Source organism: Camelina sativa, chromosome 2, assembly GCF_000633955.1.
Source record: "Camelina sativa cultivar DH55 chromosome 2, Cs, whole genome shotgun sequence".
In the NCBI taxonomy this organism is placed as follows: Eukaryota; Viridiplantae; Streptophyta; class Magnoliopsida; order Brassicales; family Brassicaceae; genus Camelina; species Camelina sativa.
Genome location: NC_025686.1, coordinates 12,706,255 through 12,759,938, shown reverse-complemented (window position 1 = coordinate 12,759,938; position 53,684 = coordinate 12,706,255). Strand labels below are relative to the sequence as shown.

Sequence of the window (53,684 nt, the reverse complement as noted above, 5' to 3'; positions counted from 1 at the left end):
AAATGACTTTCACCCTTCAAATTTACCAAACGACAAAGTAAAAAAAAAAACACAAAAAGCAACAGAAGAAACAAAGCACACGAATCTAACACCCTATAACAACAAAACAAAAAGCGAAACACCCTTTAAAAGATCTATACAAACAAACTAAGAACACACAAGAACAAAANCTATTAATAACACTTTCATTGAGTGTCCTTATTCCCATCAAATATGGGATTAGGTCTTGGTTGGATTGCCTTCAGGCAATTTCCCATATGATTCTGTGTATTCAAATTTAGGGTTTATTTTTGGCAATGGGACATTCCTTATGGCTTTAGGAGCCACTCATCATTCAATACCTTGGCTTGTTTGGTTTTTATGGAAGGATAGGAATAAGAAAGTTTTTCAAGGGATACAGTGAGAGCCAATAGTATTATTAATCAGGCTATAGGTGAACAATTATTGTGGGAGCAGGCCCAATTAGTCTCAAGGGTTATCTCAGGTTCTCCGGAACCCTTGCATACCCCGTAGCCAATTATTCGCTGCCAAGTTGATGGTTCTTGGAAATCACCAGAACCTAATTCAGGTCTGGGCTGGTGGTGCGGTAATTGTGAGGATCAGACTTTAGTGTTGCGTGCAAGATGCCAAAGACAAAATTCTTCCCCTCTTCATTCGGATCTAGAAGCTCTGTTATGGGCTTTGGAGTGTATGCTTTCCAGAGGAGTTGACTGTCGGCGATTTGAGACGAGTCCTGCAGAGCTAGTTGCGATGGTTCAAGCCCTAGAGGAGTTGCTGGTTTTCTCTACGCTGCTTGATGAGTTACAGGCACTTAGTATCTCCTTGCCTCCTTTCACTCTCTCCAAGATTCCTCGGACGTCTAATGTGAAGGCTGTTTGTTTAGCTCGTTCTTTTAGATTGTTATTGACGGAAACTACTTTTGTAAACAACTTTCCTCCGGTTTGACTAGTGTTAACCGGCGTTGACCATTGTTGACCAGAAAAAACATTCAAAAAATAATATTTTTTTCTTTTTTCTTAAAAATAATATTTATTTTTGTTTTAATGTATTTTTGATAAATAAATAAAAAAACTAAATGATGTGTATAATTTACAAAAACAATATATAACAACGAAAATTACAAGAAAATTATATACCAAAACAAATTAAAAAATATATGACAAACAAAATTTGTGGTATATCTATTAACTAATTTTGTTAACATAGAAAATATGCCAAAAATAATATAATAAAACTATACCACCAAAATTTTATGTGTAGTAGATTTTTTCATAAAAATATAATAAATATATACCTTTTCCTTTTAAAAATTATTTTTTATTTTGTATTTTAAAAGGTGGGGGTTTTAAATATTATTTTTCTTTTTACTTATTTATAAGATTATGTCATTTGAAATATATCCAAGACAATGCCAACTATTTCTTTGATTTTACAAAATCAACTTTTGTTTTTCAATTATCTTTTAGATACATGTCTTTTATGTAAATAAATAGAATTTTCATTATTTTCTTCCTTTCTTTTTCTTATTAAAAACAAAGAAATAGTTGGCAATGTCTTGGATATATTTCAAATGACATAATCTCATAAATAAGTAAAAATAAAAAATATTTAAAACCCCCCATCTTTGAAAATACAAAATAAAAAATGATTTTTAAAAGGAAAGGTATATATTTGTTATAGTTTAATGAAAAAAATCTACTACACATAAAATTTTGGTGGTAGAGATTTATTATATTATTTTTGGTATATTTTTTTTATTAACAAAATTTGTTACTAGATATACCACAAATTTTGTTTATCATACAATTTTTAATCTTTTTTGGTATATAATTTTCTTGTATTTTTTTTTTGTTTTTAGAATTTTTTTTTGCAAATTATACAAATCATTCATCTTTTTATTTTTATCTCAAAAATACATAAAAGCAAAAATTATTTTTAGGAAAAAAAATATATATAAATTATTGAATATTTTATCTAGTCAACACTAGTCAATGTCGCTCAACACTGGTCAACGCCAAATTCTGGTTAACCAAACAGCAGAGTTAAATGTTTATGGTGTTGTACACATAACCTATGTTTGATTATGTATGTCCTTATGTAATGACAATAGTTCATGTAGTTAACAAGACATTTATATTGTTTGTATGTGTGGTCATGTGTTGGCGTATATTTCAAGTAGCTGGCAATCATTTTTCCTTTTAATTATTGTTAGGTTAAAAAAAAGTTATGGAAAGTATCATTAAAACAGAGATATTTTTTCAGAGACTTTACAAGATTATAGAAAAATTAATTAACAAGATTATAGTATTAAGATTATAGATAGTTATCTAATCCTTTAAAATCTTTCAATTATTTATTTTCTATGATTTTATTGCAGTCATCAAAATTCTTTTGAATTAGAATTCAAAAACACCCCCTAAGTGGGATATAAAGCTAAAGATTAATATTACCAAAGAATAGAATAAAATCTAGCTCTTATTCATTCATTTGATTTGTAAAAAAAATCAAAGCCTATATATAAGAGCAACTTTATCTTCATGGATACAACATCTAAACAAAGAGAAAAAAAAAATATACGTCGAGCAATATCTAGTGACACCTCAAAACAATGCAGGACAAGAAACATTTGCATATATTCATTGCCATAGCAATTGTTCTCTTGATTGTGATGGCAGGTAAGTTGACTTACAAACCCAATAAACTGTTTTGAGTTCTATTAGGATATATATATGATGTACATCAATCAGAATAATTACACCATCTTGCTGTTTTTTCGTGAATTTTTAGCGTCTAAACATGTTTGACGTAAAACTATCTAAATATAAACATGAATGAGCTATTAGAAAGTGAAACTTAGACAATTAGTCTAGATAATTCCATGATGGAGAACTAACTTTGAACTAAGGTTTACAAATTAAGTTTGAGTAAAAAAAACAGATATATGAGAGTGGTTTGTAACGTATTATGATGATACATGAATTAAAAGTATACTTCCTTGGAAAACTTCCATTTTGATCAATCATACTACATTTTATATCTTTTACAGGTAAAATAAACGCTATTGATGTTCATGATGCTGTTTGTTTTCGGTCAGAGTGTACAAGCGTATGTGATCAGATTTGCTTAAGCAAAGGGTTTAAAAATGGATGGTATTGTGGAACATTTAGACTCCATACTGGATGTTGTTGTCTTAAAGAGAAAGAATTCTACAAAAAAATATCTCCATCAGAAAACTAAATATCTATCTTGATTTTCTTCTTTGTATGAAATTTCTAATGTTATGGTATGAATAAAATTTTACATTATGTGAAGAAACATATCTTATATTTTACCTTTTGGTTTTATAAATGCGCTAGATGCATATAGACTGTGTTAACCGTATCTGGGCATATCAAATTAGAAATGAATAATTATCATTCGATTATCTGAAAAATAGAACTTTGTCAGCAAAGGAATTTACACATAAAAGATTTTAACCATCGACTTAAAAAATTTTGGGAAAAGAAAAGACTTTTTGGAAACTACATCGCGTCTCAACATCATATAAATGTATTTGAATGTTTACGGTTAACACTGGTCAACGTCGGTCAATAGTGGTCAATATCAGATTTTGGCCAACCAAACACCAGAGTTGAATGTTTATGGTGTTGTACACATAACCTATATTTGTTTATGAATCTTCTTATGTAATAACAATATTTTACGTAGTTAACAAGATATTTATATTGTTTGTATGTGTGGTCATGTGTTGGCGTATACTTCAAGTAGGTGACAATCATTTTTCCAATAAATTACCATAACCAAGAGAATTTTTAATTTCATAATCACATAACATATATTTTTCCCACAACTTCTATCGATAGATAATGGGTAAATTTCTTTACAGTAATGGGTACATTGGTGTGTTGGACGTGCAAATGCATAGTCCCACTTCCACTTTTTTAGTTACTTTTTTCTTTGTATTTTAGGGTCTTATTTTAAATATTATAGGCTTTAACTTTTTAAAATTTCAATATAGCACATGGCCCAATAACATTTGAGCCTGACCTGATTGTATGATCTATCTTGTAATAGTGTAATACTAATTCCTAACATAAGTATATGATATAATACTATACTTATGATATAAATATGTTGAAGTATTATATGATATAATTTAAAGAAAACTTGGAAAACCCACTATTTAGGGTAGAGGCATTGTCTAATACCATTTACATCCTCTTCTTATGAGGACAAAATTGTTAAAAAAAACATGAACAGATAAGCAACAAACTTAGAAAAGTATAGAGAGTTGGGAAAGTGGGTGTTTGTGTAAGATGTTTAGTATAAAGTGGGTGTGGATGCTAATAACCCTATGATTTTATACATTTTTCTTCTCAAAATAAAGTTATGAGATAAGCCGAGAGAGGATCTCCTTTTTGATTGCTAATATAAAGAAGGCAAAGAGGGAGGATAATATTTCTGGTATCAAGCTTGCCCGAGATTGTCCCCCTATTTCACATTTGATTTTTGCGGATGATAGTCTGTTTTTCTGTAAAGCAGACAAAGAACAATGTTCAACGGTGATGAATATCATAGGCAACTATGGTAAAGCGTCCAGTCAGGAGGTCAATCTTGATAAATCCTCTATTATGTTTGGCAAAAAAGTACCTTCGAAGATCAAGGATAAGGTAAAATCAGTGATTGGAATTTCCAAGGAAGGGGGTATGGGCTCATATTTGGAAATATCTGAGAGTCTTGGGGGTTCAAGAAATAAAGCCTTCGGTTATGTTCGAGACAGGCTGGATGATCAGGTTAATGGTTGGACGGCTAAATACTTATCTAAGGAAGGGAAGGAGATTCTACTTAAGTTGGTGGCCTTGGCCCTTCCAACACATGTTATGTCATGTTTTAAACTTCCTCAGGGTTTAACGTCAAAGTTAACAAGTGCAATTTTGAACTTCTGGTGGAGTTCTGATGGGAAAGACCGAGGTCTTCACTGAGTGGTCTGGGAAAATGTGTAGAGATAAAACTGATGGATTTTTGGGGTTTCGTGACCTGGATAAATTCACTGATGCGTTGTTGGCTAAGCAGTATTGGCGTTTAATTCAATTTCCGGATTCATTATTTGATCGGGTGTTTAGATGTCGATATTTTAGAAACAAGCATCCATTGATGGCAAAGAAACCATACTCTCCCTCGTTTGGGTGGAAAAGTATTTTCTCCACTCGATGGAAGTTAGGGTTAGGGTGTAATACTTCGGTTTGACGCGATTCTTGAATCTCTAACCAACATCCCTGACCTGCAAATGGTAGGGGCCGATAATTACATCCAAATTTTATGGTTAATCACTTGATTAACCCGCTGACTAAAGAGTGGCATTTACCTATTCTCCAAGTGTTTATGGATCAGGAGGATATCCAAATTATAAGGAGTTTGCTTGGTAGCAAATCATTTAAGGCAGACTGGTTGGTTTGGCATTATAAGAAATCTGGAGTGTACTCAGTTAAGTTGGGATATAAGTTAGCTCAAGCCATGACGGCTGAAATCGAGTACGATCCCAATTGTACTGCCCTGAAGTTTCAGTCTTGGAACTTTCGGGTCCCACCAAAAATTAAACATTTTTTCGCAAATAGCGTCTTGTTCTCTCCCAGTGACGGTGCGTTTAGCTTCTCGGGGATTTCAGTGTGACACATTGTGTAAAAGATGTGATTTTGTGACAGAAACTATTAATAACACTTTCATTGAGTGTCCTTATTCCCATCAAATATGGGATTAGGTCTTGGTTGGATTGCCTTCAGGCAATTTCCCATATGATTCTGTGTATTCAAATTTAGGGTTTATTTTTGGCAATGGGACATTCCTTATGGCTTTAGGAGCCACTCATCATTCAATACCTTGGCTTGTTTGGTTTTTATGGAAGGATAGGAATAAGAAAGTTTTTCAAGGGATACAGTGAGAGCCAATAGTATTATTAATCAGGCTATAGGTGAACAATTATTGTGGGAGCAGGCCCAATTAGTCTCAAGGGTTATCTCAGGTTCTCCGGAACCCTTGCATACCCCGTAGCCAATTATTCGCTGCCAAGTTGATGGTTCTTGGAAATCACCAGAACCTAATTCAGGTCTGGGCTGGTGGTGCGGTAATTGTGAGGATCAGACTTTAGTGTTGCGTGCAAGATGCCAAAGACAAAATTCTTCCCCTCTTCATTCGGATCTAGAAGCTCTGTTATGGGCTTTGGAGTGTATGCTTTCCAGAGGAGTTGACTGTCGGCGATTTGAGACGAGTCCTGCAGAGCTAGTTGCGATGGTTCAAGCCCTAGAGGAGTTGCTGGTTTTCTCTACGCTGCTTGATGAGTTACAGGCACTTAGTATCTCCTTGCCTCCTTTCACTCTCTCCAAGATTCCTCGGACGTCTAATGTGAAGGCTGTTTGTTTAGCTCGTTCTTTTAGATTGTTATTGACGGAAACTACTTTTGTAAACAACTTTCCTCCGGTTTGACTAGTGTTAACCGGCGTTGACCATTGTTGACCAGAAAAAACATTCAAAAAATAATATTTTTTTCTTTTTTCTTAAAAATAATATTTATTTTTGTTTTAATGTATTTTTGATAAATAAATAAAAAAACTAAATGATGTGTATAATTTACAAAAACAATATATAACAACGAAAATTACAAGAAAATTATATACCAAAACAAATTAAAAAATATATGACAAACAAAATTTGTGGTATATCTATTAACTAATTTTGTTAACATAGAAAATATGCCAAAAATAATATAATAAAACTATACCACCAAAATTTTATGTGTAGTAGATTTTTTCATAAAAATATAATAAATATATACCTTTTCCTTTTAAAAATTATTTTTTATTTTGTATTTTAAAAGGTGGGGGTTTTAAATATTATTTTTCTTTTTACTTATTTATAAGATTATGTCATTTGAAATATATCCAAGACAATGCCAACTATTTCTTTGATTTTACAAAATCAACTTTTGTTTTTCAATTATCTTTTAGATACATGTCTTTTATGTAAATAAATAGAATTTTCATTATTTTCTTCCTTTCTTTTTCTTATTAAAAACAAAGAAATAGTTGGCAATGTCTTGGATATATTTCAAATGACATAATCTCATAAATAAGTAAAAATAAAAAATATTTAAAACCCCCCATCTTTGAAAATACAAAATAAAAAATGATTTTTAAAAGGAAAGGTATATATTTGTTATAGTTTAATGAAAAAAATCTACTACACATAAAATTTTGGTGGTAGAGATTTATTATATTATTTTTGGTATATTTTTTTTATTAACAAAATTTGTTACTAGATATACCACAAATTTTGTTTATCATACAATTTTTAATCTTTTTTGGTATATAATTTTCTTGTATTTTTTTTTTGTTTTTAGAATTTTTTTTTGCAAATTATACAAATCATTCATCTTTTTATTTTTATCTCAAAAATACATAAAAGCAAAAATTATTTTTAGGAAAAAAAATATATATAAATTATTGAATATTTTATCTAGTCAACACTAGTCAATGTCGCTCAACACTGGTCAACGCCAAATTCTGGTTAACCAAACAGCAGAGTTAAATGTTTATGGTGTTGTACACATAACCTATGTTTGATTATGTATGTCCTTATGTAATGACAATAGTTCATGTAGTTAACAAGACATTTATATTGTTTGTATGTGTGGTCATGTGTTGGCGTATATTTCAAGTAGCTGGCAATCATTTTTCCTTTTAATTATTGTTAGGTTAAAAAAAAGTTATGGAAAGTATCATTAAAACAGAGATATTTTTTCAGAGACTTTACAAGATTATAGAAAAATTAATTAACAAGATTATAGTATTAAGATTATAGATAGTTATCTAATCCTTTAAAATCTTTCAATTATTTATTTTCTATGATTTTATTGCAGTCATCAAAATTCTTTTGAATTAGAATTCAAAAACACCCCCTAAGTGGGATATAAAGCTAAAGATTAATATTACCAAAGAATAGAATAAAATCTAGCTCTTATTCATTCATTTGATTTGTAAAAAAAATCAAAGCCTATATATAAGAGCAACTTTATCTTCATGGATACAACATCTAAACAAAGAGAAAAAAAAAATATACGTCGAGCAATATCTAGTGACACCTCAAAACAATGCAGGACAAGAAACATTTGCATATATTCATTGCCATAGCAATTGTTCTCTTGATTGTGATGGCAGGTAAGTTGACTTACAAACCCAATAAACTGTTTTGAGTTCTATTAGGATATATATATGATGTACATCAATCAGAATAATTACACCATCTTGCTGTTTTTTCGTGAATTTTTAGCGTCTAAACATGTTTGACGTAAAACTATCTAAATATAAACATGAATGAGCTATTAGAAAGTGAAACTTAGACAATTAGTCTAGATAATTCCATGATGGAGAACTAACTTTGAACTAAGGTTTACAAATTAAGTTTGAGTAAAAAAAACAGATATATGAGAGTGGTTTGTAACGTATTATGATGATACATGAATTAAAAGTATACTTCCTTGGAAAACTTCCATTTTGATCAATCATACTACATTTTATATCTTTTACAGGTAAAATAAACGCTATTGATGTTCATGATGCTGTTTGTTTTCGGTCAGAGTGTACAAGCGTATGTGATCAGATTTGCTTAAGCAAAGGGTTTAAAAATGGATGGTATTGTGGAACATTTAGACTCCATACTGGATGTTGTTGTCTTAAAGAGAAAGAATTCTACAAAAAAATATCTCCATCAGAAAACTAAATATCTATCTTGATTTTCTTCTTTGTATGAAATTTCTAATGTTATGGTATGAATAAAATTTTACATTATGTGAAGAAACATATCTTATATTTTACCTTTTGGTTTTATAAATGCGCTAGATGCATATAGACTGTGTTAACCGTATCTGGGCATATCAAATTAGAAATGAATAATTATCATTCGATTATCTGAAAAATAGAACTTTGTCAGCAAAGGAATTTACACATAAAAGATTTTAACCATCGACTTAAAAAATTTTGGGAAAAGAAAAGACTTTTTGGAAACTACATCGCGTCTCAACATCATATAAATGTATTTGAATGTTTACGGTTAACACTGGTCAACGTCGGTCAATAGTGGTCAATATCAGATTTTGGCCAACCAAACACCAGAGTTGAATGTTTATGGTGTTGTACACATAACCTATATTTGTTTATGAATCTTCTTATGTAATAACAATATTTTACGTAGTTAACAAGATATTTATATTGTTTGTATGTGTGGTCATGTGTTGGCGTATACTTCAAGTAGGTGACAATCATTTTTCCAATAAATTACCATAACCAAGAGAATTTTTAATTTCATAATCACATAACATATATTTTTCCCACAACTTCTATCGATAGATAATGGGTAAATTTCTTTACAGTAATGGGTACATTGGTGTGTTGGACGTGCAAATGCATAGTCCCACTTCCACTTTTTTAGTTACTTTTTTCTTTGTATTTTAGGGTCTTATTTTAAATATTATAGGCTTTAACTTTTTAAAATTTCAATATAGCACATGGCCCAATAACATTTGAGCCTGACCTGATTGTATGATCTATCTTGTAATAGTGTAATACTAATTCCTAACATAAGTATATGATATAATACTATACTTATGATATAAATATGTTGAAGTATTATATGATATAATTTAAAGAAAACTTGGAAAACCCACTATTTAGGGTAGAGGCATTGTCTAATACCATTTACATCCTCTTCTTATGAGGACAAAATTGTTAAAAAAAACATGAACAGATAAGCAACAAACTTAGAAAAGTATAGAGAGTTGGGAAAGTGGGTGTTTGTGTAAGATGTTTAGTATAAAGTGGGTGTGGATGCTAATAACCCTATGATTTTATACATTTTTCTTCTCAAAATAAAGTTATGAGATAAGCCGAGAGAGGATCTCCTTTTTGATTGCTAATATAAAGAAGGCAAAGAGGGAGGATAATATTTCTGGTATCAAGCTTGCCCGAGATTGTCCCCTTATTTCACATTTTATTTTTGCGGATGATAGTCTGTTTTTCTGTAAAGCAGACAAAGAACAATGTTCAACGGTGATGAATATCATAGGCAACTATGGTAAAGCGTCCAGTCAGGAGGTCAATCTTGATAAATCCTCTATTATGTTTGGCAAAAAAGTACCTTCGAAGATCAAGGATAAGGTAAAATCAGTGATTGGAATTTCCAAGGAAGGGGGTATGGGCTCATATTTGGAAATATCTGAGAGTCTTGGGGGTTCAAGAAATAAAGCCTTCGGTTATGTTCGAGACAGGCTGGATGATCGGGTTAATGGTTGGACGGCTAAATACTTATCTAAGGAAGGGAAGGAAATTCTACTTAAGTTGGTGGCCTTGGCCCTTCCAACACATGTTATGTCATGTTTTAAACTTCCTCAGGGTTTAACGTCAAAGTTAACAAGTGCAATTTTGAACTTCTGGTGGAGTTCTGATGGGAAAGACCGAGGTCTTCACTGAGTGGTCTGGGAAAATGTGTAGAGATAAAACTGATGGATTTTTGGGGTTTCGTGACCTGGATAAATTCACTGATGCGTTGTTGGCTAAGCAGTATTGGCGTTTAATTCAATTTCCGGATTCATTATTTGATCGGGTGTTTAGATGTCGATATTTTAGAAACAAGCATCCATTGATGGCAAAGAAACCATACTCTCCCTCGTTTGGGTGGAAAAGTATTTTCTCCACTCGATGGACGTTAGGGTTAGGGTGTAATACTTCGGTTTGACGCGATTCTTGAATCTCTAACCAACATCCCTGACCTGCAAATGGTAGGGGCCGATAATTACATCCAAATTTTATGGTTAATCACTTGATTAACCCGCTGACTAAAGAGTGGCATTTACCTATTCTCCAAGTGTTTATGGATCAGGAGGATATCCAAATTATAAGGAGTTTGCTTGGTAGCAAATCATTTAAGGCAGACTGGTTGGTTTGGCATTATAAGAAATCTGGAGTGTACTCAGTTAAGTTGGGATATAAGTTAGCTCAAGCCATGACGGCTGAAATCGAGTACGATCCCAATTGTACTGCCCTGAAGTTTCAGTCTTGGAACCTTCGGGTCCCACCAAAAATTAAACATTTTTTCGCAAATAGCGTCTTGTTCTTTCCCAGTGACGGTGCGTTTAGCTTCTCGAGGATTTCAGTGTGACACATTGTGTAAAAGATGTGATTTTGCGACAGAAAATATTAGTAACACTTTCATTGAGTGTCCTTATTCCCATCAAATATGGGATTAGGTCTTGGTTGGATTGCCTTCAGGCAATTTCCCATATGATTCTGTGTACTCAAATTTAGGTTTTATTTTTGGCAATGGGACATTCCTTATGGCTTTAGGAGCCACTCATCATTCGATACCTTGGCTTGTTTGGTTTTTATGGAAGGATAGGAATAAGAAAGTTTTTCAAGGGATACAGTGAGAGCCAATAGTATTATTAATCAGGCTATAGGTGAACAATTATTGTGGGAGCAGGCCCAATTAGTCTCAAGGGTTATCTCAGGTTCTCCGGAACCCTTGCATACCCCGTAGCCAATTATTCGCTGCCAAGTTGATGGTTCTTGGAAATCACCAGAACCTAATTCAGGTCTGGGCTGGTGGTGCGGTAATTGTGAGGATCAGACTTTAGTGTTGCGTGCAAGATGCCAAAGACAAAATTCTTCCCCTCTTCATTCGGATCTAGAAGCTCTGTTATGGGCTTTGGAGTGTATGCTTTCCAGAGGAGTTGACTGTCGGCGATTTGAGACGAGTCCTGCAGAGCTAGTTGCGATGGTTCAAGCCCTAGAGGAGTTGCTGGTTTTCTCTACGCTGCTTGATGAGTTACAGGCACTTAGTATCTCCTTGCCTCCTTTCACTCTCTCCAAGATTCCTCGGACGTCTAATGTGAAGGCTGTTTGTTTAGCTCGTTCTTTTAGATTGTTATTGACGGAAACTACTTTTGTAAACAACTTTCCTCCGGTTTGACTAGTGTTAACCGGCGTTGACCATTGTTGACCAGAAAAAACATTCAAAAAATAATATTTTTTTCTTTTTTCTTAAAAATAATATTTATTTTTGTTTTAATGTATTTTTGATAAATAAATAAAAAAACTAAATGATGTGTATAATTTACAAAAACAATATATAACAACGAAAATTACAAGAAAATTATATACCAAAACAAATTAAAAAATATATGACAAACAAAATTTGTGGTATATCTATTAACTAATTTTGTTAACATAGAAAATATGCCAAAAATAATATAATAAAACTATACCACCAAAATTTTATGTGTAGTAGATTTTTTCATAAAAATATAATAAATATATACCTTTTCCTTTTAAAAATTATTTTTTATTTTGTATTTTAAAAGGTGGGGGTTTTAAATATTATTTTTCTTTTTACTTATTTATAAGATTATGTCATTTGAAATATATCCAAGACAATGCCAACTATTTCTTTGATTTTACAAAATCAACTTTTGTTTTTCAATTATCTTTTAGATACATGTCTTTTATGTAAATAAATAGAATTTTCATTATTTTCTTCCTTTCTTTTTCTTATTAAAAACAAAGAAATAGTTGGCAATGTCTTGGATATATTTCAAATGACATAATCTCATAAATAAGTAAAAATAAAAAATATTTAAAACCCCCCATCTTTGAAAATACAAAATAAAAAATGATTTTTAAAAGGAAAGGTATATATTTGTTATAGTTTAATGAAAAAAATCTACTACACATAAAATTTTGGTGGTAGAGTTTTATTATATTATTTTTGGTATATTTTTTTTATTAACAAAATTTGTTACTAGATATACCACAAATTTTGTTTATCATACAATTTTTAATCTTTTTTGGTATATAATTTTCTTGTATTTTTTTTTTGTTTTTAGAATTTGTTTTTGCAAATTATACAAATCATTCATCTTTTTATTTTTATCTCAAAAATACATAAAAGCAAAAATTATTTTTAGGAAAAAAAAAATATATATATTATTGAATATTTTATCTAGTCAACACTAGTCAATTTCGCTCAACACTGGTCAACGCCAAATTCTGGTTAACCAAACAGCAGAGTTAAATGTTTATGGTGTTGTACACATAACCTATGTTTGATTATGTATGTCCTTATGTAATGACAATAGTTCATGTAGTTAACAAGACATTTATATTGGTTGTATGTGTGGTCATGTGTTGGCGTATATTTCAAGTAGCTGGCAATCATTTTTCCTTTTAATTATTGTTAGGTTAAAAAAAAAGTTATGGAAAGTATCATTAAAACAGAGATATTTTTTCAGAGACTTTACAAGATTATAGAAAAATTAATTAACAAGATTATAGTATTAAGATTATAGATAGTTATCTAATCCTTTAAAATCTTTCAATTATTTATTTTCTATGATTTTATTGCAGTCATCAAAATTCTTTTGAATTAGAATTCAAAAACACCCCCTAAGTGGGATATAAAGCTAAAGATTAATATTACCAAAGAATAGAATAAAATCTAGCTCTTATTCATTCATTTGATTTGTAAAAAAAATCAAAGCCTATATATAAGAGCAACTTTATCTTCATGGATACAACATCTAAACAAAGAGAAAAAAAAAATATACGTCGAGCAATATCTAGTGACACCTCAAAACAATGCAGGACAAGAAACATTTGCATATATTCATTGCCATAGCAATTGTTCTCTTGATTGTGATGGCAGGTAAGTTGACTTACAAACCCAATAAACTGTTTTGAGTTCTATTAGGATATATATATGATGTACATCAATCAGAATAATTACACCATCTTGCTGTTTTTTCGTGAATTTTTAGCGTCTAAACATGTTTGACGTAAAACTATCTAAATATAAACATGAATGAGCTATTAGAAAGTGAAACTTAGACAATTAGTCTAGATAATTCCATGATGGAGAACTAACTTTGAACTAAGATTTACAAATTAAGTTTGAGTAAAAAAAACGGATATATGAGAGTGGTTTGTAACGTATTATGATGATACATGAATTAAAAGTATACTTTCTTGGAAAACTTCCATTTTGATCAATCATACTACATTTTATATCTTTTACTGGTAAAATAAACGCTATTGATGTTCATGATGCTGTTTGTTTTCGGTCAGAGTGTACAAGCGTATGTGATCAGATTTGCTTAAGCAAAGGGTTTAAAAATGGATGGTATTGTGGAACATTTAGACTCCATACTGGATGTTGTTGTCTTAAAAAGAAAGAACTTTACAAAAAAATATCTCCATCAGAAAACTAAATATCTATCTTGACTTTCTTCTTTATTTGAAATTTATAATGTTATGGTATTAATAAAATTTTACATTATGTGAAGAAACATATCTTATATTTTACCTTTTGGTTTTATAAATGCGCTAGATGCATATAGACTGTGTTAATCGTATCTGGGCATATCAAATTAGAAATGAATAATTATCATTCGATTATCTGAAAAATAGAACTTTGTCAGCAAAGGAATTTACACATAAAAGATTTTAACCATCGACTTAAAAAATTTTGGGAAAAGAAAAGACTTTTTGGAAACTACATCGCGTCTCAACATCATATAAATGTATTTGAATGTTTACGGTTAACACTGGTCAACGTCGGTCAATAGTGGTCAATATTAGATTTTGGCCAACCAAACACCAAAGTTGAATGTTTATGGTGTTGTACACATAACCTATNATTTTTGCGGATGATAGTCTGTTTTTCTGTAAAGCAGACAAAGAACAATGTTCAACGGTGATGAATATCATAGGCAACTATGGTAAAGCGTCCAGTCAGGAGGTCAATCTTGATAAATCCTCTATTATGTTTGGCAAAAAAGTACCTTCGAAGATCAAGGATAAGGTAAAATCAGTGATTGGAATTTCCAAGGAAGGGGGTATGGGCTCATATTTGGAAATATCTGAGAGTCTTGGGGGTTCAAGAAATAAAGCCTTCGGTTATGTTCGAGACAGGCTGGATGATCAGGTTAATGGTTGGACGGCTAAATACTTATCTAAGGAAGGGAAGGAGATTCTACTTAAGTTGGTGGCCTTGGCCCTTCCAACACATGTTATGTCATGTTTTAAACTTCCTCAGGGTTTAACGTCAAAGTTAACAAGTGCAATTTTGAACTTCTGGTGGAGTTCTGATGGGAAAGACCGAGGTCTTCACTGAGTGGTCTGGGAAAATGTGTAGAGATAAAACTGATGGATTTTTGGGGTTTCGTGACCTGGATAAATTCACTGATGCGTTGTTGGCTAAGCAGTATTGGCGTTTAATTCAATTTCCGGATTCATTATTTGATCGGGTGTTTAGATGTCGATATTTTAGAAACAAGCATCCATTGATGGCAAAGAAACCATACTCTCCCTCGTTTGGGTGGAAAAGTATTTTCTCCACTCGATGGACGTTAGGGTTAGGGTGTAATACTTCGGTTTGACGCGATTCTTGAATCTCTAACCAACATCCCTGACCTGCAAATGGTAGGGGCCGATAATTACATCCAAATTTTATGGTTAATCACTTGATTAACCCGCTGACTAAAGAGTGGCATTTACCTATTCTCCAAGTGTTTATGGATCAGGAGGATATCCAAATTATAAGGAGTTTGCTTGGTAGCAAATCATTTAAGGCAGACTGGTTGGTTTGGCATTATAAGAAATCTGGAGTGTACTCAGTTAAGTTGGGATATAAGTTAGCTCAAGCCATGACGGCTGAAATCGAGTACGATCCCAATTGTACTGCCCTGAAGTTTCAGTCTTGGAACTTTCGGGTCCCACCAAAAATTAAACATTTTTTCGCAAATAGCGTCTTGTTCTCTCCCAGTGACGGTGCGTTTAGCTTCTCGGGGATTTCAGTGTGACACATTGTGTAAAAGATGTGATTTTGTGACAGAAACTATTAATAACACTTTCATTGAGTGTCCTTATTCCCATCAAATATGGGATTAGGTCTTGGTTGGATTGCCTTCAGGCAATTTCCCATATGATTCTGTGTATTCAAATTTAGGGTTTATTTTTGGCAATGGGACATTCCTTATGGCTTTAGGAGCCACTCATCATTCAATACCTTGGCTTGTTTGGTTTTTATGGAAGGATAGGAATAAGAAAGTTTTTCAAGGGATACAGTGAGAGCCAATAGTATTATTAATCAGGCTATAGGTGAACAATTATTGTGGGAGCAGGCCCAATTAGTCTCAAGGGTTATCTCAGGTTCTCCGGAACCCTTGCATACCCCGTAGCCAATTATTCGCTGCCAAGTTGATGGTTCTTGGAAATCACCAGAACCTAATTCAGGTCTGGGCTGGTGGTGCGGTAATTGTGAGGATCAGACTTTAGTGTTGCGTGCAAGATGCCAAAGACAAAATTCTTCCCCTCTTCATTCGGATCTAGAAGCTCTGTTATGGGCTTTGGAGTGTATGCTTTCCAGAGGAGTTGACTGTCGGCGATTTGAGACGAGTCCTGCAGAGCTAGTTGCGATGGTTCAAGCCCTAGAGGAGTTGCTGGTTTTCTCTACGCTGCTTGATGAGTTACAGGCACTTAGTATCTCCTTGCCTCCTTTCACTCTCTCCAAGATTCCTCGGACGTCTAATGTGAAGGCTGTTTGTTTAGCTCGTTCTTTTAGATTGTTATTGACGGAAACTACTTTTGTAAACAACTTTCCTCCGGTTTGACTAGTGTTAACCGGCGTTGACCATTGTTGACCAGAAAAAACATTCAAAAAATAATATTTTTTTCTTTTTTCTTAAAAATAATATTTATTTTTGTTTTAATGTATTTTTGATAAATAAATAAAAAAACTAAATGATGTGTATAATTTACAAAAACAATATATAACAACGAAAATTACAAGAAAATTATATACCAAAACAAATTAAAAAATATATGACAAACAAAATTTGTGGTATATCTATTAACTAATTTTGTTAACATAGAAAATATGCCAAAAATAATATAATAAAACTATACCACCAAAATTTTATGTGTAGTAGATTTTTTCATAAAAATATAATAAATATATACCTTTTCCTTTTAAAAATTATTTTTTATTTTGTATTTTAAAAGGTGGGGGTTTTAAATATTATTTTTCTTTTTACTTATTTATAAGATTATGTCATTTGAAATATATCCAAGACAATGCCAACTATTTCTTTGATTTTACAAAATCAACTTTTGTTTTTCAATTATCTTTTAGATACATGTCTTTTATGTAAATAAATAGAATTTTCATTATTTTCTTCCTTTCTTTTTCTTATTAAAAACAAAGAAATAGTTGGCAATGTCTTGGATATATTTCAAATGACATAATCTCATAAATAAGTAAAAATAAAAAATATTTAAAACCCCCCATCTTTGAAAATACAAAATAAAAAATGATTTTTAAAAGGAAAGGTATATATTTGTTATAGTTTAATGAAAAAAATCTACTACACATAAAATTTTGGTGGTAGAGATTTATTATATTATTTTTGGTATATTTTTTTTATTAACAAAATTTGTTACTAGATATACCACAAATTTTGTTTATCATACAATTTTTAATCTTTTTTGGTATATAATTTTCTTGTATTTTTTTTTTGTTTTTAGAATTTTTTTTTGCAAATTATACAAATCATTCATCTTTTTATTTTTATCTCAAAAATACATAAAAGCAAAAATTATTTTTAGGAAAAAAAATATATATAAATTATTGAATATTTTATCTAGTCAACACTAGTCAATGTCGCTCAACACTGGTCAACGCCAAATTCTGGTTAACCAAACAGCAGAGTTAAATGTTTATGGTGTTGTACACATAACCTATGTTTGATTATGTATGTCCTTATGTAATGACAATAGTTCATGTAGTTAACAAGACATTTATATTGTTTGTATGTGTGGTCATGTGTTGGCGTATATTTCAAGTAGCTGGCAATCATTTTTCCTTTTAATTATTGTTAGGTTAAAAAAAAGTTATGGAAAGTATCATTAAAACAGAGATATTTTTTCAGAGACTTTACAAGATTATAGAAAAATTAATTAACAAGATTATAGTATTAAGATTATAGATAGTTATCTAATCCTTTAAAATCTTTCAATTATTTATTTTCTATGATTTTATTGCAGTCATCAAAATTCTTTTGAATTAGAATTCAAAAACACCCCCTAAGTGGGATATAAAGCTAAAGATTAATATTACCAAAGAATAGAATAAAATCTAGCTCTTATTCATTCATTTGATTTGTAAAAAAAATCAAAGCCTATATATAAGAGCAACTTTATCTTCATGGATACAACATCTAAACAAAGAGAAAAAAAAAATATACGTCGAGCAATATCTAGTGACACCTCAAAACAATGCAGGACAAGAAACATTTGCATATATTCATTGCCATAGCAATTGTTCTCTTGATTGTGATGGCAGGTAAGTTGACTTACAAACCCAATAAACTGTTTTGAGTTCTATTAGGATATATATATGATGTACATCAATCAGAATAATTACACCATCTTGCTGTTTTTTCGTGAATTTTTAGCGTCTAAACATGTTTGACGTAAAACTATCTAAATATAAACATGAATGAGCTATTAGAAAGTGAAACTTAGACAATTAGTCTAGATAATTCCATGATGGAGAACTAACTTTGAACTAAGGTTTACAAATTAAGTTTGAGTAAAAAAAACAGATATATGAGAGTGGTTTGTAACGTATTATGATGATACATGAATTAAAAGTATACTTCCTTGGAAAACTTCCATTTTGATCAATCATACTACATTTTATATCTTTTACAGGTAAAATAAACGCTATTGATGTTCATGATGCTGTTTGTTTTCGGTCAGAGTGTACAAGCGTATGTGATCAGATTTGCTTAAGCAAAGGGTTTAAAAATGGATGGTATTGTGGAACATTTAGACTCCATACTGGATGTTGTTGTCTTAAAGAGAAAGAATTCTACAAAAAAATATCTCCATCAGAAAACTAAATATCTATCTTGATTTTCTTCTTTGTATGAAATTTCTAATGTTATGGTATGAATAAAATTTTACATTATGTGAAGAAACATATCTTATATTTTACCTTTTGGTTTTATAAATGCGCTAGATGCATATAGACTGTGTTAATCGTATCTGGGCATATCAAATTAGAAATGAATAATTATCATTCGATTATCTGAAAAATAGAACTTTGTCAGCAAAGGAATTTACACATAAAAGATTTTAACCATCGACTTAAAAAATTTTGGGAAAAGAAAATACTTTTTGGAAATGACATCGCGTCTCAACATCATATAAATGTATTTAAATGTTTACGGTTAACACTGGTCAACTTTGGTCAATAGTGGTCAACATCGGATTCTGGCCAACCAAACACCAGAGTTGAATGTTTATGGTGTTGTATACATAACCTATATTTGTTTATGAATCTTCTTATGTAATAACAATAGTTTACGTAGTTAACAAGATATTTATATTGTTTGTATGTGTGGTTATGTGTTGGCGTATACTTCAAGTAGGTGGCAATCATTTTTCTAATAAATTACCATAACCAAAAGAATTTTTAATTTCATAATCACATAACATATATTTTTCACACAACTTCTATCGATAGATAATGGGTAAATTTCTTTACACTAATGGGTGCGTTGGACGTGCAAATGCATAGTCCCACTTCCACTTTTTTTAGTTACTTTTTTCTTTGCATTTTAGGGTCTTATTTTAAATAATATAGGCTATAACTTTTAAAATTTTCAATATAGCACATGGCCCTATGATATTTGAGCCTAACCTGACTGTATGATCTATCTTGTAATAGTGTAATACTAATTCCTAATATAAGTTTTCTATAAATTAAAATATTAAATCAATATGTTGCAGTATTATATGATATTATTTAAAGAAAACTTGGAAAAACCACTATTGACTATTTAGGGTAGAGGCATTATCTAATATGACATTTCCTAATATGATTACAGATTTAGACACTTAAAAACTATTTTGTATGTCTTCTTCAGTTCGAAATTAATCATATTATTTTAATGAATATATGTATGTAAAAGTTAAGCAAAGCTTTCTCTTCCTTTAACTTTAACGATCCAGCAAATTGGAAATTAAAATCCATCAATCCCTCGAACATACTTCCCTTGCTAGTGATTTTTCTAAGCGGACTAATAGAATTGACAAAGATTTTCTAAACATCTTTGTCAATCGCCCAATCCTATTACTTTTATTTCTTTTGTTCAAAAATCCAGCAAAAGGTTTATGTATCTCAAATTTTAAAACTCCAACTTAAGATTTGAAAGTTGCAGCTTAAAGCTCAAAATCAACCAACCCTTAAGAGTGATATCCCCATTCAAGATTCCATATTACAAATAGTGATGATGATAGTGAGTTTTGCCGACAGTAATGATCGAATTTGCTTTTGAATTATAGTTGAACTGGATATAAAATGATTTGATACCTTGTGATACCGGTGAACCGAATATTGGAATTTTGGTAAAGGTGTGGCATTTTTTGTGGTTCGGGAGTTCGAGGATATGTTTTAGTCGTTGCACGGGTTACCACCATCTCAGTCTGATTTCTTCACGATTGAGTTTCTTTGATTTGGCAGGATACTACGGAAACTTTATGAGAGGTTTTGCGAGTATGGCGCAGCAAATGACTAAGCTGATGGAGAAGACCGTTCCTTCTGTATGGTCATCGGAGTGTGAGGCAGCTTTCGCTAGCCTGAAGCCGATGTTGACGAGTACACCAATATTTGCATTTTCGGATCAGAATAAGCCATACATGGTGTATACAAATGCTTCTAAATTTGGTTTGAGGTGTGTGTTGATGCAGGAGGGAAAGGTTATTGCCAATGCTTCGCAGCAGTTGCGGAAGCATAAGGGCAATTATCCTACTCATGACTTGGAGATGGCGACTGTAGTTTTTGCTTTAAAGATCTGGAGGTCTTATCTTTATGGCGGAAGATACATGTGTATACATATCATAACAGCCTGAAGTATATCTTCACTCAGCCTAAGCTGAATTTGAGGCAGAAGCAGTGGATGGAGTCAGTGGCAAATGATGATGTGGATATAGCTTACCACCTTGGTAAAGCTAACCTTGTGGCAGATGCTCTAAGTAGCAAGCGAGCGGTTTCGGCTCAATGGCAGGTTATGGAGTCGTTGGTGAGTGAGATTAGTACTTTGAGGTTGTGTGCTATTTCAAAAGAGCCATTGGGTTTGGAGGCAGCTGATAGATCAGATCCTCTTAGTAGAGTTTGGTTGGCTCAGGAGAGTTATGTGGGACTGGTGAATGTCTCCAAGAATACAGCGAGTATTAGATCTCTGCTAATGAGACATATGCGTTGTCAGAGATAATGATTCAGACTCTTGAAGATTTGCTAAGGATTTGTGTGCTTTATTGGGGTTGTCATTGGGCTGATCACCAGAACCTGGTAGAGTTTGCTTACAACAACAACTATCAGGCGAGTATTGATATGGCTCCTTATGAGGCGTTGTATGGGAAGCAATGTTGTACACCATTATGATGGACTCAGGTGGAGGAGTGTAGCTTACTGGATGCGAGTTTTGTTCAGGAGACCACAGAGAAGACACGGGTGCTCAAGCTGAATATGAAGGAGGCTCAAGATCGGTAGAGGAGTTATGCTGATCAGAGGAGGAAGGACATTGAGTTCCAGGTTGGAGATAAAGTGTACCTCAAGATGGCCATATTGTAGGGTCCGAACAGGTCATTGACAGAAACTAAGTTGTGTCCGAGATACATGGGTCTGTTTAGAGTAGTTGGGCGGGTGGGACCAGATGCATAAAGGCTGGAGGTACCTGAGGTTATGCTTGCGTTCTACAAGGTATTCTACGTGTTGATGCTGAAGAAGTGTTGTCACAAGGATGACGAGTTGTTGGCTAAGATTCCAGCAAATTTTCAGCCCAACATGACTCTTGAGGCGAGACTGGTGAGAGTTCTCGAGAGGCAGAACAAGATTTTTGGCGGATGAAGATTCTTTTGATGACAGTCCAGTGGGACTGTGATAGATTGTTGAAGGATACTTGGGAGCTAGAGGCAAGGATGAACGCAAGGTTCAAGAAGTGGTTCGAGAAGCAGCTCGAGGCTATAGCTTGTCTATCCTTGGTTTCCAGTTTCCTTTTTGTTAGCTTGGTGTCATTGTATCTTATTTTTCCTTATATATTTTCGTTGAGGTTGTAAATTATGACATTTTTATGATTAATAAGATGAGTTTTTATTTATTTGACTTGTTTTGTCATCGAAAATGAAATATCTCGGGGCTTTGATAAATGGAAAGTTTTCATAATTAGAAAGTTCTAAAAATGGAAAATTTTAGGGAGTTAGAACTTTATATTTTTGGAAAGTGTTGTGATCTTTGTGGTGATCCTTCGAGATGTTTGTCATGGTGGCGGTCTTGGTGACGTTTTGTATCATGGCGTTGGTCATGGTGACAATTGTGCCTTGATAGTCACCAAGAGGCATTTTGTACCCTGGTGGTGGTCTTGGTGACACTTGTCAGTGGTAGTAGTCTTGGGGATGCTAGGTACCTTGGTAGTGGTTTTGTTAATGTCGTATACCATGGTGGTAGTCCCGGTGACGTTTGTTGGCCTAGGTGGCTGTGCTGTTGGGCATTGTTTGGCCTTGATGGCTGTCCTATTGGGCATTGTTTGGCCTTGGCGGTGGTCATACGAGACATTTCTATGGTCTTTGTGACGTTTTTATGGCTTTGGTGGCAGACCTTGTGGCGATTGTTGGTCGTAGGACATTGCAATGTTCCTACGCCAGCCATAGAAGTCAGCGTGGTACTAGGTCTAGCTTAGAATTATTGCTCTAGAGATGTGAGATCTCAAACAACTCATGAGGGGACGGTTAGGTTCATGTGTACCTTTATCTCAAAGGACTTTGTGACATGAGTGTATAATTCGTATATCAACTTCGGGTGATAACCCAAGAGCAAGCTTAGACTACCTGGATATTGTAGCTTTAGGGCCAAGGCCTGAAAGCAAGCCGGTAAGACTCTAAAGTCGAGACCTGAGAGCGGGGGAGATGCATGTGTTGAGAATGAATGATGTTAGAGATGCCGGTTATTTGCCAGATAGAGTCGTCATGAATTAGTCGGAGGATGTGCAGGCCATAGTGTTGGTGGCATGGGAGATTTTTGTGCTAGATTCGAGGACATATATATGTTGATGGGGGAGAGGATGTCGATCGACACTAGTGGTGGGTGTCTCTCGACACCTTATGTGGCCGAGTTTCTTAGTTTGATTTTTAATTCTCCGGTTCATGTGTTTGGTTTAGGGAAACCCTAGGGCTCGAGTTTAATAGGAAAAACTCGACTTTACAAGTTTTTTAGCCGTTTTGACACTTTCCAGAGAGAAAGAAGAGAGCAAGTTTCAAGTGAGTGTTCTATAGTTTTTCGAGGTTCTTTGTGCCTTTTGGTGTGAATCTAAGCCTAATGGTGTGAGAAAAAGGTTGATGGAGGTGTCGGTCGACATTGCTACATTTTTTTGGGAGTTTGAGCAGCTGTCAGTCGACACTAGGTGACCAATGTCGGTCGACACCATTCTCAGCTGGCGGCTGATGCTTCGTTTCGTTTGCGTATTATTGTGACACTCCGGTCTCAGAGACTTGCATAGAAGTTTAAGAGAATTGATTTAGCCATCTATGTCACCAAAGTGCACTTATCTTTTCGGTCAAAGGTCATGAGAGAACTCCAGAGTTAAGCGTGCTTATGCTGGTGTTACAATTATCTGGTTTGCTTGTTGTTTCTTGATTATGTGATATGATGATGAGACCATCCAATACGACCCTTGAGTCTTGCTCAATACGAACGAAGTTAAAGATCAATTCTTCTAGCCAAACTACTATTTCGGATACGTTCTTACCTCATCTAGAGCATATCTCGAGGTGGAATTAGTCCAATTAGAGTTCAGATGAAGCAATTGTTCATTTTACAACTCAGGTGAACTCATGGCTACACGATTTGGAGCTACGAGTATTCAAAGGAGGATGCCGACCAATCCAAAAGGATTCAAGCTATGAACTAAACTGTTATACAATCGTTATCCATCCTAGCACCAGTGTGAATTGGAATCTCATTCAAATCGGTTAATACTTGAAAGATATGGATCTTTCAAGTCAGTTGATCTGTCCTAGTCCCAGTTTCGCATCTGAGCCAAATATCGTGTTACATCGTCCTACGGGAACAAAGGTATTTTCAGAAGTGAGTGCAACGGATGTGAAAAATCCGTAGAGAGGAAATCAAACCTAGCGAAGTCGTGGTCGACGATCTAATCATGGACGTGGAAGATTTTTTCGCCCACAAAGCAAGAGGTCATATAAATGTGTTCGATCTGAACAAGGTCCTAAGGGAAAATAATCCCAAGGAAGTAACGAACAGAAGTGTGAGAACATCTATTATAGATATGGATCGAAAGGGCATTAGTTCCATGTATGTCGAACCCCTAAATATCTTTGAAAATTATTTAGAGAGTCCCAAAAGGGAAAAGGAAAAAAAGTGAACCTTGCATAGCATTTTTAGGATACATCGTACCTCGATGCATCTGACTTTGTGAACGATTTCGACGAGACCGCTCATGCGGATAACTGAAATGCTTGAAGTGAGACTACTAGTCTCCACTAGTGTCATTATATAAGTATTATGTATTTCAATTATTTTAAAATAATGTTGGTTCTTAAAATAAGATAATGTATAATTATCATATGTCTCTCTATAACAATGAAATTTACTTACATTATTAACGTTTATGTTTATTACAGAAATGAAGAGGGATTCATACAAAACAGTTGCAAAGAAAAATATCAAAAAAATTTGTATACCAGATAGTGGAACAACACACTATTCTGAGACGTAAGAGATCTTTCTCTAAGTTAAAACCGACAAAAATTATTGTCAATACAATATCAGGTCCTGCAGACTTGATTGAAGGAAGTGGCAAAGCTAATTTTGTATTCCTAATGGAACAAAGTTTTCCATGAAGAATGCTTTATATTCTCCAAATTTTAAAAAGAATTTGTTGAGTTTCAAAGATATATACCTTCAAGGATATGAAACTCAGTTTGCCAATAAGAATGCAAAGAAGTGTATGTATATAACTTCAAATAAATCTGAAAAAGGCATGTGTTGGAAAATTTCTAAAACATTTTTCTGGTTTGTATCATACTTACGCAATAGAATCACATCTTGTGATCAAAAGAAATCTAGAAGATTTCACATTGTGGCATGATCGTCTTGGTCACCAAGGCACTACAATGATGCAAAAAATTATAGAAAGCTCACATGGTTATTCACTGAAAATTAATGAAATATCTCACGGGAATAAAATGACATGTGAAGCATGTTCTCTTGGAAAATTTATCATAAGGCCGTTCCCAACCAAAATAAATAAAGAATCATCAAAGTTTCTTGAACAAATTCAAGGCGATTTATGTGGACCGATACATCCACCATGTGTTGATTGATGCATCTAGCAGATGGTCACATGTTTGTCTATTGTCATCTCGAAATTTGGCGTTTGCAAGATTTCTAACTCAGATTATCAAATTTAGAGCTCAATTATTTGATTATCCTATTAAGAGTGTTAGATTAGACAATGCAGGTGAATTTACATCCTAAGCATTTAATGATAATTGCATGGTAATGGAAATTAAAGTTGAACATCTTGTAGCTCATGCTCATACACAAAATGGTTTGGCGGAATCAATAATTAAACGTCTGCAATTGATTGAGAGACCATTGATCATGAGATCAAAACTCCTAACCTCTGTATGGGGGCATTTCATCTTACATGCAGAAGCACTTATTCAGGATAAGACCAAGTGCGTATCATAGGTATTCCCTTTTACAGTCAGCATTTGGTCAAGAAACAAATATATCCCATCTAAGAATTTTTTGTTGTGAGGTATATGTGCCTATAGGACCCCCACAATGAACAAATATGTGACCACAAAGAAGGTTGGATATGTATATTGGTTGTGATTCTCCATCAATTATAAGGTACCTAGAACCACATACTGGTGATGTCTTTACGGCACGTTTTGCCGATTATCATTTTGATGAGAATTTTTTCCTGGTTCTACAGGAGTAAATAAACAAGTAGGAGAAAATATCGAATGGTGTGTACCATGTTTATTAAACCTTGATCCTCCTACAAAGCAGTCTGAAATTGAAGTTCGACGAATTATGCATTTGCAGAGTATTGCAATCCAACTTCCTGATGTATTTGCTGATACCAAAACGGTAACTAAATCATATATACCAGCTGTCAATGTTCCTACTAGAACTGAAATACCACAAGAACGTGGAAAATGAGAGTCTAGAACATGCTTAAAGCGTGGTAGACCAGTTGGTTCTAATGATAAAAATCCTAGAAAACAAAGGGAAGTTGAAAAGCATGATATGCCCAAAATAGCAGAAAGCATTTTGGAAGAAACGAATCATGAGTCTAATGAAAGTATTGAGCATCATGAGCCTGACGAAAAATCATGAGATTTCTTTTAGCTATATCCATAATGTAAAGATATGGAATCGAAGTAAAATTGATAATGGACACTTTCTCGTACTTTATTTCAAAGGAAATAAATAAGGAAAGTGAGGATCCAGAATCAAAGTCTGTATATGAATATCAAAAGAGACATGACTGGACAAAATGAAAAGATGCAATACAAGTCGAACTTGACTCGCTTAATAAATGAAATGTATTTAGACCTATTGTAGTCACACTTGTAAATGTGAGACCAGTTGGATACAAATGGGTATTCTTTAGAAAACGAAATGAAAAAATGAATTTACGAGATATAAGGCCCATCTCGTAGCACAAGGATTTTCTCAAAGTCTCGAGATTGATAATGAGGAAACTTATTCCCCCGTTATGGATGAAATAACGTTTAAATTTCTAATGAGTCTAGCAGCTGGCAAAAATCTAGAGATGCGTCTCATAGATGTCGTTACAGCATACTTATATGGATCATTAGATACTGATATCTATATGAGAGTTCGTGATGCATTTAATATGTCAGAAGCATTAAAAGTTAAATCCAAAGAGTTATGTGCAATAAAGTTGCAAAGATCATTATATGGGTTAAAGTAGTCTAGACGAATCTGGAATAATCGTCTTAGTGAGCATATAACAAAAGAAGGATATGTGAATGATCCTATATGCCCATGTGTTTTCATCAAGAAAATGAACTCCAGATTTGTGATAATTGCGGTATATGTTGATGATCTTAATATAATTGGGACTCAATATGAAATCAGAAAGCAACAAACTATTTAAAAGGGGAATTTAAGATGAAAGATCTCAGACAAACAAATTTTTTTCTTGGTCTACAAATTGAACATACTCAGAAGGGTATATTTGTGCATCAATCCACATACACTAAAAGAGTGTTAAAATGTTTTATTATAGCTAAGGCAACTCCTCTCAGTACTCCAGTGGTTGTTAGATCACTAAATGTTAAGCGTGATCATTTCCGACCACTTAAAGAAAATGAAGAGATACTTGGTCATAAAGTACCGTATCTAAGTACAATTGGAGCGCTTATGTATCTTGCAAATTGCACTCGACATAATATTTCATTTTTAATTAATCTTTTGGCTAGATTTAGTTTGCCTCCTACACTAAGACATTGGAATGGGATTAAACATGTTTTCGTTATCTTCAAGGAACTATTGATTTAGAATTATTTTATTCTAACAAATTAAATGGTCAAATGATTGGTTTTTCATATGCAAGATATCTATCATATCCACACAATGCTTGTTCACAAACAAGATATGCGTTCAAGATTGGAGGCACTGCTATATCATGGCGTTCTCAGAAAAAGACGCTTGTAGCTACTTCTTCGAATCATGCTGTAATTATCGCTCTTCATGAAGCAAGTAGAGAATGTGTATGGCTAAGGTTGATAAGTCGATATATTAAATCAAGTAGCAGAATTTGTTAGAACACAAAGCCAACTTTCTTATATGAAGACAATGATGCATGTGGTGCTCAGACAAAGGAAAGGTATATAAATTTTTTTTTCATAAAGTCATTACCCACGACTATATTCAGGAAACATGTCCATAATATTGGAATGCGTTGTTAACAAGAATTGTAAGATGAGATTTTGATCATTCGAGAGGAAGCTTGCGAGATTGAACTCTTTTTACCTTACTAAGATTATTCCCACTCGGTTTTCCTAAAAATAAAACCTATACAATATCAATAAATGATGCGCATGTGTATAACATTATGCAATTATTATTATTTTGTGTGGAGCGTATTTTAACTATGAACACATAGTAAAAAATTGAATTCTATCGTTGTAAAATACAAATACAATTTACAACTTCAATTATAATGAAATTAGAATTCTCTCTCGTTTCTCTCTTTATTAATACGAAAAGTACGTTATCAAAATCATATACAAATCTAACCCAAAATAACGTATCAATTTGTAAAAATAATCTTATAGTCATGTCTGATACATCAATTTATTTAATCGTTTGGTAGATACAATAAAACCAAACTACGTACAACAGTTCATAATCCAAATAGGTGGGAATTTGAATAATTGAATTACAACTTGGATACAAACTTCTTCAACTGGTCTGGAGCATCTTTAACATGGTCTGGTATAGGTACACCGCAAAAGAGAGTAACTCGGGATGTTGATACCATTACTTTCTCTTCCGATTTCTTGGTCTTCTTGGTTTTCCATAACCGGACCTCCCATACCTACGGTTACATACAAATGATTTCATTCTATATTATAAGCTTCTCGTTAATTTGAATACTTGTTTGATTATATTCATATAGTAACCTCGTGTTATATTAGGTTGTATATTCAATATATGAAATAAAAAACAAATATTTTGCGTTGGTTGAGTCAAATGCATGTTAAAAAAATAAAAGTAACAGGACAACTTGGTACACCTGCTTTTCAGTTTTCGGGCCGGCATATTACAACTCAAACTCTTTAGTTATTTCATTTCACTAATATTAAGTTTTTTTTTCTTTTCATTTTTGGTGAAAAAACTAAGATTTTACCGAATTTAGGCTCATAATATTAATCTTTAATTTTCTTAATCTTTCTACCATTTCATCAAAAACAGATTTAAAAATTTATAAATCAAATTGTTTATGAAGAATATATATTGACTTTATGGATGAACATCAACTTATCCCTCTTTAGGTATTTAATTTTTTTCTTTTTAATAAAGAAAATTCTCTTATTGTGAAATTGCAAAATTACATTTTAATAAGTACAATTTTTTTTTTAATATAAAATAAATATACGCGATGTATGTATAGGTTACCTGAATATTTTTGCCAACGTTGACCGGAAAAGATTCGGCGAAAACGAAATCACCGAGAACAGCAGGTCGGAGGTGGTGAATGGAGAGATGGATACCGGCAACACGTTTATAACCAGAGGCGATTCCGGCGCCGAGACTGGCGAGTCCCTCGGCGATAAGAGCTGATACGCCGCCGTGCAAGACTTTGAACGGCTGGCAACATTTGTCAGTTACGGTGAGGTGGCCGGAGACTCTGGTGGCTGAAAGCTCTTCAAATACAAATCCTAAGATTTTAAGCGGCTGATCAATGATATATTCCGGCGAATTTGGATCCATTTCTTAGGTTTTAACGATCGATCAAAGCTTTTTTTTGGTTCTTTTTTTCTTTTTGGGGGTTCGGCGTCGTCTGATTTTTCTTGTTGTTGTTTATTTGCTTTTTAAGAACTTATTATTGGGCTTACTACTGGGCTTATTGACAAAAGGCTTACTGTTTTGTTAATTTGAATTTAAGCATAATTTGATATTTGTCAATCAATTAAGAAATTTGAATTTTTTTTGAGTTATTCATTGAGAATTTCCCCTCATTTACTAAAATCTGGATCTTACCCAACACTAATAAACTTTGAAAATATTGGTATATTAATTAATTTGATATGACTTGCAATAAGAAAAAAAAATTCAAGATATAAACCATATATGATCAACACACATACTCTATGAAAATTAACTTTTGAAGAATCTAAACCACTGACAATTGATTTTTAAATCATTGATCAATAAATCCTCCTGTTGACTTTTTTAAGTCTTTTGCAAAATCACTATCTGGTAGCAAAAATAGTATATAGAGGGGGGTATTAAACTCATATTTTAGAAGATTTTAAAGTATTTTTAAAATTCTTTGTTATTCAATTGATGATTTTTAAAACTCTTTTAAAATCCTATGTTATTCAACTTGGAATTTATATAAAATCATTTAGAATGATTCACAATCTACTGTTATTCAATTCATAATTTGTAAAACTCACTTAAAATCTACTGTTATTCAAAATATTACAACTTTTTAAAAAAGAGCTACTTTGAATGATTTTAAAAGACTTTGTTAGCTTTTTTAGTTGAAAAATATGACTCATACAATCACACCCTTTAAGATGGGATTTGAAGGATTTCTAGAAAAAAAAAAGATCAAACCCTGTAAAACTTACACCCTACGTACATGACACCACCGCCGGAAAAGAACCTTGTCCTCAAGGTTCTCATGAAGTAAACAGGTTCATATCTTTCATACGTTGCATCAGTCACGAACTTGTTTACTTCTCGTTTCAGCCATCGTAAAGAAGATAGAAGTAGCTTACCAAGGTTTCTCACGTTGACGTGATTAACTTTGATAGTTACTGCAGTGACCTCTTCTTTTGATGTCGAGAGTTTTTGTTGAACTGAAACCACCTTGCCCACTAACCTCCACACGTCGACCATCGTTCACTCCCTCGATGAAGCCGTCTTCATCGTAAACGTCATAGATCGATCGGATCATCATTGTTGTAAATATCGAAAACTGGATCACGAGAGCCCTCTTCTGTAACTTGAAGAAACTGCCTTTTATCCAAATAAAGCATCCACTTAACATGACACCGAGGATCTAAATTTGATTAAGAAATCAAATTGGGGCTCTGATACCAAATGAAGCTAATTTCAGTCACTCTTCAAAGCTAAAGAGAATTGCTCATAAGAACAACACAAGAACAAAAGTTTCTTAACAATATTTTCTTCTTGTTCGATTCTACAATAGCCAAGATGCTTAAATACACATAGGAAATTTGGCCCTTGAATAGCCAATATTTTCTTCATGTTCGACACCGTCTCCATAACTCTCTGTGTTTATTGAACTCTTAACTTGAAAATTTTGGCTCTTGAATCAGTAGGGCTCTGATACTATGTTAGAAGCAAAAGCTTCTCTCTCACAAAGAAACAAAACAAGCGTACTTGTTGCTCTGTTTTATAGAAGATAGAACAGAGTATTAGAGAAACTTGTGATTTTATTAATAAACTGGAAAAACTTGAGTTTTACAATGACGAGACTATGATTTTAAATACTTAGACACAACCAGAGAAAGAATTGTGTCTTTCTAAATCAAACGTTGTAACTGCTACAAACGTCACAATGCTTCTAAGCATCGTTTAATACAAACACAACCTCTAGCTTAATAATTAAGATAATTAAACTCAATTAAATCCAACACACTTTTGGGGTATCACCACCAATGCGCTCTCCTGCACCTGCAATCTTCACAGAGAAACCCAAATAAATCTCCTCTATTGTTTTCTCTATCTTCAAACAAATTGGAAACATTAGGGACACTATTCTGGCTCGGAGAGAGCATCATGCGTTTAACAATCTTCTTTAACAATGGTTCACGAGTAAATCTCGGCATCTTGTACTTCCCTTTTTTCATTACCACTGCTACGCCAAGCTCTTATAAAAAAAAACTGTTCTTTTTGGTAAATAATATTCATATTTTATATAAAAAGAAGTAGACAAATGGTGTGTTTTGAAATATTCTAAAATCACTTACAAAATCTCACAGATTCTCATTTCATTTTCATTTTCCTTAAATTAAAATCTCTAACAAATCATCAAAATCTCCTAAAATCTTACTCAAATCTCTCAAAATCCTAAAATATTAAAATCTAACCAAATCCTAGAAAAAACAAGTTGAATACCCTCATATTGTTTTTTTTCTAAAGAATTAAAAGAAACTTGACTTCGGAAGGATGTAAAGCTCACTTGGTGATATACATAGTTCAAAGCTAACAAAAAATAATGTTTAATTTTTACTTTTTTTTTGTTTACATCCAGATTTATTATTTATTACAAATTATGAGAAATATTACATAGACGATTATACCATGAACAATTTCTTTGAATCATATTAAATTCACGACATAAAATGGTTCATTCTCTATGTTCATGTTTGACATATTGAATGATCCACGATGGACGATTCTTCATTCTGTGTGGAATCATGGCGAAGGTTTCGAACGGCACATCACTCAAGGTTTCACGTAAAATAGCTTCCATTAATCTGTATAATTGCATTATTTGGAACTCAAATCCTAGATCTCTTGGAGTAAAACTATTGATTAATAAATTTTAGTCAATCATGGGATAAAAAGACTTACAAAAAAAAAATATTATTTTAATATTAGAATGAGAATTTTAAGAGTTCTACCACATTTGTATCACTGTAGCTTCTCAAATACCACATTCCAAAACTCTTTTTTATAATACCATAAGCATTAATTCAAATGACCATAACACCCTCAACCAAAACTAAACAAAAACAAATTTTTTTTTTATCATTATCCTTCTCTCTCATCTCTCCTCCCACGACACTCAATTTTTTTTCTTTATCTCTCTTTCTCTTTGTTTTCTTCACCTTTATTAAAACTCTATTCATTTTCTTTGAGACTTAAATCTACTAGATTTTAGCTAAGAGTTCAATTTCTGCAGATTTGTAGATCAATTTTGTGATTAGAAACATCATTCTCAGACTTGACGATGTGTCTTTTTGAGTTTCAAAAGTACAAATTTTGTTTTGATTGATAGATCTATTTCCCAAACAAAAGGTTCTTAGCAGTATAGCTTGTTTTGACTAAGGATTGTTAGTTTTTATTGGGTAAACATGTTTAAATTCGCATTTCTAATTTTGTTTTCTTGATTCACATTTTCTCCCACTTAATTAATGGACATGTTTCTCCGTTGAAATCCATGGACCAATGGACCAGTTTCTTAGCGGTGAACAAGTTTACACACTTTTATATATATAGAAAATTTTAGAAGAAAATAAATCTTGTCCACGGATATAAAAATGGACAACATTGAAATTTCTGAAGGACAACATAGAAAATATTCGGTGGACAACATTTATACTCTTTACATATAAGACAACTCATATGGGTTTTCCGAAGTAAATAATTTGTTGTTAATAATTATATTAAAATTAATCATTATTTTTTTGAATTTTTGTGTGTTAAAATTGTATATTTTCTTATTCATATGTATAATGTTCGGTGGACGAAATATAATATTTTGATAGACAAAATTTACATTATTTAATTTTATTTGTCTTTTGGTCCACCAGGTTCTTCAAATAAATATCTTCACTAACTTCTAAATTGAAATGTGCAATTTCCACTTTTTGGTGGAAATCCAATGACAAAGCTCGTGGTATGCATTGGGTTGCGTGGGACAAATTATGTAAAGATAAAGCTGAAGGGGGACTTGGCTTCCGAGCTCTGGAACAATTTAACGAAGGCTATGTTGGCCAAACAGTTTTGGCGTCTAATTCACTACCCATCGTCTTTAATGGCTAAGGTGATGAAAAGTCGATATTTCAGGAACAAACATCCTCTTATGGCAAAAAAACCATATAATCCGTCTTTTGCTTGGAGAAGTATTTACTCCATTAAGGGATTAGTGGAGCAGGGGGCGCGATGGACAGTAGGCTCTGGTAATTCCATTTCGGTTTGGCGTGATCCATGGATACCGGATATTTGCCCTAGACCGGTGAATGGTCGAGGGAGGTTGTGGCTTCCGAGTTTAATGGTTAATCATTTAATTAACCCGGAGACTAAGGATTGGCATCTACCCACTTTGGAGGAGTTTTTTGATCCGGGGGATATACAAATAATTCGGAGTATGCCGATTAGCAGAACTCATCAACCGGATAGATTAATATGGCATTATACTAAATCTGGGAAATATTCCGTCAAATCAGGTTACCGGTTAGCCCGGGAATTGATTATGGATGTAGAGTATGGGCCGACGTGTACGGCTTTGTGGGCCCAATCGTGGAAATTTGATGTCCCCTCCAAGATCCAACACTTTTTTTGGCAGATTGGTTCGGGTACTCTTCCTGTGTTAGAGCGTCTCGCACATCAGGGTGTTCGTTGTGACACCGTGTGTAAGAGATGCGGTATTGCAGTGGAAACTATAAACCACACGCTCTTTGAGTGCCCTAGGTCTCGACGTATTTGGGAGTTGTCCCCTATCCGGATGGTCCCGGGGGGTTTTCCATACACCTCGATTTATGCAAATTTAGATTTTATTTTTTGGCGGGCGTCTTCGCAATCCGGGGTCTCGGATATAGGCATTCAACTACCTTGGATTATTTGGTCAATTTGGAAAGATAGGAATAAAAAGGTTTTCCAGGGTATTGAGGTAGAGCCTCTTGAGATTTTGAATCAAGCGGCTACAGATAAATTATTGTGGGAGGAGGCCAAGTCTTACTCAGTGAATTATCTGGATCCTCCGTCTTGTTCGGAGGACAGGGGTTCCTCTCCCCGATGCCAATTTGATGGTTCTTGGAAAGGTACAGATCCCTACCAGGGTTTGGGCTGGTGGTGCTGCAATGGAGAGCTTAAAACGATCATGTTGGGAGCACGGAGTCACCGTCGGAGTATATCCCCTCTACATGCAGAATTACAAGCGCTGATCTGGGCTATAGAGTCTTTACTGGGGGCTGGAGTCAATTGTCAGGCTTTTGAGACGGATAGTGTAGAGCTATTGGCGATGGTGCACACGCCGGAAGACTGGCCGGCTTTTTCCAATATGTTGGAGGATTTCTCCCTGCTTCGTAGTTTCTATACCTCCTTCAGCCTCACCAGGATTCCACGAGACGCCAATGTCAGAGCCGACTGTCTAGCTTGATTTTCACGATCTCTACCTTCAGAATCTACCTTTGTAAACTCGTATCCTCCTGTTTGGGCAACCAATTGTGGAGTTCTATTTTAATTATTATAGTTTGGTTGAAAAAAAATATATATATATATCTTCATCATCCAATTTTTTTTTCTGTTTTTAATTTATATTTATAATATATCCATAATTATTGTTATTCTGGGTCCCATGTAAATCTCATCTTTCTCTAGAGACAGTGTTGTCTTTCTAATATATTAGAAAAGTTGATTTGTGGTACTTTTGAAAAGAAATTTTAAATGTGGTATTTCTAAAAAAATTTGTATGCAATGTGGTAGTTTCTATTAAAATTCATATTTTCTTATTTTTCTAATATATATAAAGTACACATATGTATTATTGTATTAACCTACGTGTAGGGGATACATCGGTCAATTCAAAGTTAATTCTATCAACAAATTTTTCTAACTGTTAGTTGAGTGGTTAGTAGAATATGTTATTTGAATATATCAATGGGAAATTTGAGTTGCATACTAAATAACTCTATATAGAACCCATCCGAAACATATAAAAGATATATGAATAATATTTTTATTTATATAATAAAAATTACACATATAAAATTAGGGATTAATTAGTAATGAAGACATTGCTATGGGAAGAATCTTGAGACTAAAATCTAACTTTGCAGCAACAAGCAGCAGTCTTTGAGCCAACGTCCATACGTACACAAGCCCCTCCTTTGTATCCTTTCGATTTGCAAGCTGCATCGCACGTCTTTGTGTTTGTACATTCCCCCGGTAGACAAGGTATCATTTGTCCTGTTTAGTTTAATACAGAAACATATTGTCAAAATTCTATAAACAGAGTAAACACACATCCAAAAAAAATTTCACAAAAAAATATTACAAAAAATGATAGATCCACGAGAGAATTTTGTTTTTCTTGGTTTTACGATTTTATATACAATAAATTACAACTGTCTAGAGCTAAGCATGACCAAAATTAGACCATAATCGTATTTTATACCGTAATCGGACCGTATCCAAACCGTAATCAAATAAAAATATTAAAAACCATAAATATTAACCGTCAATTAACCGTAACTATATCAAAATTGTAGGTTAACTGCATAGTTAAACTATAATTTTTTTAACCATAACTGTTTTAAAAAAAAAAAATAAACCTACCTTTTTTTTTTAGGAAGGAGATAATTTATAACTACAAACACAAAACACATTGCTTTTTGGTATCTAGATAGTTTTGACCTAAAATGTAAAATTAACATCCAAAATGTCTTCAGAAATTTCAACTTAGAAAATCACAGTGATATGTTGAATGATGATTTTAAAATGATTTAATTATAAATAACTAAGTAACCTGAAATCATTGGCAGAAGAATGAGAGGAAACACCATTAAAGAAAATAGCAAACAAGATGAAAATTTGTTTGTCACCATTATATACAAACAATGGGAAGTGGGACGCTAGTGTTTGAGAATGTTCTTATATTATAAATATATATGACAGTTTGATATATATATATATATATATATAAAAATTGTAGTCTTTTTAAATAAAACTTTCAACATTTCTTTCACATTTGACATAACTAATATATATATATATCAATATAACTCTTTTAAACATTTTCTTTAATTTATGAAATTTAGTTACTTTCTTAAAAAAAGGACTCAGAAAAAGATGCTTTCTAAAAACATGATTTTCTCTGTCTTTTTTTTTGGGGACATAACTATCTTTTATTTAAAGAATTAAATTTCATAGATTTTTATATTAATAAATGAATGTAACATCTATATATATTCATAAAGCTTTGAAAAGAGTGAATTTTGTGTGCTATATATTCTACTTAAATCTTCATTTATTCAAAATTTAAATAAATGCATTCATTATTAACAATCTTTCAACTTTTTTAAGGGGGTGTTATCCAACCTTGTATTTTAATAGGGTTGGGGGTATTTCAAAATCCAGCGTTATTCAATTACGTATTTTAAAAAATACAATAAAAATATGTTGTTATTGGATTAAACATTTGTTGGATGATTTTAAAGCACTTGTATAATAAATTCTGCTGTTATTCTATTTCTAATGGATATTGTTAAAAAAATGGATTTTGTTTCACTTTAGATTTTAATGCATTTTACATCCAAAACACGAACAAACATAATCCTAACAATTTTTGAAGTATTTCATCTCTCAGACTTCTCATGAATACTTCTCCCGGTGATTTCGTCGGTCATCATCTTCATATCAAATCTTTAAATATCTTGAGCTTAATTAAAATATTTAATTTTGCAACAGATAGTTGACCACCGTATTTGATAGAAATTTGTTATAGATTTTATCCTACAAATATTATATTTTATATTTTAACAGTTGCAATACCAGTGTAATCTAATGTAAAGTTTTAATAATTTAGTTAATTTAATTTAATTTTAATTCACAACATAATTTATGTATAAGTTATATTTTTTATTTACCTTCAAAAATAAAAAAGTCCACTAGTAATGACTTTCAAAACCATCAGTAATGACATCCAAATCCACTAATAACATCTAAATCCACGTTCAGTGCATTTGCAAAACCATTGGATTCTGAAATCTACTAATACTTTGAAATCCATTAGAAACCTTCCTTAAATAACAACCCCTAAAAAAGTATTGTTTTAAAACTCTATATATATATATATATATTTTGTTTTTTTTTCTATATAATTTGTGGTTCAATATTTTCCGGGCCCTACATCAACCGAGGCAAGTTCCGGACCATATATTATGGTATCCTCTTAACGGGAATTGAACTCAATACCTTGTTACAGGGATTCCTATTCTTGTATTATTTACCTAAGGAATAAACGAATAAAGTAGAGGACACATGTTGAAGGCTCGGTGGAGAATCTTTTACGTGGCTAACGGATCATCGACGTAGCAGATAGTGAGCGGTCATACGTGAGTCGTCCAGCTTAAGAAGGAAGAGTGGCGCTTCATCTTTCTCATTACGATTATCTAATAATAAGATCTTTTGTAATCTCTCTCTCTTTTCCGATATCTTTGTAACAGTGTTTTGCTCAGCTTACCGGAGTTGTTTCTAGATTCTAGACTCTTGTAAGTTGGGAACAGAATCATTTGTTTATTACGAACATTGGTTCTTACTATCCTTTCTAATAAAAGTGTGTTTTCGTTATCAAAGGTATCAGAGCTAAACGACCTCAAAAACCCTGGCAGAAACTCCTTCTCAAACGGCGTTGAAGGAAACCGTAGCTCGTGAAGCTAGTGTGGTGGTGCATGAGGCGGAGGAGGCGATCGGAACCCAGATCAGCAAAATGATCTCGCGCACCGACACACTCAAAGGGAAACTGGTGGAGCAGAACGAGATGATTGATAATAGTATCAAGGAGATGATTTCGGCGATTCGACTCTTATCGAGCTCCAAGGAGCCAATTCCAGCCACCAATGAATGAGATCTGAGTCCTCCGAGGGCTTGAACCTCTTAAGTGGTGTGTTCGGACTCGAGAGTTCAAGAGGAAAGGGTACGAACATAGTCAGCGGAGAACTACGACACCATGACCAGGATCAGTAAGATAGATTTTCCTTGTTTTGATGGTAGTGGGGTGAAGGAGTGGTTGTTCAAGGTGGAGGAGTTCTTTGAATTAGATCGAACACCACACTCGAGGAAGATCAAGATGGCAGCTGTGCATTTTGACAGCCACGCGGCTCATTGGCATCATGCGTTGGTACAGTCTAATCTCTATTGTCATTTGTTGCGTGATTGGGATAATTATAAGATGAAACTTAAGGAGAGATTTGATGATGTGTTGGATGATCCTATTGCTGAGCTTAAGAGGTTGCATGAGACTGATGGTATTGTTGATTACCATCAGAAATTTGAGCTGCTTAGAACGAGGGTTAATATGTCTGAAGATTATTTGGTTAGTGCATACCTTGCAGGCTTGAGAGTGGATACTCAAATGCATGTTCGTATGTTTCAATCACAAACGGTGCACTGTTGCTTGATGTTGGGTCGACTCTATTAGAAAGCACATCCACTGAAGCCTACACAGCAGAGTTGGACACCGACTAAAGCACCTGTTGGGAACAATAATGGAAAAAGGATACTTGGAGTGAAGAAAGAGACGTCATCTGAGGGTTACTATGAGAAGAAAACGGAAGATAAAGTTGATGGGTTGGGATCTAAGAAATTTTTATCTAATGCTGAGATGAGTGACAGGCGCGCTAAAGGGTTGTGTTACTTTTGTGATGAAAAGTACACTCCCGACCACTATTTAAAGCATAAGAGGAAGCAATTGTTTCTCATTGAAGTGGAGGGTGAGGATGAAGAAAGTGATGAAGAAGAAGAGAGTAATGGAACGGGGGAAATCACACCTCTCGTGTCAGTGAGTGCGGTGTCAGGAGTGGAGGAATATGACACGATGTGGGTTAAAGGACTGTACGGGAAGAGGATCATTTTTATGCTCATCGATTCAGGCTCGACTCATAACTTCATGGACCCACGGTCTGCTGAGAGATTGGGTTGTGTAGTTGATTCTTCTCAATTGACTCATGTATCGGTGGCAGATGGGAGGAAGTTGGTAGTAAGTGGAGCAGTTTACAACTTTCAGTGGACACTTCAGAATACAACATTCACTGCTGACTTTATGTTGATTCCACTGGGAGGTTGTGACATGGTGTTGGGAGTTCAATGGCTTCGGACCTTGGGCGTTTTAAATATGGGAAGCAGAGGGTGATGTTACATGGAATTAAACCTGGTTCTGTTCGGGAGGTCAAAGCCAGCAAATTAAAGAAACTCAGAGATCAGGAGGCGTAGATTTCTATGATTTACGCAACAGAGGTTGGTAATGTGGAGGAAATGCGGTTGTGCAGTGTACAAGCGGAGGAACAAGGTGTTGTGAAAGGAACGGAGATTGTGGAAGTATTGCGGGAGTATGAGGGTGTTTTCAAAGAACCTACAACACTACCACCCTTCAGAGTGAACCACGATCACAAGATCCCATTAAAGGAAGGAGAAAATCCTGTTAATATCAGGCTGTACCGCTATGCTGTTCACCAGAAAAACGAGATTGACAAAATGGTGGGTGAGATGTTGGTAGCAGGCACAATCAACAGAAGCTCCAGTCCATATGCATCACTGGTAGTTTTGGTTAAGAAGAAGGATGGTACATGGAGACTTTGCATCGACTATAGGGGCTTTAATGACTTAACGGTGAAGGACATATTTCCCATTCCTCTGATTGAAGATTTGCTGGATGAGCTAGGAGGGTCGAGCGTTTATTCGAATATTGACTTGAGAGCAGGGTATCACCAAGTACGAATGAACCCTATGGACGTGCATAAAACTGCTTTCAAGACCCACAGTGGGCATTATGAGTATTTGGTAATGCCCTTCGGCTTAACCAATGCCCCTGCAACTTTCCAAAACTTGATGAATACGGTCTTCAGGAAGTATTTGAAGAGATTCGTGCTCATCTTTTTTGATGATATACTGATATACAATGCTACAAAGGAAGAGCATGTCGTGCATTTGAGGACTGTTTTTCAGTTGATGGAGGAGAACTAGTTGTAAGCGAAAAGAAGCAAGTGTAGTTTTGCTACGGACAGGGTGGAGTATCTTGGTCATTATATTGAAGGTCGTGGTGTGTCTACGGATCCGAGTAAAGTAGCGGCAGTTGCAGAGTGGCCTGTTCCAGGGAATTTGAAGCAGTTGAAAGGGTTTCTGGGCTTAGCGGCTACTATAGATAGTTTGTTCATGATTTTGGGACTATAGCACGTCCATTGACACTGTTGACCAAGAAGGATGCATTCTTATGGACAGACGAAGCTCAACAAGCTTTTGAGACATTGAAGCGAGCCTTATTTGAAGCCCCAGTGTTGGCACTACCACGGTTTGATAAACCATTTTTGGTAGAAACGGATGCTAGCTCTCAGGGAATTGGTCCAGTGCTGATGCAGGAAGGGCATCCACTAGCTTACATCAGTCGTCACTTGAAAGGGAAGCAGTTACTTCTTTCCATTTATGAAAAGGAGTTGTTGGCAGTGGTGTTTTCAGTTCAAAAATGGCGTCATTATCTTCTTCCTAACCACTACGTAATCAAGACAGATCAGCGGAGTCTTAAATACCTATTGGAGCAACGCCTGAACACACCAATACAACAGCAGTGGTTACCAAAGCTTCTGGAATTCGATTATGAAATTCAGTATAAGGCGGGGAAGGACAATTTGGTTGCCAATGCCTTGTCAAGAGTGGAAGGAGCAGAGGTTCTCCACATGGCGATGACGGTAGTTGAGTGTGATTTATTGAAGGAAGTTCAGAATCAGTATGAGCATGATGTGGAGGTGAAGAACGTCATCGAGGCTCTTAAACAGAATCTGTTTGTGAAGAAACATTACCCTTGGGTTCAGGGGATTTTGCGTCAAAAAAGCAAGATTGTGGTCCCTGAAAAGCAGGAGCTGCGGACTTCTATTCTTCAGTGGTTGCATTGTGCTGGCAGTAGTGGTCACTCGGGTAGAGATGCAACTCTCCAACGTGTTAAGGGTTTGTTTGATTGGAAAGGGATGTTGAAGGACATTCAAGCTTATATTCGGGCTTGTGTTGTTTGTCAACGCTGCAAGTATGAAACGGTGGCGAGTCCTGGTGAGCTACAACCGTTACCAATTCCTGAAACTCTGTGGACTGATCTATCCATGGATTTCATAGACGGGTTGCCAGACTCTGCGGGGAAAGACGTAATCATGGTGGTCGTTGATAGGTTGAGTAAGGCAGCTCATTTTGTGTCCCTGTCACACCCGTATTCAACATTGACGGTAGCTCAGGCATTTATGGACAACATCTTCAAACTTCACGTGTGTCCTAAGTCTATCTTCAGCGACAGAGACAAGATATTTTTGAGTACATTTTGGAGAGAATTATTCACATTACAAGGGGTGGAGTTGAACTTTTCCAGTGCCTATAATCCACAGAGTGATGGCCAGACTGAGGTGGTGAACCGGTGCCTCGAAACATATCTCCAATGCATGTGTAGTGATCGACCGTTTGAGTGGAGTAAGTGGCTTCCATTGGCGGAGTACTGGTACAATACCACTTTTCACTCGTCCACGCAGACAACCCCCTTCGAGCTGCGATGATGGTCTTGGTTAAGTGGGTGAATGAAGGGGAAGAAGAAGCCATTTGGAAGTACTTTTTTGACCTGCAGCGTCGCTTTCCCTCCTTTGAACCTTCAGGAAAAGGTTCTCCAAACAAGGGAGCTCTGTTACAGGGATTCCTATTCTCGTATTATCTACCTAAGGAATAAACGAATAAAGTAGAGGACACATGTTGAAGGCTCGGTGGAGAATCTTTTTTGTGGCTAACGGATCATCGACGTAGCAGATAGTGAGCTGTCACACGTGAGTCGCCCAGCTTAAGAAGGAAGAGTGACGCTTCATCTTCCTCATTACGATTATCTAAGAATAAGATCTTTTGTAATCTCTCTCTCTTTTCCGATATCTTTGTAACGGTGTTTTGCTCAGCTTACCGGAGTTGTTTCTAGATTCTAGACTCTTGTAAGTTGGGAACAGAATCCTTTTTTATTACGAACATTGGTTCTTGCTATCGTTTCTAATAAAAGTGTGTTTTCGTTATCATACCTCCACCAGGGAGATCTACCACTGGCCCAATATTACGTTGTTTTTCTGTATGGTCGGTGGTTCAGTACCCTCTGAACCCTCCCATCCACCAAAGTGGGGTTCATGCCATATATTATGGCCCCTTCCAACGAGAATCCAAGTCAGTTTCTCTACCTAAAAGATTTACCACTGACCCAACACTATACTGGTACTTCTCAAATAAGTGTTTCTCCATTAAAATATTTCATGCCATTTCACCGCGGGTGGCGTCCTCCAAAATATATAAAGTTATTAGTCTATAAGTTATTGGCAAATATCTATTTCGGCAATCATTATTCTTAATCATAACAGCCACTAATATACTTAGATTCATTTCGACGACCTCTTACAATATAATTACTAGTATTACATGTCTTCAGTCAGAGGTGATCAAACAGAGAAAGAGCATATATAAGGAAGCAATCGACTCCACAGTCAATCGATTGATAAAGCCAGCTTCATGACGTTCCAATCGACCATTACCAGTGACGAGCTGAACATGTATCTTGAACTCTGCCAAAATCGACCACTCGATCGATTGATCACACCTGCGAGAAGATAATCGATCGACTGGGTCGATCATCTGGTCGATCATAAAAAGTCATTCTCCTTTAGATTCTAGGGTTGACTTGGTTTGTTCCAATTTTCTTGGGTTGACCCGGTTTATCCCAAGTTATCCTGGTTTATTTAATTTTCCTGATTAATCAAATAAATTAAAAAGCAAGAATTAGTTAATTTTAATACCTAATGTTAAATAAAATTAAATCTATAATTATATTTAGTTAATTTTATTAGAAAATTTCAAATAAAATAAAATAGAAACCAAATGAAAATGGCACTAGATAAAATCACATATATACAGTTTTATTATATTATTAATTAAATAATTTACTAAACACATTAGGTTACTGGACCGAACCGTTTGGGTTGATAAAAAACATAACTGAATGGTTAGAATGTAGGATTGGGTCAGTTTGAATATTGTTGGTTCAGTTTGGTTTGTTTAAGTTCGGTTTAAATGCCCACTCCTGATTGAAAGAATGAGAAGTAAATAAATTTATATATGTACTTAACATGAATATCATGCACATGCTTTATTGATGTAAAAGATATTTTGATTTCCAGATCAAACATATTTGAATATAGGTTTTTATTCATATAATAAAAAGCACATAGATCAACTGATAAGCTAATTAGTAATGAGGACATTATCAGATTTGAAAGAATCTTGAGATTTAAAATTAGGATTGCAGCAGCAAGCACCAGTCGTTGAGCTAAATTCCATGCGTACACAAACCCCTCCTTTGTATCCTTTTGATATGCAAGCTACATTGCATGGTGTTGAGTCCGTACATACCCCCGATATACATGGTATCATTTGTCCTGTTTGGTGCATAAATATACACATTGATAAGATTTTAAGTGTAAAACTATTAATTGTTGAAATTACTTTTTTTTTTTTTACTTAGCATGTACTATATGTTTCTAATTATTATTTTGTTTTCTTCTTCTTCTTCTTAATACTATTATTAAAATAACGAACATTAGACAGCTTTTAAAATTAGAAATTGCTACCACCAAAAAAAACACAGAAGTGACATTGAAATATTTTTCATCAAAATAAGTATACAAGACAAAGACTTTATTTTGAAAACCACAAAAGTGACATCTGAAATAGTTTTCACAACAAAATAAATATACAAAAATAAAACTTCATTTTGTTTGACATTTTTAATAGAATTTGTATCCGCGCGCATGCGGGAGATTTTAATTTAAAATATTTTTTATAAATATAAATTTTTGAGCTCAAATATAATTATTCAAACTTTTGAGTATAAATCTATATAAACGCTAAACTTACTTTACTAAGGTGTTGACTGGTTCTCCCGCTACGTTTGCGGGAGGTAACAGTTGCTAGCGATTGGTGTCAATCACACAAACCGCTTCCAATCGCTTCCAACCACTGAATTCCAAAAGCTGCTTCCCGCAAGCGTTTGCGGTTGCGGGCGTTTGCGGTTGGAATTTTTTTTTCTTAAACAAAAAAAAATCAAAAAATACTAAATTTTTTTTTATATATCTTCAACCTAACCCTTGTTCCCATAAAAAATGAGAGAAATTGAAATACAAATACGATAGAGGAGATTAGAATATAAACAATTACAAGAATATAAGATTCCAATTAACAAAAAACCAAAAAATATGATGTAAAACTATTGGCATATCGCACATACGTTCCAAAAAAACTAAAAAAATATAACATTTCATCAGAAGTTTAAGAAAATAAGATTATTTGTGAAAATATTAAAACAAATTACCAATGACTCTTCTTTACTCTTTCATAATTAATTTACCTTAGCCTTGTAATTCAATGTGAGAAATTTATTGAGTGTGTGAGATTTAGCGGAGAAGATCTATAATCTAAAGCATAAGTTTTGTCATTTATCACATTACTTGATTAAATTTTGGGTGAAAAGTCAAATGCATAAAGTAGTAAGTGTTTCAATATAATTTTTTGTTTTGAATAATTATTTTAGTATTTTTAAAGTTTTAATTATAAATCTAATTTAATAAAGTTTTTGGTGTTTTAAAACATTTATATAATTATATATTACATTTATTATGTTTTAACCGCTAATACAACTGTTGGTCAACCAGTCGTTAAACTCTCGGAAACGCACCCATTTTAAAATGCGAAACCAGTCATTCAAAACGCTTAATAACACTTGAAACTGCAATCGTCCGCTTCCGCAATCTCCCGCAACCGCAACCGCAAATGCTGCGTTTGAACCAGTCAAGCCCTAAGGTGTTGACTAGTTCTCCCGCTAGCTCCCGCAAACGCTGCATTTGCATTTGCAAACGGTTGCTAGCGGTTAGGGGCCAATCACACAAATCACATAAAGTAATAAACATTTCACTATGAAATTTATTTGTTTTTCTAAATAATTATTGTAGTTTTTTTTTATGATTTTTAATTACTAATCAAGTTTAAAAAAGTTTTTGATATTTTAAAACATTTCTGTAATTATATATCATATTTATTATGTTCTAACCGCTATTGCACCCGCTGGTCAACAAGTCGTAAACCTCCCGCAAACGCACCAATTTTAAACCGCTAGACCAGTCGTTCAAAACGCTTAATAACGCTCGTTTCCATAATCTCTCGCAACGCAACTGCAGCGTTTGAACCAGTCATACCCTATATGGTAGGGCCTGCGAATTTGAACCGAACCAATTTATCCGAACTGAACCGAACCGAGATTTGGGCAAACCGGTTCGGTTTCTGTTATTTAAATAAACCGATCGGAAATATTTAATTTAAACTCGGTTAACCGAGATTTTCGGTTTGGTTTGCTTGAACCAAACGGTTAACCGAAAGAAACCCTAATCTAATTTTTCTATTGAGCTGTCGACGCCTCTTCTTCTATTATTCTTCGACAGTTCGACTCTTCTGCTTTTTTCTTCAGTTCACCATTTTTATCATCTTCGATCCATCATCATCCTCTTCTCCTTCTTCAATTCATCATTTTCCTCTTTTAATTTCTCCTTCTTCTATTTCTTATTCGATATATTATCATCATCGTTATCATCCTCTTTTTTTTTGTTTACCATTCTTTTCTTGATTCATCTTCTTCTTCTTCATCTCCACCCTTCGACTTCTACACCGCAAGATCTTCCTTCTTCTTCGACTTCTACACCGCAAGATCTTCTTCTTTTACGACTTCTACACCGCAAGATCTAGCCGTCGTTGTCTCCACTCGTGGGAAGGGTTTCTCCTTCTCTCGAAACAAAACTCAATTTTTTTGATGGGCCATTTTCATCAAGCCCAACTTTGAAAACACATGTTTGGCCCAAACTATTGAACCAAAATAACCGAATGGCAAAAACCGAAATAACCGTCTCCGAGCCAAACCAAACCGAAATCTTAATCGGTTCGATTCGGAACAGTTTTCAATTTAAAAAAAAAAACCAAAAACCGAAATATCCGAACCGAAGTACCCGAAAAAACCAAAGTCGCAGGCCTACTACATGGTATGGATTCCCTAGTATCGATAGCTTGAGAATGGTATGTATGAAAGTAAGGCGGTATGGTTCAAAGGTTGTGATCTAAGAGTGAGATTGAGGGTACGGATTCCCTGTTGTCGAGGTTGTTTTGTTCACTTGGTGTTGACCAACACCAAAGGTGGGTTTAATTAATTAATCGACACCAATCCCCTATTGTCGAGGTTGTTTTGGAATCATACTTTAGTTTTGTAAATAAGTGGTGCATTTTATAGAGATATTAATATTACTTCACCAACATAATTGGAAATAGAGTAAAGTGTTTAATAGAAAAACACATAGTGATGTTATTAAAACTAAAGTATCATCAGAGATTCCTTTAAAAACACATGCATAACTTATACTACTTATATATAAACATAACCATTAGATGAATCACCATAATTGTGAAAATGTCATCCATCCATTTTGCAAATAGAAAAGAAATTATAGTTATTTAATTATTGCTATTACTCTATTAGAATCACTTTAAAATAATGAGAAAAAATTTCATTGTATAAAGACTCTTTTTTTTTAAGGGTTAATAAAGACTATGTCTTATTATTTTGTTTATTATATTAAGGTAGAAAAATTTATTGTACAAAAGGTCAAAGTTATCTTACTATTCTTACATTGCCAAAACAAATTATATACTACTAATTATTTTTTTTCACCTAAACATGAATGACTTAGATTTGAACTTGACTAAAGGTTTAATAAAGACTCTTTCTTATAACATTGTATTTATTATAAGGCAGGAAAATTTATTGTACAAAAAGGCAAAGTTATCTTACTATTTCTTACGTTGCCAAAACAAATTATATACTAATTAATTTTCCACCTAAACATGCTTGACTTAGATTTGAACTTGACTATACTCTATATCAAGAGCTTTAAATCTCTAGAACTATTACTACAAAAAAACTGATAAATAGCATTCACTCTCATTTCACCAAGATTATTATTTCTTTTAAATGGATATTCGGAGATCTCCATACAATTTCACTGCAGTTTTTATCATTGTATTATTTTTCATCAAAGGTGAGTTAACTATCCAAAATAATATTAGTGCTTCTTATTTTCAAGATATAATCTAAAATTATTTACAAGTAGAATATCAATTTTAGGTAATATTATTTCTCTTCCCCCACACACACAAAATAATTACATTTTTGTGCATGGTTGTTTTTCCTTTAATATAAATTTTAGTATGTTTATAATAGTAATTAAAATATGTTTTGCAGCATATTGATGATATATTATGGTTGATTTTTGTGTTATGGATATAATATTTACAGGATTAGACTCAAGATCAGAAATATATGATCCAAAGTGTCCGGGTATATGTTCACCTGGAGTTGAACCAGACTGCAACACACTTTGCACTGGCATGGGGTTTCCTGGAGGCTACTGTAAAGGACTAACGTGTTGCTGCAAACCTAAATCCTCTAAACCCTCAAATATCCTTCCTCCTTAATTTTTATATTTTGTAATCTCAATTACTCTATTATATCTTAGAATAAATTCTAATAAAACTTTAAGCTTTGGTATAAAACAACTAATATTCAATAGAAAATTGCGACATCACTAGGACTGGGTAGACTTTCCCAAAATTTTATTATTATTTACAACTTTTGCATTCACATGGGAAGCATGGGAAACTGCTTTTAAAATATAACATTTTTTTGGTGTGAGTTTATATATTTTGCACAAAATATATATATATATATACGAAATATATCAGAAACATTATATACAACTAGATTTTTCTGTAATATTATACGAAATACTTTTGCATTTCCAATCAACAAAAAAAAATATTTCAAAATAATAATTGTCACCAAGTGGGTGCCGTTCTAGTGGCTTTGGGAGAGTTAATTTACACCTTAAGCATGGTATTATCAACTACTGACCTCGATTGACGGGAGATTATGGGCAATGGTGCGAAACCTCCATGATTTATCAATAAGTTTAAAATTTTGGGGTTTTATTTTTTGGCAAACAAATGTCTTGTTTATATTTAAGAAGAAAAGAGAGATAACTATTGTAAATTTAAAATGGATCAACCATCACATATTGTTCCTTTAAAGATAACCACATTTATAAATTTCAGAGATGCCAAAATATCCAAGGCGAAGTTAAGATGAGAGGCTAAGATTCCTGCAATATTTCAGAAGATGATGCAATGTATAAGTTATAGTATGTTCTAATGAATCCAATCTATTTCACAAAATTGGTTGAACTCAGTGGATGTAAATTCTCCTCCTATTTCTACACAATTACGTTAAACTTCTTAAACATCACGAGTGATTCTTCTTTAAACTCTCCTCTTTATGTTTACAACCTATCATCCAAGANAAAAAAAAAAAAAAAAAAAAAAAAAAAAAAAAAAAAAAAAAAAAAAACTCGGTTCTAGCTTGGACTCAGTGCAAGTGAAAGTAGGCAATGATCCTTGGATCGAGAATCCATCTCGGTTCCATTTTCAAAACTGGTTCTAGCTATTAAGGATGATAACTAAAGAGATCACAAAACAACACTGTTTTTAGCATTTTCTGGTCGCTAGACGCCAAAAAACATAAAAATGAAACATGATTAGTAAAAACTAATTAATGAAACATTCTTGAAATATCTTTTAACGGATGTGCCGCCCCAGCCAACAATGGCGGGCTATAGATCGATATGGTTCCCTCATGCAACTCTTAAGTATGCCCTTGTCACATGGCTGGTGGTCAAAAACTGACTTTCAACAGGAGAAAGAATCAAAAACTAGAACGCTCAAGTTAACACAAGCTGTGTGTTTTGCAAATATCTGATGGAGACGAGAGAATTTATTCTTTCTATGCCCTTTTTCACAGCAGGTATGGAAGGCGCTGGTGCACAGGCTTCTCTCTGACAAGTTCACCATACATTGGGAAGAGATCATGTCTCTGATTGCTGGAAATACTCTAGATAAAACAACGAGATTTTTGCTGGGTTACACTTTTCAGAACACATACACTCGTTTTGGAGGGAGAGAAATGATAGACACCATGACGAATATCCTTCAACAATGGAGAGGCTGGTGAAGCTCAAAGACCAGAACGTTCGCAACAAATTGAGCACCATTGCGGATGGAGGAGGACCTAGTATTCAAGCTTTGGTTTGCAGCAAGATTTTACTAGATTTTGGGCTTTTTAAAAATGCTCAATAAACAGTTTACATATTTTTATTTTCTTTTTGAATATAATTTAATATTAGATTCAAACAAAAAAAAAGAAAAAAAAATACATGCTTGAAATAAATTAGAAATATAGTCTGAACAATTTGTAAGAAATAGAGGTTCGTTTGAGATGTCCTATTCAAGTTGTCTCTTTCTGTGCGGGAAGTTTAAATCTTCTTGAGTTTTCCTGACTCTGAAAAGTAACTGCTTTGAATCCCACTGCCTAATCCGATTGCTTGAGGATTGCACCACTCTAGTCCTTGCACAAGACTGAAAGCCAAACTTGATGTCCTCAAACCAGAGGTAGTAGCACCACCTGTGTTCGGTCGCTTTTTAGCATTAAGTTTCAGCTTCCTTGAAACACGCAGCCTATTGCTCCCAGCCTGACCAAGCATTCCATATCCATCACCAAGAAAGCTCTCTTCGGGTGTACCAAAGGCCACCCTGTTGGTCAACTTCCTCATGTCTGTCACTTGATACCTTTCTTTCCTTTTTCTTAGACGGATACCACCCCTTCTCTTTTTAGGCTCAGAATAAGGAACAAGAAGTGGCTTAGGTTTCCTTGCAGGAGAAGGTTCTTGCCACTTACCAATAGTCTTGCAGATTACTTCCCTCAAAGCTTTCCCTTTTGTTCCAGATGGATCTCCTCCTCTAGTAGCGTCAACTCTAGCCGCCAAAGTCGATTTTGAAGCCAAGAGCCTGCTAGCGCGACTTCGAAGTCCAGGAGGCGTGCTTTGGAAAATTTCTGTCTGCTCTAAATAACCCACACGAGACTGTGACGTTGCGGTAGAGAATCCGACTAGGTTCTTCCTCTTGTGGCCAAGAAGTAGAACATTACAGGCAGGCATTTTTGCAAGTGCTGATAAACCTCCAGCAGTTCCCATGAGTTTGGCTGCAACAGCACTCCCGACAATGGCGGAGAGATTTGGTGCGATGTATCTCATTTTGCTTTCGACAAAGTCAAGAGCCTTCTTTCTTGCGGAGTCAAGATCAAGAACCCGATCACAAGCGTCTAACGTCTTACGTAGGACATCATCTGGCAGTGGGTTCCCTTTTGTGGTTAAAGAAGCAAGTGAAAGAGCAATAATAGTCGCTGGTCGAAGATCAAGGTCTTCCAGATCAACAAGGGTTGTTAAATCTGTCTCATTCCCAATTCTTTTCACAACACGGGCATAATCGATTGGGTCATGTACCAGCGTCTCAAGCTCTTGGAACTTAACTTTGTACTTGTCGCGGATAAAGTTGTGGATGATGACAATCTCATTCTCTATATCAACCAAGAGCTTATTGCAATCCACAATTAGCTTGTTGTATTCAAGATCATCTTCGAATATCTCTAAATCCTTTCCAAGAGCCGCCTGTTCCACTTTCTTCATTGTATCAGCGTATCTTTGAGTTTTATGTAGCTTAGAAACGCTCTCCAGATCATCATAGTTAAGGGTTTCTTCTAACTCTGCCATGTCCATATCAATATCTTCTTCCTTGTCTCTTCCATCTTCTAGTTCGGTTTCGTTATCAGAAAAGTCGTCCAGATCCGTGTAAAAAGAATCTTCAAGAGTTGTCATATAGTCGGAACGCAGAAGAAGCTTTAGGGATTCTCTTGTGGATTGATCAAAAAGCACCTTGTTAAAGCTTCTTTAATCTCTCTCTCACAGTTAGGCTCTCACGATTAGGTCTGGCCGTCTGTGTGGCTTTAGGTTTGGTTTTCTATCAAAACCTAGGACCCACGATCCAAAGGAAATTTCTTTTTATTATTTAATATTTATTTCTTTTTTTCCATTATTTATGTCTTAATCTTTTTTCCAATAAAAGGAGATTTATTATGTCTATATTGTTTTATGAAATTGCAATCGACCGTCACCCGATTTGTTTCAGTTTTTTTTTCGATATAAGGAGATCGAGTTTCACATTCTCATGATGTTATCAAGTTAAGTGTCTTTTTTGTCTCAATGAAACATGTTTTGTAGAGATGCTTTTGTACAGTACATTATTAATTTTGATTTCCCGGACCTTAGACCAGACAATTTCTTCAAGTTATCCAGCTGTTGCATAGCCAGTAGCAAACCAATCGAATCGAATGAATGGCCTTAGATGTTCTTTGTGATCGGAATCATGATTGCTTTCGGTAGCAAGAAACGAAGATACTCAATAAGAAGAACGAGTTTGTTTATTTACTTTGCAGGGGACGACGAATTGAAAAGATTAGAGACAGAAATGGGAACCATTATGCGGTTTATCATTTAATGTTGTCTTTGGCTTCAAACATTTAATGTTCCTGGAGGAGTCTTGGACCACACCATTGATGTACCCATATTTAGATTTCGCCTGGTAGATTTTCTCTCACCACATGGTCATCTTGCTTTATAGTACGTTTCATCTGCTATTGCTAAATGGGATGCAGACTTCTACATCAAAGTGTGTACCATGACGATGCTCACGTATATCTCGGTCAGTTACGTAAAGCATTCATGTCTTTCAAGTTTTAAATCATATTAGTACTGTTTCATGTAACGAAAATAAGTTGTCATATCATCTAGGAAAGTAAGTTACCACTCTTTTTTTTTTTTTTTTCATATTTGTAAATCCTACCTAACACATTGTTAAGCATTGGTCTCACCCCCTCTGTTATTTTGTAAATTTTAGGGACATGGTAATGGAGGATATTATCGTCCCTTTCCTAGACCAATAAACGCAATAGCAAGTCATTGTAGTAGGAATCATTCCGTTCTTGGTCTTTTGCAGTTTCTGGCAAAAACCGTGTCCCATATACTTCTCCATACAAATGGATCGACATTCTTCTAAATCACAATGTCCCTTTACCATTTGACCAATTAGTACGATAATATCTTATTGGCGCAGACACTCCTCTAATAGATACATCAGACGTTGACTCTCCTATATACATCAAAAAAATTTAGTAGTTTTAAGTTTAATTTTTGTATTTGGAACATAAAATTCAAAAAAAAAAAGAAAAGCTCTTTTTCATTCATTGATTGTTCTTCAAAGAAATATATAACAGAGATAAATATATTTATGTATGGTCAAAAATAATTTTGACACATTATTTTACATAAGAGCTAATCAATTGATACTTTTAAAATACCTTGGTAATTATAAATGATTCTTTTAGAACGAAAGTATATAATTTATTTATACGATTCTACATGTTAATACAAACCTAGCACAAGAAGGATGAAAGGTATAATTCGAATGGTTAGCGTGCCTTGCAAGAATGTCCTCATCCTGGATTGTATAAATAAATTTTGGTGTCTTATACAAAACAAAACATTTTCTTATACAACAGTTAAGCACATATAATCTAAGCAATCTCCATTAATTTCGTTCTTTTAATTCGGACAAGCGAGTTATTTTCATATTTTTTTCGAAAAAGATAGAAATTCGTACTTTTCTTTATTTCATAAAAAATCAAAAATCAACTTGACCGAAGAAAATGTAAAAGTTAAGACGAGATTAGTCTCCGTTAATGCAATCTTGGTGGAAAACACAGAGTTCATCTCAACTTATATATAGATTCAAAAAAAAAGACAACTCTTACGTAGAAGCTTGTTCACTTAGAAACATAATTACCCATCTATTTAAGATTTGGTCTAGCATTGGAAGTAGCAGAAGAAGAAGAAGAGTAAAGCAAAGAAGACGCAGAGAAACTCGTGCTACTACTTCTCAAATACTTAGCCGTTTGTTGCATTACCGATGAAGTAGAATCATCTCTGCGACGTTCTCCTCCATTG

At 34.0% G+C, this 53,684-nt stretch overlaps 5 protein-coding genes and 1 pseudogene across 5 annotated transcripts in view; 3 read left to right on the top strand and 3 right to left on the bottom strand.

The window, feature by feature from the left end:
• On the top strand, positions 2,562-3,307 carry LOC109127640 (defensin-like protein 76). The gene is made up of 2 exons (XM_019232688.1): positions 2,562-2,675; positions 3,047-3,307. The coding sequence occupies exons 1-2, from the start codon at positions 2,609-2,611 to the stop codon at positions 3,235-3,237; spliced, it is 258 nt and encodes an 85-aa protein (XP_019088233.1). The 5' UTR covers positions 2,562-2,608; the 3' UTR covers positions 3,238-3,307.
• On the top strand, positions 8,097-8,842 carry LOC109127642 (defensin-like protein 76). Its single transcript, XM_019232694.1, has 2 exons — positions 8,097-8,210; positions 8,582-8,842. Exons 1-2 carry the CDS (start codon positions 8,144-8,146, stop codon positions 8,770-8,772), a joined length of 258 nt encoding a protein of 85 aa, XP_019088239.1. The 5' UTR covers positions 8,097-8,143; the 3' UTR covers positions 8,773-8,842.
• LOC109127639 (defensin-like protein 76) lies at positions 18,328-19,112 on the top strand. The gene is made up of 2 exons (XM_019232685.1): positions 18,328-18,441; positions 18,813-19,112. Exons 1-2 carry the CDS (start codon positions 18,375-18,377, stop codon positions 19,001-19,003), a joined length of 258 nt encoding a protein of 85 aa, XP_019088230.1. The 5' UTR covers positions 18,328-18,374; the 3' UTR covers positions 19,004-19,112.
• On the bottom strand, positions 28,461-29,742 carry LOC104723224 (1,4-dihydroxy-2-naphthoyl-CoA thioesterase 2-like). Its single transcript, XM_010441559.2, has 2 exons — positions 29,347-29,742; positions 28,461-28,765 (listed from the first exon to the last, which is right to left on the bottom strand). Exons 1-2 carry the CDS (start codon positions 29,659-29,661, stop codon positions 28,607-28,609), a joined length of 474 nt encoding a protein of 157 aa, XP_010439861.1. The 5' UTR covers positions 29,662-29,742; the 3' UTR covers positions 28,461-28,606.
• LOC104723215 lies at positions 50,103-51,500 on the bottom strand (annotated as a pseudogene).
• Positions 52,739-53,684, bottom strand: part of LOC104751333 (LRR receptor-like serine/threonine-protein kinase RCH1) — a 6,760-nt gene continuing 5,814 nt past the window's right edge. The window contains exon 3 of the mRNA XM_019230388.1: positions 52,739-52,830. Within this exon, the coding sequence (XP_019085933.1) occupies positions 52,739-52,830 (92 nt within the window). The remainder of the gene's footprint in view (positions 52,831-53,684) is intronic.

Bases quoted from the DNA above. Each gene is read 5' to 3' on its own strand.
- LOC109127639 (XM_019232685.1), top strand. From the start codon at position 18,375: ATGCAGGACAAGAAACATTTGCATATATTCATTGCCATAGCAATTGTT. The intron at 18,442-18,812 runs GTAAGTTGACTT...TATCTTTTACAG, and splicing joins TCTCTTGATTGTGATGGCAG to GTAAAATAAACGCTATTGAT.
- LOC104723224 (XM_010441559.2), bottom strand. From the start codon at position 29,661: ATGGATCCAAATTCGCCGGAATATATCATTGATCAGCCGCTTAAAATC. The intron at 28,766-29,346 runs GTAACCTATACA...ATGTAACCGTAG, and splicing joins ACGTTGGCAAAAATATTCAG to GTATGGGAGGTCCGGTTATG.
- LOC109127640 (XM_019232688.1), top strand. From the start codon at position 2,609: ATGCAGGACAAGAAACATTTGCATATATTCATTGCCATAGCAATTGTT. The intron at 2,676-3,046 runs GTAAGTTGACTT...TATCTTTTACAG, and splicing joins TCTCTTGATTGTGATGGCAG to GTAAAATAAACGCTATTGAT.
- LOC109127642 (XM_019232694.1), top strand. From the start codon at position 8,144: ATGCAGGACAAGAAACATTTGCATATATTCATTGCCATAGCAATTGTT. The intron at 8,211-8,581 runs GTAAGTTGACTT...TATCTTTTACAG, and splicing joins TCTCTTGATTGTGATGGCAG to GTAAAATAAACGCTATTGAT.